This window comes from Saccoglossus kowalevskii, chromosome 9 (assembly GCF_978046115.1).
Source record: "Saccoglossus kowalevskii chromosome 9, keSacKowa6.1, whole genome shotgun sequence".
NCBI lineage: Eukaryota > Metazoa > Hemichordata > Enteropneusta > Harrimaniidae > Saccoglossus > Saccoglossus kowalevskii.
Window position 1 is genome coordinate 30,721,583 of NC_140649.1, and position 72,089 is coordinate 30,793,671.

At 37.6% G+C, this 72,089-nt stretch overlaps 2 protein-coding genes across 2 annotated transcripts in view; both read left to right on the forward strand.

Annotated features, from left to right (window-relative positions):
• Positions 1-7,293: 7,293 nt before the first annotated feature.
• On the forward strand, positions 7,294-38,904 carry LOC144356074 (adhesion G protein-coupled receptor L3-like). Its single transcript, XM_085504069.1, has 20 exons — positions 7,294-7,420; positions 9,032-9,193; positions 12,023-12,129; positions 12,221-12,421; positions 12,855-13,038; positions 13,136-13,273; positions 13,878-14,065; positions 14,281-14,327; positions 15,856-15,973; positions 17,469-17,572; positions 17,764-17,866; positions 20,618-20,771; positions 21,350-21,416; positions 21,705-21,771; positions 23,027-23,121; positions 31,922-31,951; positions 32,511-32,679; positions 33,292-33,411; positions 33,563-33,662; positions 35,256-38,904. Exons 1-20 carry the CDS (start codon positions 7,294-7,296, stop codon positions 35,864-35,866), a joined length of 2,892 nt encoding a protein of 963 aa, XP_085360195.1. The 3' UTR covers positions 35,867-38,904.
• A 29,295-nt stretch (positions 38,905-68,199) lies between these two features.
• The window catches only part of LOC146739147 (uncharacterized), a 15,634-nt gene continuing 11,744 nt past the window's right edge, over positions 68,200-72,089 (forward strand). The window contains exons 1-2 of the mRNA XM_085504070.1: positions 68,200-69,475; positions 70,328-70,411. Of these exons, the coding sequence (XP_085360196.1) occupies positions 68,200-69,475; positions 70,328-70,411 (1,360 nt within the window). The remainder of the gene's footprint in view (positions 69,476-70,327; positions 70,412-72,089) is intronic.

The window sequence follows — 72,089 nt, forward strand, 5'->3', positions numbered from 1 at the left end:
AAATATACAACGAATGTATGACTTTATCATTCATAACTTATTCATGGAAAAAATGCAGCAAATTAACACTTACAATTTAGCATAATGCAAGAGTTATGCACGCTTTTCGTTCTGGCGGTACGGTGTCAAAGCACACACAACAATTGAGGACTATAGCGAACCGGTTCTTTAATTCCAGCGACAAGGTGTCAAAGCACCACGAACATTGAAATGGTGACAAGTGCAGTGAAGTAATTTCTTCATCACCACATCAATGTCAAGCAACTGTAACATATAGCATTAAAAAATGTATTCATCGTAACTTGAGACGGTTTCTATTTTATTATCAGTGGGACTGATGTGCATTAGATGTGAATATTGTGTGAACAGATCGTCCATGTGCACAGGTGTTAATCAACCAGGGAACTACAGTGTTTAGTACAAAGGCGGCGGTGTGTGAATGAATAAACATCTGCCGCATTGTGTCAAACATAGTGTTAAATCTTGAAAAATGCCCTGCAAAAGACAAATAAGTTGTGGATAATAATGCCATATATTCATTGTGCGTTCAATATATCAACACAAGATATGAACACATATCGAATAAAATTTACAGCAGGGATGTAATGACCAACCTGTTTTGGAGCCGTAAAGTCTTTTACATACCAGGGCCGAATTGTCATGACATCGTGTAAAATAGCTATAGAAACACAAAAGAAATGCATAACTATGTTTAAATCAAAGAAATCTTAGAAAGAACTTCCATGTGCTGAGAGTATTGGAGACACATTATAATTAATTCAAAATTCAAGATTTGCATTTCAAACAAGAAGCTTAGCAACTAATATTTGTCTGCTATTTACGATGCACAACATGAAAACAATGTGAACTTATTACATTATCAAAATTTATAATACATACAGAAAATACATTTGATTTTTCATCCATGGTTTTTTGTCTAATTAATTAATTAGAGTACCGGGTATCTCTATGATGAATTCAATTTAAATCTGATTTTTTAAGAATAGGCTAATAATAGATAAACAATATGCATGTTTATCAACATTAAACTAATCACGTTTGTGGACTACCTCAATGAACCAAATGAATCATTATACAGATTAAGCAATTATTATGCATAGATTTAGGTCTGTATATTGTTTCAGGGCGCACATGTACAAAGTTTCACTATAATGTGATGATCAATCCTAACTAAATTAGTGGAAAGTTGAAAAGTTTATTATTATGCAAATTAGGTAATTATTATAGATGTATATAAACCTAAAGCTAATTAGATCATCACATTATGTTAGAGTATATATGTAGTTGCAAATTGGCTAATTATGTAAATTAGGTAATTAATATGCACTGATTTTAACCCAAAACTAATCAGATCTGTGCATTGTCCTAGAACATCTATGTACCAGGATTCATTGAAATGGGAATATCAGTACTTGTGATATCAGTCTAATAGCTGAAAATTAACTAATTATGCAAATTAGTAATGAAATATAGTAATGAAGTGATAGTATTTGAAATATCAAAAGCTGAAAATTGATTAATTAATAAAATATGCAAATTAGGTAATTAATATTTCACATATCTGTCTGTGCATTATCCTATGTATCTATGCAAGTTTCATTGAAATGTGTACCTGAGATATCAGTGGAAAAGCTGAAAATTGATTTATCATTATGCAAATTAGGTTAATTATATGAATGGACTTTTACCCAAAACTAATTAAATTTGTGCATTAGTCCAGAGCATCTATGTACCAAGTTTCATCAAAATCCAATGAATGGCTCTTTAGATATCAGTGGCAGTCATGGGACAGCTAAAAATTAGCTAATTATCATGCCAATTAGGTAATTAATATGCATGGATTTCAACCAAAACCTAGTCAAATCTGCGCATTAGCCCAAAGCATCTATCCCCTGGTATGAACCAAGTTTCATTAAAAACTAACATACAGTTCTTGAGATATCAGTGAACGGACGGACATACACACATACAGACAGGGTAACTGCAAAGACTCCCATTGTGAAATGGTGGGCTAGTCACAGAAACATGTAAATGTTAATTCTTCTGCTAGTCGTATCTTGTAGTTCAGAACTAAAAATGTGGCTGACACGGGATGAACTGTTGTAATGTAGTGTAGTGTAGTTTAGAATTATGGTGGTAGTGGTGCTGGGGTTTGGTTATTTCACTCATGAAAATGACAACGAAAATGTGATTCAAACATCAGAGCTGCACTCTGATTCATTGTCAGTGCTAGTCAACAACTTTTAATTAGCATAATCACCAGGGTGATTCTGCTCAAGTTCAGGGGTTGTCTGGAGATGCGTTCAGTCGGGATTTCTGTCGTGGTCATGCTAGTATTCGCAATCATGCTAAAAAAGCTCAATTGACAATTGATTATATTTTATATAATATTATATTATAAGTATCTGACTCAGTGCATTTGATATGAGCAGATACTGGGGAAGCACCCTCAAGTGGTGAACCCTGTACAGGCTTCATCCCAATATGGAGTCATCCAATGTAGGTCAGTGTTGTTTTCATATGCAGATTGAATCTGAATATATTTACTGTACAACTTTGCCATCCATTGCTGTATCTGTTCAATGTGTTACTGTCAGAGTTTAGAGAACACTTAAATGTAATTTTGAGGATTGGAGGTCTCATATTTTTCCAGTTATTTGCATTTGTTGATGGATGTTTTCATGAGGCTTGTATTCCAATATATAGTGTACTGCTGTCCCTGACAACCAAATCAGCTGGCCCATTGATACCAGGTAACTAAAATACATTGGGATGTATACTTTGTATTCTGAAACTATGATTTTGGGAAACTTTTCTGACTATTATCAATAAGCATATTTTCAGTGCATATTTCCCACAACCTGTCAAGTGAGAATTCTTTATTAATGTATTTTTGACTCCCATGTGCAAAGCACATAATGGGAGTCTTTGCAGTTAGTGTGTCTGTGTGTGTGTATGTGTGTCCGACTGTTCCACTGCTATCTCAAAAACCATACATCGGTTTTTGATGAAACTTGGTGCATAGATGCTCTGGGCCAATGTGCAGATTTGATTTGGTTTTGGTAAAAATCCATGCTCGTTAATTACCTAATTTGCATGATAATTAGCTAATTTTTAGCTGTTCTATGACTGTTCCACTGATATCTAAAGAACCACTCATTGGATTTTGATGAAACTTGGTACATAGATGCTCTGAACATATGCACAGATTTGATTAGTTGTTGGTATTACAGCAACAATCAAATCGAAAACCATGCACTTTTTGTTATCTCGATCGGAATCCTCCTTGTAACCCAGCATGCATCGGTCGCGATATCACAACATGCAATATGTCGCCTATGTCGGGCGGCATTCTTACTAAGACATCCTATGAATGAGGTACTTCCAGAGGCTAGGGTTTGTTTTTTCTTCCGTCGTCTCGTCTACAGTTACACATCGACGATGCAGGGAACTATGTCAGTCACAGTTTTCGTAATGGGGCTGCAGCAAAAATTATACAGACTGGCTGATCAAAGACGTTGCCGTAGCGATGCCTATAAATTATATATCACCATACCTAATAATATCATACAACACATACCTGAACAGCTCGCGTGTCACCCTTGATTCAAACTATACTATGTATGCATGAAGCCTACACAGACTTTTAGTGTGTTTTTTACCTAATTGTGTTTGTTGTTGATACGTTGACCACTTTGGTGTGATTATTGTAATGAATCTTATTCATTCAACAATTGCTTATTTGCTTTTTTCTTTTTGTTGTCACATAGTAAATTTTTATTTTATTATCAGTGCATGGATCAGTTATTGCATGCTACGTTATTCGAGAAAAAGCAATTTTAATTTCATTTAATTAGTTATTTCGGTTTTGTGTTGTTTTTGTTTTGCAGTCTTTTGTTGTTTTTAAATTTATCGTATGCACATTCGTAAATTTTCCTTCTAAAAGAAAGCTAAACGTATTTACGGTAGCTATTCATTTGTTTCTTTTTGCAGTTATGTATACATTCATAATAATTATGGTATCTAATTTGCATAATAATGTACTTCTCAGCTTTCCACCAATTTTATTAGGATAATCATCACATTATAATAAAACTTGGTACATGAGCACCCTGGAACAATACACATAAATCCTATACATAATAATTGCTTAATTTGTACATGTATAATAATTCATTTGGTTCATTGGGGTAATCCACAGACATGATTAATTATCATTATGTTGAAAAACATGCATATTGATTTAAATGATTATCTAATTATTATTAGCCCATTTCTGATACATGTATCTCAAAAAATCAGATTTAAATTGAATTTGTCACAGAGGTGCTCTCAAATTAATTAGACAGAAAACCAAAGACATAAAATCAAATGTTTTTTCTGTGAGTATTATAAATTTTGATAATGTGGGTCCCATTGTTTTCATGTTGTACAATGTACATCTCAAATACATGTAGCTTCTTCTTTGAAAGGCTAGTCTCAAATTTTTATTTAATTTTAATGTGTATCCAATACTCTCAGCACACAGGTGTTTTTCCTTGATTACCTCTCTTAGTTGACAGAGTAGAGCTGTTCATATATTTTGTACAACATATAGGAGTTATAGTAGTGGACAGGCTGCTTGTTAGTAAGATCTTGTAATTGTGACAAAATGCTATACAATAATTTATGATTTTCATCCTATCATCATTCAAACTTTGCCACATTTCGTCAGACCATTGCATGTTGCGATGACCCCCCCTGCATGTTCACTTGATATCGGTAGATGTAATGGACGAGATAAATGTACAGTGCCTGTAAATAATGGAATATTTGGTGGCGATCCTTGCCGAGGAACTCGTAAATATCTTGAGGTACAGTACGAGTACGAGACTGTAAGTCTGTTTTATAATCAGTATTCATTTGTGCATTGTGCCTGCATGAGTATAACATGTCTGTGATGGAGCATGGTTGAAAATAGACAAGTTTCCAGTTCCTTGGTTGCAAATCTACCATGTGCTCAAAGAGAAGGGGTGTGTCAAATCACTTAGACTCACCAGTCTAAAAAAATAAGCAGTATTAAGCAGATATTTTACTATACCGGCTTCAGTTTTGTTTTGAACATGCTAATTCTGTATTGTAGTCATCTAAGTTACCTTTGAAATGTAATATATATCATTTTGGTATCTATGCATATGTTTGTGAGATATTTCTGGGAGAACATACAATCATGTCTATTCAACTTGTGAAAACCTGAGACAAGCTGGCTCTGGGAGGACTGCTTGTAAAATCAAACCCCTTTCTCTCATGAATGCACTCAGTAAGTAATGTAAGCATGCATGGAACACTCCCTGAACTGGAAACTCATCTATTGTGCATTGCATTGTTTCTGTTGAAGCATGGTCAATAATTGTGCTAAAACAAAAATACTGAAGTCTGCATGAGTATGCCATTCAGAGATTCCAGCCAATAAAAACAAATGTTGACACAAGCACAATTGGCTTTTCTCTTTTATATTATTTTTTTCTATTTTCTCTTTTATTCTCTCTATCTTGCGACTTCTGTTTTCTGTTGGTGTTGGTGGTGGTTTATAGATGCTCTGGTTTGCTTCAATGTAGTATAAACGCATCATCAGAAATATTCAGTGATCCGTGTACAACTGTCAAGAAATACTTGGAAGTCAGATTCCAATGTGTTCGACCATGTAAGTGTTTATTACCCCGTTGAACAATAACACACAGCTAACACTTACTTGTAGAATGTGTGATTATTGTCTCATTACAAGCTATCAGTTTTATCCACATTAAATTATAGTAATTTTTGATGTCATTGGTTGTGATGCGAATATCATTGAATTCAAGCAATGTATCATAAACTTATGAAGTGTGAGAGTTTGGGTGCATTATGGGAACTAATTTGACAAAATGTAGAAATTCAAATGAAATAGAAAATTTAAAAATTCAAATAGCCATGACCGAATATATATTTTATGCAAAGAAAAAGAAATCCTATACAAGATCCAACAAATTCGAAACAAGGGCAGAACACAGGAATTCAAAGTAAAAACATAATTTTGAGTAAAAATGATAGCTGTGGTGAAGTATGTGTGCAGATAATATCTATGAATGGTTTTGTGATTGATTAATTTACTATCTCTGATTGTGCTACATCTTTATCTAATTCTATTTGTTGATAAATTTGATATAATCATGTATTTATAATTCTTTATTTTGTTTCACTTTTTTAATCACAACCACAATTGATGTTCATGGTAAGCATTCTAGGATTTCTGTGCAAAAAGAAAATGACAAATTTTGAATTAATGAATTGCAATAGAAATCTGAATGTCCTGCTCAAGAAGGTGATTTTGAAGTATTGGTGTGAGGGAGCATGAATCCAGTTCATTTTTAGATTATTCTTTGTTGCTATTGACGAAATCCTTCTTAAAGCTGAAAAAATTAGTTTTCCAATCACGCCTGAATTGCCATGTCTACTTCCTTTATATTACTTGTGTCACATGGCATCATTAATTACAATACTTGTACCCGTGATAGGCTGATACTATCACATAATCTGTACTCTTGTAAAGAAAAGTGACAATATGATTTTAACTTCAATCACTCCACAACCACACAGGTTTTAAGATTGCTATCAATACGTTGGTACCAAATGAATCCCTTCTTGTGGGTCAAAACATTTAAATTTATGGGGAGGCACAAGGAAATTTATTTGGGAAAACTTTGTAATAATAATAATAATAATAATAATAATAATAATAATAATAATAATAATAATAATATTATTAGCCTTTGAAACAGTGTAAAAAGAGGCATACAAGTCAGAAACAAGAAAAAAAAAAAAACTGTAAAAGCATTCATGCATGTAAATCATTCAGTTTCTTGTTTCTGAATTTCCATAGGTGGATGAGAAAGTTTAGGATTCCTTTTGACGTATTATTTCCCAAATTCTTATTGATTGCTCATAAAGCATCACTAAATTTGAAATTAATTCTTCTCGAAAAAAATATATCAATAGTTGATTCTCCACCACTTTTCACTGTCAAGTGGTTAGTTGAATTTGCAAGGGAAGACGTGCAATCTAGGGGAAAAAAAATTACTTCGCTCTTTGACCAGTTACCCAACATTTTTTTTAAAAATAATCATATATGGACAACCAGCATCCCGTACTTTACCATTTATACCTACCGGTTAATATTAAACCCACTAAACGAGACAAAATTCTACAACTGTTTCAGCACAAATACCTGTTTCCACGACAATAAACCAAACAGTGATGCAGACCACAACCACTGTGGAGCCTACAAAACAGAAACCAGTCACTACTCCAACACAACCTCATAGAATATCACTGCCCACATTGCCTCCACCACTGATAATTGAAACAACACAACAACCTGAAGGTATGTATGGTTTTATATAGATCTATTAATTCATATGCAAGTTTCTGTTTCTACACAAGCTTCTTTGCAACCATGCATTGTCAGGTTGATCTCATTTTTGGTGTTCAATTCTAGTTACAACTTGCTGATCATGTGAGTACAGAAATCACTTAATCCAAAATCCAGGGATGATCTTGTACTTTTCATAAATTTGTTATAATAATTACTAGCAGTGTTGATTTGAAAATCCAAAATAAACTGATCATGAAAAATGCTAACTTAATTTTGAACATTGTATTATCTCTTGGAAGATGCTTAGCGGTGTTTGGTATGACTTTGTATTCAATTGTTAAATTAAATTGTATGCTTGTGATCAAATAATTTATTGTGTAGGCTGCTCATAGAATCTATAAATTTATCATTATTTTTATATTTCATGCTAAAACACTGCCCACAAATTGAACTGTTGATCACCATTTCTAGTGAGATTCAGAAATAAATACATGTAGATTGGGTTCTGTCTATTTGCATGTATGCATGCATTACAGCCATTAATCTGCCATGCATGCTTTGTCCAATTCAGTTCAGATCTGGTACAAAAACAAGTCAAATTTTGGTGTTTGTCTTGTTTCTTTCATCATTCTCTTTCATCGCAATGTTATTAGTCCACGTTCGAACAAAGTCCGAAAACGTGGACTATTAATTTGAGTTTGTTACGCCTGTCCGTATGTACGTCCGGAGCTATATCTTGGACACTCATTGACGGATTTCATTCAAACTTTACATGAAGACAATACATAATGTCTTACATATGCGCATCCAGTTACTTTATTATCGGAGCAAAAATGGACGACTGGCGGCCATTTTGGATGTAAAATTTGCTATTTCTGATACCTAATCATGTCTGCAGCAGTTTCTCAGAGATGACTGGGCTGATTCGAATCAAAGTTGGTATGATGATCATACATATTGGGTTGTAGGTGCACGTCATTTTTTTTCCCGTGATTCGAACAAATGTGGCCGACTGACGGCCATCTTGTTTTTCATGGTACCCATGCTACTTTATCTTGAATGCAATGAACGTTTCTGTTTAAATTTTGTACAAAGATAGTATACCAAGAGATACATCTGCACCAACATGATTTTTGTGATTCGATTCAATATGGCTTACCGACGCCCAAATTTCCTGTAAAAGCGTTAACCATCATTTTTTACATGTCCAGAGCTGTTTCTCAGAGATGACTAGGCTGATTTGAATCAAAATTGGTATAGTGATCATACATATTGGGTTATAGGCGCACGTCATATTTTTTTCGTGATTGAAAAAATTATGGCCGACTGGTGGCTATTTTGTTTTTCATGAATGCAATGAACATTTCTGTTTAAATTTTGTACAAAGATAGATACAACAGCATGAACATTATTTTTGTAATTTGATTCAATATGACTGCCCAATGTCCAATTCTCGTATAAAAGCACTAAATCTTAATTTTTAACAAATCCATCTCCTGTTAATGGTTTCAATCTAATCTCAATGACTTCATCAGCATCAAATTGATATGTCAGATCACAAAATTTTGGAAGGGGACTGTGTCATTAACAATGACTTGTTTATTGTTGTGTTATCCATAGAAACAACAGATAGTAAAGTTAAAACCACCACAGTGAAAGTCAAAGTTACAACTGATAGAAGACGATTATACTGCCCTGCAGTTAAAGTGAGAGATATAGATTGGCCGGAAACATTAACTGGTTCTGGAAATGTTATTAAACAGTGTCCCTCTGGTACAACGGGTAAGTGCGTGTATTAACTGAATGCATATAAAGGTCAGGTAACAATTTGACTGCTTTTATAATTTTTATTACCTTGCCCGTACCATCAAAGATGGAAGGGAAAGGTATATCAAGGGAAAGATTTTGTCCGGCCTTGGCGTTGTCGTTGTCGTCATCGTCGTCGTTGTCGTCGTTAATAATTGTTATTGTGTGCATAATAACTTTACTAATTCTATTCCAAACTTCATCAAACTTGGTCACCTTATTCATCAGTATAATGTCTTCCCTGAGTTTGAACAACAGATGTCCTGTATGAAAATATCATGCAAAAATTGAGAAAATCTGATAAAATATTTTGACTGTTTCTACTTGACTGATCACTGGTGATACACATCAAGGGTCACTGATCTCAGAGGAAATATGCATTGTTTTATGTGTTCAATGAAGCAAATGATTTATCCTGTAATAATATCCTTGGTAATGTATCTCAGAATCCCATACTGGGTTTCAAAACCAACTCATGGAGAGATTGCACAGTCTGATACACATTTGCAAACCTACCAATAAAATCTTTACAGAAAACAAGATGTCAGAAAATCAATATAAGCACTCCTATGAACTGGGTGCCAAATTTTGATCAAGATCTGAAGCTAATAGAAAATCTGTTTAGTTCAAAGTTATCAAATCAAAAACAATACATAAAAAATACATAAACAGCAAAACATTTCATCCACATTTTAAAAAGAAAATTGTTCTAAAATATATGTATTCTGTATTTGACAAACAGTTCATTTGACAAATGAAAACTCGCAGGAATATGTTTCAGCTATTAGAACAGAATGATAGAGTTTTCATAATACTAGTTTAAAAACGCACTTTGAAGATTGCAGTGTTTGAAGATGTACATGTAGATTCTCAGGAGGCAACAGTACTGTTGACTTCTCCCTCCACTGGACACCAACTAACTATTTAAGTTGATTTGCATACAAAGCAGAGCTTGCAACATGATAGCTATTCATAAAGGTTTTTTTTTTTTTAACTTTTCATGTAATACAAAATACTTGGACAAAAGCCAGCTGAGATTTTCTGTTATCTTGCATGTTTTATGAATCTATTCACGTCTAAATGCAGAACTTTTTTTTTTGCGATGCGGCATTTATTTTTATACTAAAATATCTGAATTACTTTGAATAAAACTGGAAATTATGTCCTTTAAAATAATTAAACAAATAAGGCACCAATGTTTTTGTAAGATATTTACATCTTTTAAGGACATTCGGTAGACTGATTCCCCACTGTTGGTTCAACCCCAAAACTTGTTTCTATTCAAAATTAATTATGACAATGCATATTTATATTGAAACAAACTGTGATAGAGGGAATTATATTATATAACAAAGGGCAAGGTCACCAGAGTTCAACTATGTTTCTAAATTGGGGTTATTAATCTGCCACGTCTCAGATATTCCAATGACACTGAAGTGTTTTTGTATACAGGTTTCATAAAGTATCTTTGAGCTGCCAAAATTTTTGCTTAACGAGCGGATATTAATATGAGATATAGCAAATGTACTGTTTGAATTATGGTTAAATTTTTCGTTAAATTCAGAAGGGGAAAGAGAGTTGTTTACAACTTCATGTCTGATATAAATATCATCATTGACTGGTTGCGCAAATACAAATTATACTTATACACCATATTCGACAACACAGTACAATGTACTTACAATTAACATATTTTGTGCAAGTCCATTTCATTATTGATAACGATTGGTGGTAAGCCACTTTTCTTCCTCACGAATATTTCACAGTTATTTGTCCACAGAAATTTATAATTCGTGTTCTTTCTTACCTCATTGGCTTTCCCTAATAACTGTCGAGTACTGTGGTGAAGATTTTCATTAATGAAAATAGGGTTGTTTGCATCACAACCGATGTTTCTGGTTGATATACCTTTGACTTTACGTCTTCCCTCATAGATTGTGTTTGTTTCTTTCCTGGTAGTAAATCAATAGTGGGTCGTGGACGTCTTACATCTAGGGTGATATCTTCATTGTGTTTACCAATGCGGTGTGTTACATTGATGTCATTTTCATTAGTTTGCAGTTCGATCTTCTTTAGGATGTTAAGAGCTATCTTATCAGTGTTTTCTTCTTGGCTGGTTTCTGGGATGCCCGTAATTTCTAGGTTTATCCTCCGATGATATTGGTTTAATTCATTCAAGTTTCTTTCAGTGTTGTTAACCTGGTTTCGTAATCACTGTTTTTCTTTTTTCAAGTTCTTATTCACTTTCTTTTACCATTTCTTCAAATTTACTATTCATAAATGATATTGAATTAACTACCGACTGTTGTCCAGATTTTAAGTCACTAATGTCACTGCTGATAATGGTGAGTCTCTCAATAATTGCAGCCACTGATGGTACTCCCCTGGCAACTTTCTCAGGACTGGATGTCCGACTGCCTTCACATTTTTTGCACAAAGGTACACTATTTTCTGCAGCTGTAACACCTTTAGTCTTACCACAATAGGTGGCATGTTGAACAAACAATAGTTCACAATGCTAGGCAAACAAATATTAAAGTTGCATTCAGAGATTTTTCGTGAAAAAAAAGTTGTTGGAATCAGAGACGAAGTACCAGCAGTCCACTGCCACTTAGCGCCCTCAAAATACAACACAGACTCACTCCTTGCAATATCTATCTGTATTTATTATATGATGAGTATTTTAGATAATCCCCTCTTATGCTTGTAGATTACCTTAAGTGTTTGTTTAACACTTGTATGTATCAGTCATGTGATCTGTCATGTGACCCTATAACATTACTAATTATATGCATTTTTTCCTAGGTGAAGCATCATGGGATTGCAACGGTTCCCCAGCTGAATGGACACCTGCATCAGGTCCTGATCTCAGTGCATGCAAATCACCTTGGGTGAATTTCATCACAGGACGGGTCAGTATTTTCATTTTGTTGCTTTCACTGTTCTAAATTTTTGCATTTTTACTAGTGGTGTTGAACTATATTTCTACTGTTTTCTTTCTAGGTTGATGACATTGAAGACCCTGATGACATCATTCAGATTTCAGAAATGCTAGTAACTGGAACAGAACCAGATAAAAAACTTTATGGTGGTGACATCAAAGGTTGTATTGATGTCATTGATCAATTACCGATAGCATTAGAGGAACAGTTGAAAGATTTGAATCAAGTGGAAAGACAAAAACTTGTTTCCAATACTGCTGATGTAAGTATACAATATATATGTATTATGAGATACATGCACATCCATTTGTCTATTTTTCATCTGATTTGAAATGACCATTTGGTGGCCATTTCGTGTTTAAAATTCATCATAATCGTGCATTTCGGTTGTTCCGGAACTTGACTATAGCTGTAAATAAATAAATGTCATACATTAGACATTGCAGGACCTTGACCCATGTAATTTTGTGTTTTGGATTGGACTGGTGGCCATTTATTTTTAATGAATGCTGTTCCAGAGCTGTATCTCTGACATGTCTTGACTGATTGCATTCAAACTTTACATTTACATTATACATCATGTCACACATATTGACATACATCTTTGTCTCAATTTCTGATTTAACAGGTAGTACTTACTAGTTTGACTTGACTAATGAATGCTTTGTGACACTTTTTTATTGTTCTGTTACCAGGGCAACCTTATTACTGGTAGTAATTTATTGTCAAATGAGCACAATGATGCTTGGTTGGATTTATCACCAAAAGAACAAACTCAGGAAGCAGCTAAACTGTTAAATGGTATGGAGACGAATGGTTTCCTAGTAGCCAGGGAGTTGCCAGAAGGACAGGTCAAAACTAAAGTCACTGACAACATAGGTAAGTATGGTAGATGCATGGTTTCCTGATAACCAGAAAGACATGTCAAAACCCAAAATGGTTGATCTCTTATATTCTACTATTTCTGTTGTCATAGTGATGGAAGTCGCTGTTTCTAAAACAAGTAATTTACCAGATGATGGCTCAGTGATTTTTCCAGGGACGAAGGGAATAGTGAATTCTTCTGATTCTATTGTTCTATCTGATGTTAGTATCAAAGCCAGAAGTACAAATGGTGAGTTTATTAGACTATATTCTTCATAAAATCACTTTCATTGACCCTATATTATAACCAGGATTCATGTGGATGTCCTAAATCTTTTGATAAAGTGTGATATGAACTAAAACATATAGTATTTTGTTTGATCAGAATATGATTTACCGTAAACTAAAAACATACTGTTTGCAGGACACACAACAGTATTTGTTACATGAAAAGTGCAGTGAGACTTTCATTATGACATGGAACGAATACTCAGGTGTGCTTAAAAGAACAGCATCACACTATTCACATATGGTTCCACCATCTATGGCCCTATGAGTCTACGAACCTGTGCATAATCATGTTAGGAAAAGCTGTATTTGACCTTTGTTAAATGGAATGATTTGATTGGGTACACCAAGGATCAACTCACACCAAGGAGTTGAATCCATCAATAAGCATTCCTGTAACAACAACTCGTATCAATTTATATTCAATAGATTCTGCCATCATATATCACATCATAGCTCAAATGACAAAAACAAGTGACTTGACATTCAATTTCATATGAGATTTTGTGCTTGACTTTTTTTTTACAAATTCCTGAAATAACATTTCATATTTCCATTTCTTATAGGCTCTGCTAAATTAGTCTTCTTGATGTACAACAATATTGGTCATTTCTTAGAAGGTATTGATGGAGTTGGCAATGATACAAACTCATCCGTTAAGTTGATAAATTCACGCGTCATTTCAGCATCTCTCAACACTATGCATTCACAGTCAATAGTTGAACCTGTCATCATCACATTGGAGCATATTAAGGTGAGATCACGTTGTATAAAGTTAACAATAACCCCCCCCTCCTCTTTCCTTACTTTTCTCCCTTCCTTTCCTCCCTACAGTGTGTTGTCTTTGTTTCTGTATGCAGCACATTTTTCCTGTCAGTCATTCATCATGAATTGATCCATCTTAAATCTTGCAAGTGGAGACAATTTGTTGCCATTATATGGATAATATGGTGTATTCTATTTTTTCAGAATGACAGAAGAAATCCTGTTTGTTCATATTGGAATGCCTCTGGTGGGTAAGTACTATGTGATCATTTTCTTTAACATCACAATAATAAAATCTTGTCCATGTGTCAATATTTGAAATTTACTCATTTGCACTCTATTACATGATAATATATTTAGATGATTTTTACCTTGCCCGTACCATCAAAGATGGAAGGGAGAGGTATATTAAGGGAAAAATTTTGTCCGGCGTTGTCGTCGTCGTCGTCGTTGTTGTTGTTGTTGTCGTCGTTAATAATTGTTATTGTGTGCATGATAACTTTACTAATTCTATTCCAAACTTCATCAAACTTGGTCACTTTGTTCATCAGTATAAAGTCTTCCCTGAGTTTGAACAACAGATGTCCTGTATGAAAATATCATGCAAAAATTGAGAAAAACTGATAAAATATTTTGACTGTTTCTACTTGACTGATCACTGGTGATACACATCAAAGGTCACTGATCTCAGTGGAAATATGCATTGTTTTATGCGTTCAATGAAGCAAATGATTTATTTTGTAATAATATCCTTGGTAATGTATCTCAGAAATCCTTACTGGGTTTCAAAACCAACTCATGGAGAGATTGCACAGTCTGATACACATTTGCAAACCTACCAATAAATCTTTACAGAAAACAAGATGTCAGAAAATCAATATAAGCACTCCTATGAACTGGGTGCCAAACTTTGATCAAGATCTGAAGCTAATAGAAAATCTGTTTAGTTCAAAGTTATCAAATCAAAAACAATATATAAAAAATACATAAAAAGCAAAACATTTCATCCACATTTTAAAAAGAAAATTGTTCTAAAATATATGTATTCTGTATTTGACAAACAGTTCATTCGACAAATGAAAACTCACAGGAATATGTTTCAGCTATTAGAACAGAATGATAGAGTTTTTATAATACTAGTTTAAAAACTCACTTCAAACAAAGATTGCAGTGTTTGAAGATGTAGGTTCTCAGGAGGCAACAGTACAGTTGACTTCTCCCTCCACTGGACACCAACTAACTATTTAAGTTGATTTGCATACAAAGCAGAGCTTGCAACATGATAGCTATTCATAAAGGATGTTTTTTTTTTTACTTTTCATATAATACAGTAGTCACATAATGAGGCAGTTCATATTTGTCTCAGTGAATCATTCATTTTTGACAGACACCTGTACAAAATACTTGGACAAAAGCCAGCTAAGATTTTCTGTTATCTTGCATGTTTTATGAATCTATTCACGTCTAAATGCAGCACTTTTTTTTTGCAATGAGGCATTTGTTTTTATACTAAAATATCTGAATTACTTTGAATAAAGCTGGAAATTATGTCCCTTAAAATAATTAAACAAATAAGGCACAAATGTTTTTGTAAGATATTTACATCTTTAAAGCACATTCGGTAGACTGATTCCCCACTGTTAGTTCAACCCCAAAACTTTTTTGTATTCAAAATTAATTATGACAATGTATATTTATATTGAAACAAACTATGTTAAAGGGAATTATATTATATAACAAAGGGCAAGGTCACCAGAGTTCAACTATGTTTTATTTCAGTTCTGGTTCTTGGTCAAACTCTGGATGTGAAACTGTTGAAAGTAATGAAACCCATACAATATGTTCCTGTAATCACCTCACTAACTTTGCTGTACTTATGGATGTACATGGAACTTTGGTAAGTACTACACATATACACTTGGCATTTACATAATGTCCACAAGACAGCCACATGACATTCACATCATATCCACATGATTCCTGCATGACATTCACATGATCTGTACCTGATATTCACATGATACACGCTTGACGGTCACATGATTTCAAAATGACATTCACATGATCTGTACCTGACATTCACATGATATCCAGCAGACATTCACATGATCTCTATGTACCTGATATTTACATATCCACCTGACAATTCCCTGATTTTCTGCATCAGGCAATCACACTAACCTTCACCTGATTTGTAGCTGATTTCCGCCTGACATGCATGTGATGTCCACCTGACGTTCATGCGATGTCCACCTGATGTTCATGCGATGTCCACCTGACGTTCATGCGATGTCCACCTGACGTTCATGCGATGTCCACCTGACGTTCATGCGATATCCACCTGACGTTCATGCGATGTCCACCTGACGTTCATGCGATGTCCACCTGACGTTCATGCGATGTCCACCTGACGTTCATGCGATGTCCACCTGACGTTCATGCGATGTCCACCTGACGTTCATGCGATGTCCACCTGACGTTCATGCGATGTCCACCTGACATTCATGCGATGTCCACCTGACATTCATGCGATGTCCACCTGACATTCATGCGATGTCCACCTGACATTCATGCGATGTCCACCTGACGTTCATGCGATGTCCACCTGACGTTCATGCGATGTCCACCTGACGTTCATGCGATGTCCACCTGACGTTCATGCGATGTCCACCTGACGTTCATGCGATGTCCACCTGACGTTCATGCGATGTCCACCTGACGTTCATGCGATGTCCACCTGACGTTCATGCGATGTCCACCTGACGTTCATGCGATGTCCACCTGACGTTCATGCGATGTCCACCTGACGTTCATGCGATGTCCACCTGACGTTCATGCGATGTCCACCTGACTTTCATGCGATGTCCACCTGACATTCATGCGATGTCCACCTGACATTCATGCGATGTCCACCTGACATTCATGCGATGTCCACCTGACATTCACACTTATGTCCACCTGACATTCACACTTATGTCCACCTGACATTCACACTTGTGTCCACCTGACATTCACACTTGTGTCCACCTGACATTCACACTTGTGTCCACCTGACATTCACACTTGTGTCCACCTGACATTCACACTTGTGTCCACCTGACATTCACACTTGTGTCCACCTGACATTCACACTTGTGTCCACCTGACATTCACACTTGTGTCCACCTGACATTCACACTTGTGTCCACCTGACATTCACACTTGTGTCCACCTGACATTCACACTTGTGTCCACCTGACATTCACAATTATGTCCACCTGACATTCACAATTATGTCCACCTGACATTTATGTGATGTCCCCATGATATCCACCCGACATGTTTACCTGGCATTTACATTTTATGTTCTTTTCATTCACATAAATCCATCAAACATACTTTTTTTATTGCAGTTACCTTTCAGTCACCACTTTGCATTATCTGTGATTACCTACGCTGGATTCATGATATCAATAATATGCCTCATACTCTGCTTAATGACGTTCTGTGGGTTCAAGTAAGTCACAGTCAACATAGTAGTATTTTTTACCTAGACCTCATAATTACCCAATATAATGCCTTGTACTATGTTAATGAAATCTTGTGGGTTCAAGCAATTCAGTCTACTTACCGATATATTTAACTACCTAATATATCCATAAATAACTATCCTGTTTATCAGAAATTTCTATTTTTTTCTGCCTGTAGGAATTTGCAGTGTGATCGAAACACTATTCACAAGAATCTTTGTTTTTGTCTACTGGTCGCAGAAGTGTTGTTCATGGCTGGTATTGATAAGACTGAAAAACTGGTAAGTGAAAATGTGTACAATCATGGGTGAATTTCAGCTTCCTCATACATTCTGCCCTCTGTGTTGACTTGTGCAATAACAATCTCTTTTTAAAGAATCCAGAGAGACTGTATATTGGTGGCATCTCCTGCAATGTTTTTAGTCCCTGTAGTCAAAAACAGGTACTTGTGGATTGCCTCTGTGTGTGCGTCTTTGCGACCGGACCTATATCTTAGAAATCCTGGACCGATTACATTCAAACTTCACACACACACATTTAATATTATACATATGCACATCAATTTGTTTCATGATCTGATTTAAGATGGCCGAATGGTGGCCATTTGTGTATTGGAAAATAATCAAAATCAAGCATTTCTGGCATTCCGGAACTGGTTTTCAGTGGTTCTAGTGCCATATCTCTGACATGCTTTGACTGATTATGTTAAAAATTTATATATTCATAATACATCATGTACATTGTAATATATATTGGTTTGATGATCCAATTCAGTATGGTCCAATCAATCATTTCTGGCATATCGGAAACTGATCTTGGTCTTTTATGGATGCATTTCATTCAAACTTGGTACATACGATAGACATTATTGGCCCTTGATGCACGTCATTGTTTTTCAGATCGGATTCAAAATTGCTGTCTTGTGGCCATTTTGTTTTAATGAATGCGGTTATAGAGCCATATCTCTGACATGCTTTGACTGATTAGTCCCCGTTCGGACGCAGTCCGAAAACGGGGACTTATGTTTTGCCCTGTGTGCGTCCGTGCGTCCGTGCGTCCGTGCGTCCGTGCGTCCGTGATCACCTGTATCTCGAACATGCATGGACTGATTAAGTTCAAACTTCACTCATACATCACACATTATATGGGACATATGCACATGCATTTTTTTCATGATCCGATTAACGATAGCCGAATAGTGGCCATTTTAAGGCCGAAAATGCATCAAAATCGCACATTTTCACCATTCCGGACCCGGATCTCAGTTATGCATGGACGGATTTTGTTCAAATTTGGTACATACATTAAGCATAATAGGACCTTGATGCACGTCATTTTTTTTTTTGGATCGGGTTCGAAATGGCCGACTGGCGGCCATTTTGTTTTAAAGAATTCAGTTCTGGATCCGTATCTGAGACATGCTTGGATTGATCGAGTTCAAACTTCACACACACAAGGTACATCATGTCACAAATATGTATGTGCATTTGTTTCATGATCTCATTAACGATAGCCAAATGGCGGCCACTTTAAGGCCGAAAATGCATTGAAATCGCACATTTTCACCATTCCGGACCCGGATCTCAGTTATGCATGGACGGATTTCATTCAAATTTGGTACATACATTAAACATAATAGGACCTTGATGCACGTCATTTTTTTTTTCGGATCAAGTTCGAAATAGCCGACTGGCGGCCATTTTGTTTTAAAGAATTCAGTTCTGGATCCGTATCCGAGACATGTCTGGATTGATCAAGTTCAAACTTCACACACACAAGGTACATCATGTCACAAATATGTATGTGCATTTGTTTCATGATCTCATTAACGATAGCCAAATGGGGGCCGCTTTAAGGCCGAAAATGCATTGAAATCGCACATTTTCACCATTCCGGACCCAGATCTCAGTTATGCATGGACGGATTTCATTCAAATTTGGTACATACATTAAACATAATAGGACCTTGATGCACGTCATTTTTTTTTTCGGATCAAGTTCGAAATAGCCGACTGGCGGCCATTTTGTTTTAAAGAATTCAGTTCTGGATCCGTATCCGAGACATGTCTGGATTGATCAAGTTCAAACTTCACACACACAAGGTACATCATGTCACAAATATGTATGTGCATTTGTTTCATGATCTCATTAACGATAGCCAAATGGGGGCCGCTTTAAGGCCGAAAATGCATTGAAATTGCACATTTTCACCATTCCGGACCCGTATCTCAGTTATGCATGGATGGATTTTGTTCAAATTTGGTACATACATTAAACATAATAGGACCTTGATGCACGTCTTTTTTTTCCGGATCAAGTTCGAAATGGCCGACTGGCGGCCATTTTGTTAAAGAATTCAGTTCTGGATCCGTATCCAAGACATGTCTGGATTGATCAAGTTCAAACTTCACACACACATGGTACATCATGTCACAAATAGATATGTGCATTTGTTTCATGATCTGCTTAACAATAGCGGAATGATGGCCATTTTAAGGCCGAAAATGCATCAAAATCACGTATTTTCACAATTCCAGAACCGGATCTCAGTCATGCATGGATGGATTTTGTTCAGATTTAGCACAATGTGTTGTACATATGCAGGTGCATTTCGGTCATGATCTGCTTTGAATGTATATGTCACTCAAATATGAACGGAACGGGGACGTGTCATTGACAATGACTTGTTATTTTCAAATTTTATATATTCATTATACATCATGTCATAGATATACAGATGTATTCAAAATGGCCGGCCAGTGACCATTTTGTTTTTAATTAATGCTGTTCCAGAGCAAGATCTCTCAATATGGATTCAATAAGTACTCAGATTGAAAAATCATCATAATCAAGCCTCAGCTTCTCGATCCCTATCGCTGACCTATTCATGTTTCAACTTTATTACTATAAACAAAACTGTATCTTAAATTTTATAACTGACAGGGACTGTGCCATGCATGGCTCGTTTGTGATGGGGATTGTGTTATATCAATGACTTGTTATCCAATAACATGCTTTTTTGTTAAATTTTAGTTGCCGTGTACCATCATTGCAGCATGTCTGCATTATTTCTTTCTTGCGGCGTTTGCATGGATGAGTTTGGAAGGAATTCAATTGTATGTCATGTTAGTAGAAGTCTTTGAAGCCGAGCATTCAAGAAGAAAGTATTACTATCCATATGGATATGGTGAGTTAATATTCAAAGTAGAATTCAAATATTGAGAACTACTCAGAGTCAGTAAAAAGTTGGACTCCAATTGTACCGTACTCGACCGCGTTAGCACCCAGGGGCCTCAGAAAACTGAATATGGCATGAAATATTTACCACATTTTACTTGTATTAATAGGTCATTGTCGAAGCATAGTTTACACACGGTTACCATGGTCTACACATTCACAACATATTCACAGTGGTCGATATCCACGCTGTATCATATAAAAACGATTACCAAGATTCGTTACGCAAGACCAAGTTTTAAATTAGTTGCATTTTGAAGGGGTGGGCGCTTTGCCGAATGTGACCCCAAATATGAAAATTGTGCAAAAGTGGGGGGTGGGCGCTTGCCTGGGCATCGGCAGTCAAGTACGGTATTATCATCCATATTCTGAATTCATGTGACTTGCAGTTTGATATGACATTTTCTGAATTCATAAAGCATTGGATTAACAGCAGTTTGCATTAATGGGGACTCTGACACTGTATAAATAGTCTCCCAAATTAAAACTGACATCTAACATGTTTGGGTACTTACTGTTACTACACAGGTCTTCCGGCAGTGATAGTTGGTGTGTCTGCTGGTATATTCTATGAAGGTTATGGAACTGATTCTGTGTAAGTATGACCATTCCATTCATCCATTCAAAATTCAAACATTTAATCAAGGATAGGTATTGTAGTACTGGTGTAAAACCCGAACAAGATACAGTACTTCAACTTACATGTATAAAAAACCTGAACATGCAGTTTGTTTCTAAATACTGCCTTTAGAGGTAATCTCACCACAATTTTTTGACATAAATTTCAACCTGATATCATGCGTTATGCTATTATATCTTTCAATTGATTCCTCCCTAACTAAGAAAGACAAGGTTTTAATTGTTGTGCTATGTTTTATTTCAGATGCTGGCTGACAGTGAATAGGGGATTTATTTGGGCGTTTGTTGGTCCAATCTGTCTGGTTATTTTGGTAAGGGAAGTCCTTGTCTACTCATTTTTTAGAGAAATTAATTAAGAAATTGTTTGTGCTTTGTTAAAAACTGACTGTTTATGAATAAGCTGTAGTTCAAGTGCATCTGATTAGACACAGTACACAATCAAATTTACCTTCATTTAAGCCTCTACAAAACTATGCAAAAACATAGCAGTGCTTATTAGTCCCCGTTTGGACGCAGTCCGAAAACGAGGACTTGTGTTTGGACCTTTGTGCATCCATGTGTGCGTGCATCCTGACCTGTTTCTTAGAAATGCCTAGACCAATCACAATCAAGCTTAACACATACATCATACATGACATTATACATGTGCACATCAATTTGTTTCACGATCTCATTTAAGATGGCCAAATGGCAGCCATTTTTGTACTGAAAAATCATCAAAATTAAGCATTTCTCGGTTTATAGATGGATTTTGTTCAAATTTGGTATATACATTGGACATTATAGAACCTTAATGCACATCATTTTGTTTTTCAGATAAGATTCAAAATGGCCGACTAGTGGCCATTTTGTTTTAATGAATGTGGTTCTAGTGCCATATCTCTGACATGCTTTGACTTATTTTGTTCAAATGTCAAATATTCATTTAATAAACATCATGTCATAGATATTCAGATATATTGGTTTGACGATCCTATTAAAAATGGCCGAATGGTGGCCATTTTTGTGCTAAAACATCATCAAATATCAAGCATTTCTGGCATTTATGGATGGATTTCGTTACGGGTTCCTGATGCACGTCATGTTATTTTTCAGATTGAATTCAAAATGGCCTATTGAATAGGCTTCTTGAACCATATCTCTGACATGCTTTGGGCTGATTATGTTAAAATTTGTTATATTCATTATACATCACGTTATAGATACATGTATTCAAAATGGCTGATTTTGTTTTAATTAATGCTGTTCAAGAGCAATATCTCTCAATGTGGACAAGTACTCATTTGACGATCAGATGCAAATGTCAATCATTTTAAACAATCATCATAATCATATTCATGACATTATATTCCAGCTATATTAATATAAACAAAACTATATATCTCAAATTCGATAACTAACAGGGACTGTGCCATGCATGGCTTGTTTGTTTAATTTTTCAAATAGCCATTTGGGTAGCATCCCAACAAAATTTAAGTTTTTTGATTAGCTATAATGATCCATCGAAGTTGGATTTAATGTGTTTTCATGTCTTAAACCATTTTGAAATTTCTGATTTATTTGTAGATTAATCTTATCTTTTTAATAATGGCTGGTGTAATCATGTGCCGACATACAGTATCCCCAGCCAATAGGAACAATGATAAAATAAACAAGTTAAGGTAAGATCCAGTCCAATCTGAACCTAATATATTGACACATCTCGTGCTGAAAGCCTTCAGGAATAATAATATTTTTTATTTGTTTATTGAATATTATCTGGACCAAATCTTTATAATTCACACTGTCGAACATTTATGAATGCTGTAAAATATTGTACTAGATCTAGTTCTATATTTGTGAGAAATTGACAATTAAGCTAACAGTCTAGTGTGAAACTAGGTTGAGAGATATAATATGGCTAAACCAACAATAGAGACAAAAATGGTTTTTACTCATTTTAAAAGTCACAAATATATGGTATCTCTTACTATGCTTTGTAGAAGTGTATCATCACTTCATTTCCGTACTTCTTCTCCCTGTATATCATCTCTGCTATCTTCCTATGCTAACCTATGTCATCTCTTACTATGCTTTTTAGAAGTGTATCTCTACTTCATTTCCTTACTTCTTCTCCCTGTATATCATCTCTGCTATCTTCCTATGCTAACTTAGGGTATCTTTTACTATGCTTTGTAGAAGTGTATCTCTACATCATTTCCTTACTTCATCTCTCTGTGTATCATTTCTGCTATCTTTCTTTGCTAACCTATGACATCTCTTACTATGCTTTGTAGAAGTGTATCTCTACTTCATTTCCTTACTTCATCTCTCTGTGTATCATTTCTGCTATCTTTCTCTGCTAACCTGTGACATCTCTTACTATGCTTTGTAGAAGTGTATCTCTACATCATTTCCTTACTTCATCTCTCTGTGTATCATTTCTGCTATCTTTCTTTGCTAACCTATGACATCTCTTACTATGCTTTGTACAAGTGTATCTCTACTTCATTTCCTTACTTCATCTCTCTGTATATCATCTCTGCTATCTTCCTATGCTAACCTATACATCTTATACTATGCTTTGTAGAAGTGTATCTCTACTTCATTTCCTTACTTCATCTCTCTGTATATCATCTCTGCTATCTTCCTATGCTCACCTATGACATCTCTTACTACATTTTGTATGCTTTGTACAAGTGTATCTCTACTTCATTTCCTTACTTCATCTCTCTGTATATCATCTCTGCTGTCTTCCTATGCTAACCTATAACATCTCTTACTATGCTTTGTAGAAGTGTATCTCTACTTCATATCCTTACTTTATTTCTCTGTATATCATCTCTGCTATCTTCCTATGCTAACCTATGACATCTCTTACTATGCTTTGTAGAAGTGTATCTCTACTTCATTTCCTTACTTCATCTCTCTGTATATCATCTCTGCTATTTTCCTATGCTAACCTATGACATGTCTTACTATGCTTTGTAGAAGTGTATCTCTACTTCATTTCCTTACTTTATTTCTCTGTATATCATCTCTGCTATCTTCCTATGCTAACCTATGACATCTCTTACTATGCTTTGTAGAAGTGTATCTCTACTTCATTTCCTTACTTCATCTCTCTGTATATCATCTCTGCTATTTTCCTATGCTAACCTATGACATCTCTTACTATGCTTTGTAGAAGTGTATCTCTACTTCATTTCCTTACTTCATCTCTCTGTATATCATCTCTGCTATCTTCCTATGCTAACCTATGACATCTCTTACTATGCTTTGTAGAAGTGTATCTCTACTTCATTTCCTTACTTCATCTCTCTGTATATCATCTCTGCTATCTTCCTATGCTAACCTATGACATCTCTTACTATGCTTTGTAGAAGTGTATCTCTACTTCATTTCCTTACGTCATCTCTCTGTATATCATCTCTGCTATCTTTCTATGCTAACCTATGATATCTCTTACTATGCTTTGTAGAAGTGTATCTCTACTTCATTTCCTTACTTCATCTCTCTGTATATCATCTCTGCTATCTTTCTATGCTAACCTATGATATCTCTTACTATGCTTTGTAGAAGTGTATCTCTACTTCATTTCCTTACTTCATCTCTCTGTATATCATCTCTGCTATCGTCCTATGCTAACCTATGACATCTCTTACTATGCTTTGTAGAAGTGTATCTCTACTTCATTTCCTTACTTCATCTCTCTGTATATCATCTCTGCTATCTTCCTATGCTAACCTATGTCATCTCTTACTATGCTTTGTAGAAGTGTATCTCTACTTTATTTCCTTACTTCATCTCTCTGTATATCATCTCTGCTGTCTTCCTATGCTAACCTATGTCATCTCTTACTATGCTTTGTAGAAGTGTATCTTTACTTCATTTCTTTACTTCATTTCCTTACTTCATCTCTCTGTATATCATCTCTGCTATCTTCCTATGCTAACCTATGGCATCTCTTACTATGCTTTGTAGAAGTGTATCTTTACTTCATTTCCTTACTTCATCTCTCTGTATATCATCTCTGCTATCTTTCTATGCTAACCTATGACATCTCTTACTATGCTTTGTAGAAGTGTATCTCTACTTCATTTCCTTACTTCATTTCTCTGTATATCATCTCTGCTGTCTTCCTATGCTAACCTATGACATCTCTTACTATGCTTTGTAGAAGTGTATCTCTACTTCATTTCCTTACTTCATCTCTCTGTATATCATCTCTGCTATCTTTCTATGCTAACCTATGACATCTCTTACTATGCTTTGTAGAAGTGTATCTCTACTTCATTTCCTTACTTCATTTCTCTGTATATCATCTCTGCTGTCTTCCTATGCTAACCTATGACATCTCTTACTATGCTTTGTAGAAGTGTATCTCTACTTCATTTCCTTACTTCATCTCTCTGTATATCATCTCTGCTATCTTCCTATGCCAACCTATGACATCTCTTACTATGCTTTGTAGAAGTGTATCTCTACTTCATTTCCTTACTTCATCTCTCTGTATATCATCTCTGCTATCTTCCTATGCCAACCTATGACATCTCTTACTATGCTTTGTAGAAGTGTATCTCTACTTCATTTCCTTACTTCATCTCTCTGTATATCATCTCTGCTATCTTCCTATGCTAACCTATGACATCTCTTACTATGCTTTGTAGAAGTGTATCTCTACTTCATTTCCTTACTTCATTTCTCTGTATATCATCTCTGCTATCTTCCTATGCTAACCTATGACATCCCTTACTATGCTTTGTAGAAGTGTATCTCTACTTCATTTCCTTACTTCATCTCTCTGTATATCATCTCTGCTATCTTTCTATGCTAACCTATGACATCTCTTACTATGCTTTGTAGAAGTGTATCTCTACTTCATTTCCTTACTTCATCTCTCTGTATATCATCTCTGCTATCTTCCTATGCTAACCTATACATCTTATACTATGCTTTGTAGAAGTGTATCTCTACTTCATTTCCTTACTTCATCTCTCTGTATATCATCTCTGCTATCTTCCTATGCTCACCTATGACATCTCTTACTACATTTTGTATGCTTTGTACAAGTGTATCTCTACTTCATTTCCTTACTTCATCTCTCTGTATATCATCTCTGCTGTCTTCCTATGCTAACCTATAACATCTCTTACTATGCTTTGTAGAAGTGTATCTCTACTTCATTTCCTTACTTTATTTCTCTGTATATCATCTCTGCTATCTTCCTATGCTAACCTATGACATCTCTTACTATGCTTTGTAGAAGTGTATCTCTACTTCATTTCCTTACTTCATCTCTCTGTATATCATCTCTGCTATTTTCCTATGCTAACCTATGACATCTCTTACTATGCTTTGTAGAAGTGTATCTCTACTTCATTTCCTTACTTTATTTCTCTGTATATCATCTCTGCTATCTTCCTATGCTAACCTATGACATCTCTTACTATGCTTTGTAGAAGTGTATCTCTACTTCATTTCCTTACTTCATCTCTCTGTATATCATCTCTGCTATTTTCCTATGCTAACCTATGACATCTCTTACTATGCTTTGTAGAAGTGTATCTCTACTTCATTTCCTTACTTCATCTCTCTGTATATCATCTCTGCTATCTTCCTATGCTAACCTATGACATCTCTTACTATGCTTTGTAGAAGTGTATCTCTACTTCATTTCCTTACTTCATCTCTCTGTATATCATCTCTGCTATCTTCCTATGCTAACCTATGACATCTCTTACTATGCTTTGTAGAAGTGTATCTCTACTTCATTTCCTTACGTCATCTCTCTGTATATCATCTCTGCTATCTTTCTATGCTAACCTATGATATCTCTTACTATGCTTTGTAGAAGTGTATCTCTACTTCATTTCCTTACTTCATCTCTCTGTATATCATCTCTGCTATCTTTCTATGCTAACCTATGATATCTCTTACTATGCTTTGTAGAAGTGTATCTCTACTTCATTTCCTTACTTCATCTCTCTGTATATCATCTCTGCTATCGTCCTATGCTAACCTATGACATCTCTTACTATGCTTTGTAGAAGTGTATCTCTACTTCATTTCCTTACTTCATCTCTCTGTATATCATCTCTGCTATCTTCCTATGCTAACCTATGTCATCTCTTACTATGCTTTGTAGAAGTGTATCTCTACTTTATTTCCTTACTTCATCTCTCTGTATATCATCTCTGCTGTCTTCCTATGCTAACCTATGTCATCTCTTACTATGCTTTGTAGAAGTGTATCTTTACTTCATTTCTTTACTTCATTTCCTTACTTCATCTCTCTGTATATCATCTCTGCTATCTTCCTATGCTAACCTATGGCATCTCTTACTATGCTTTGTAGAAGTGTATCTTTACTTCATTTCCTTACTTCATCTCTCTGTATATCATCTCTGCTATCTTTCTATGCTAACCTATGACATCTCTTACTATGCTTTGTAGAAGTGTATCTCTACTTCATTTCCTTACTTCATTTCTCTGTATATCATCTCTGCTGTCTTCCTATGCTAACCTATGACATCTCTTACTATGCTTTGTAGAAGTGTATCTCTACTTCATTTCCTTACTTCATCTCTCTGTATATCATCTCTGCTATCTTTCTATGCTAACCTATGACATCTCTTACTATGCTTTGTAGAAGTGTATCTCTACTTCATTTCCTTACTTCATTTCTCTGTATATCATCTCTGCTGTCTTCCTATGCTAACCTATGACATCTCTTACTATGCTTTGTAGAAGTGTATCTCTACTTCATTTCCTTACTTCATCTCTCTGTATATCATCTCTGCTATCTTCCTATGCCAACCTATGACATCTCTTACTATGCTTTGTAGAAGTGTATCTCTACTTCATTTCCTTACTTCATCTCTCTGTATATCATCTCTGCTATCTTCCTATGCCAACCTATGACATCTCTTACTATGCTTTGTAGAAGTGTATCTCTACTTCATTTCCTTACTTCATCTCTCTGTATATCATCTCTGCTATCTTCCTATGCTAACCTATGACATCTCTTACTATGCTTTGTAGAAGTGTATCTCTACTTCATTTCCTTACTTCATTTCTCTGTATATCATCTCTGCTATCTTCCTATGCTAACCTATGACATCCCTTACTATGCTTTGTAGAAGTGTATCTCTACTTCATTTCCTTACTTCATCTCTCTGTATATCATCTCTGCTATCTTTCTATGCTAACCTATGACATCTCTTACTATGCTTTGTAGAAGTGTATCTCTACTTCATTTCCTTACTTCATCTCTCTGTATATCATCTCTGCTATCTTCCTATGCTAACCTATGACATCTCTTACTATGCTTTGTAGAAGTGTATCTCTACTTCATTTCCTTACTTTATTTCTCTGTATATCATCTCTGCTATCTTCCTATGCTAACCTATGACATCTCTTACTATGCTTTGTAGAAGTGTATCTTTACTTCATTTCCTTACTTCATTTCTCTGTATATCATCTCTGCTATCTTCCTATGCTAACCTATGACATCCCTTACTATGCTTTGTAGAAGTGTATCTCTACTTCATTTCCTTACTTCATCTCTCTGTATATCATCTCTGCTATCTTCCTATGCTAATCTATGACATCTCTTACTATGCTTTGTGGAAATGTATCTCTACTTCATTTCCTTACTTCATCTCTCTGTATATCATCTCTGCTGTCTTCCTATGCTAACCTGTGTCATTTCTTACTATGCTTTGTAGAAGTGTATCTTTACTTTATTTCCTTACTTCATCTCTCTGTATATCATCTCTGCTATCTTCCTATGCTAACCTATGGCATCTCTTACTATGCTTTGTAGAAGTGTATCTCTACTTCATTTCCTTACTTCATTTCTCTGTATATCATCTCTGCTATCTTCCTATGCTAACCTATGACATCTCTTACTATGCTTTGTAGAAGTGTATCTCTACTTCATTTCCTTACTTCATCTCTCTGTATATCATCTCTGCTATCTTTCTATGCTAACCTATGACATCTCTTACTATGCTTTGTAGAAGTGTATCTCTACTTCATTTCCTTACTTCATTTCTCTGTATATCATCTCTGCTGTCTTCCTATGCTAACCTATGACATCTCTTACTATGCTTTGTAGAAGTGTATCTCTACTTCATTTCCTTACTTCATCTCTCTGTATATCATCTCTGCTATCTTCCTATGCTAACCTATGACATCTCTTACTATGCTTTGTAGAAGTGTATCTTTACTTCATTTCCTTACTTCATCTCTCTGTATATCATCTCTGCTATCTTCTTATGCTAACCTATGACATCTCTTACTATGCTTTGTAGAAGTGTATCTCTACTTCATTTCCTTACTTCATCTCTCTGTATATCATCTCTGCTATCTTCCTATGCTAACCTATGACATCTCTTACTATGCTTTGTAGAAGTGTATCTTTACTTCATTTCCTTACTTCATCTCTCTGTATATCATCTCTGCTATCTTCCTATACTAACCTATGACATCTCTTACTATGCTTTGTAGAAGTGTATCTCTACATCATTTCCTTACTTCATCTCTCTGTATATCATCTCTGCTATCTTCCTATGCTAACCTATGACATCTCTTACTATGCTTTGTAGAAGTGTATCTCTACTTCATTTCCTTACTTCATTTCTCTGTATATCATCTCTATCTTCCTATGCTAACCTATGACATCCCTTACTATGCTTTGTAGAAGTGTATCTCTACTTCATTTCCTTACTTCATCTCTCTGTATATCATCTCTGCTATCTTTCTATGCTAACCTATGACATCTCTTACTATGCTTTATAGAAGTGTATCTCTACTTCATTTCCTTACTTCATCTCTCTGTATATCATCTCTGCTATCTTTCTATGCTAACCTATGATATCTCTTACTATGCTTTGTAGAAGTGTATCTTTACTTCATTTCTCTGTATATCATCTCTGCTATCTTTCTATGCTAACCTATGACATCTCTTACTATGCTTTGTAGCAGTGTACCTCTACTTCATTCCCTTACTTCATCTCTCTGTATATCATCTCTGCTATCTTCCTATGCTAACCTATGACATCTCTTGCTATGCTTTGTAGAAGTGTATCTCTACTTCATTTCCTTACTTCATCTCTCTGTATATCATCTCTGCTATCTTTCTATGCTAACCTATGACATCTCTTACTATGCTTTGTAGAAGTGTATCTCTACTTCATTTCCTTACTTCATTTCTCTGTATATCATCTCTGCTATCTTCCTATGCTAACCTATGACATCCCTTACTATGCTTTGTAGAAGTGTATCTCTACTTCATTTCCTTACTTCATCTCTCTGTATATCATCTCTGCTTTCTTTCTATGCTAACCTATGATATATCTCACTATGCTTTGTAGAAGTGTATTGCTACTTCATTTCCTTACTTCATCTCTCTGTATATCATCTCTGCTATCTTCCTATGCTAACCTATGACATCTCTTACTATGCTTTATAGAAGTGTATCTCTACTTCATTTCCTTACTTCATCTCTCTGTATATCATCTCTGCTATCTTTCTATGCTAACCTATGATATCTCTTACTATGCTTTGTAGAAGTGTATCTTTACTTCATGTCCTTACTTCATCTCTCTGTATATCATCTCTGCTATCTTTCTATGCTAACCTATGATATCTCTTACTATGCTTTGTAGAAGTGTATCTTTACTTCATTTTCTTACTTCATCTCTCTGTATATCATCTCTGCTATCTTCCTATGCTAACCTATGACATCTCTTACTATGCTTTATAGCAGTGTATCTCTACAAATTGCTGATACAAATAAAATGACGTAAGCAGTCTGTCTTCTCTTTTCTCTTTCATTTTTTGCACTTATTTGCTCTCATTCCTCACCTGCCTTGTTTGTAGTAGCTATACACACTTGTTTGGTTTGTGTGCATTATATAGCTTTTATGATCGCACATTTTTTATACCATTTTCTCAGCAACTTACTTTAGTTCTACTGCCTTAGGGTTCACTTAAGAAACTCCCTGTCTAAGCATTAATAGTGCTGTCATTGTCATAGTAATACAAGTGTGATTTGTGAAGTACATTTTAAAACTATCTCCATATCAAGTTTAGTTTATTACAGTCATAGAGAGCTCTTCAATGCTTTATTTCACTCACATTGTTGTCCTGAATGTCGTTGAGATAGTAAAGGCATGTAAATTTTGTGTAAATTGTTTGGCTTTTATCAATGTGTGGTCTTCTTCTGTTGTTCAGCTTTGTATTGAATGCTTATCACATATTTTGAGTGTTTTTTCAGTGAAGTTTCATCTCAATCAATTCTTGATGTTCTCATTTTCTCAGTCACTTCTCAGCACCTTTCACCCCTCTTTTCTAGATAATGGTACAGTCCATATGTAGTAGACGAATGGGACTGTACCAAAGTGTCATAGTTTAAAGGACTACATTTTTACTCAATACTAACTTAGTCATTTTGCTTTCATGCTAACTTAACTAGAATTGGGGAATCTAGAATGGATGAACTATTGTGAGTAATTTACTCCCTCTCCAGATTACCCATCTTCCCATACCCTTCCCCTATCATGCCCCTCCCCCATTGTCTCAAACTCCCTAGTCCTCTCATCCACCTTCAACAGCATGTTCACTTTCTGTCATTATTTATTACATTTTCTCTGTGATTATCGAGAAGCATTTTCCACTTTGAATAATTTGTAATTTTGTCTGTGTAACTGAAATTTGATATATATTATGATTTTGTATTTTACTTTACTTTAATGATGAAATACTAAACTTAATTACAGTACAGCCTCAGTATAACTTAACATTAAGCTAGCCATAAGCTGGTTTAAACCTAGCTTAGATTGCTAACAAAACGATCATATATCTAAATTATGCAGCGTAATCTGCCAAAATATGTCTCATATTAGTAACATAATTAAATACAACAAAGAAAGTGGAAATTTGTTATTTCAAAATTAAGATTTGATGAAAAGACAAAGCTAAGTTGTGCTTACACTATACTGTACATGAATGTTTTTGTAAATAAGGTTTGTGATTACTAACAGTGTATTTTTTCTCTATTTTAGAGCTTGGTTAAAAGGTGCATGTGTATTATTGTGTCTACTTGGTATCACCTGGGTGTTTGGTATGCTCTACATTAATAAATCTACAGTAATAATGGCGTATGTATTCACTATACTCAATGCCGTGCAAGGTGTATTCATATTTGTATTTCATTGTATGATGAATGAAAAGGTGAGACATCTTATTTATTTTTATTTGTTTATTTTATTTGTTCTGCGTAAATTTTGTTATTTATTTTATTTGTGTGCATGGTCAATCAATATTTCATTTTCTGTGAAATTTACTTTTCAGTTGCCCTCGTTCTTCAGACTTGGCTTTCTGTTATCCCCCATTTTTCAGGCTTCGCTTCCTGTTACTGCATTGAACAATGTTTCCTTGTAATAAGTTTGAGATATCAGAAAGTGATATTGTAGATATTTAAAAATTTTACTCCATATACATGCAATTACAACTGATCACAACTGAATACATCTGTTACAATATGCATGGAAGTCATGTTCTATCAACTGTCCTCTCATGATTTGTCCAACCACAGATTGGCTTACTGAACAGAACCTTAGAATTTGATTGTTCTACATGCACTTATTTGTAATATGGTTCCTCATTGGTGGATGAATGAACATGATTTCCATGTGTCACATGTAGTTAGAAATGACATTTAGGGGAAGTTAATACAAAAATTGCAAACACAAATATTCATTTTTAGTGAGTTTGATATGAGACCTATATTATGGGCCTGTCTTGTAAATGTAAATGATATCTGAATGCTATTTGACAATTCAGGTAACAAAAGAGTACAAAAGATGGATTCGTCAAAGTAGATTCTGTCCTGATTGTATACGTGACATCTATGCTACCAGTATTTCAAAGGAACAAGTTTCAAGATCAAGTACTTCTTCAAAGGTCAGAGTTCATTTCTGTTTGACTGCATCATACCTTATTAGGAATGATTTTTGATAACAAATTGTATAAACCCACTGTCCTTGTAAGCTCTAAAGAATGCTGGGAAGGTTATTCGTGTTACCATAGTAACAGATGGCTTTTTATATTACAGAAATTACATGGTATTTATGATAGAGATCCAAGATCTTTCAGTACAGCATCAACAGTTACTGACAAGAGATTTTCTGTATCATCCACTGGTAAAAATAATGGTATGTTATTTTATGTTACTGTCTCAAATGTCTCCATTATCCATTTACTGAAATTCTACATCACATACATGGGTGAAACCACAAATCCTTGTGCATTGTGCACATGTGGCTGACTCGTATATCAACTTGAGGTTTATTAACTAGTCATAGAAAGATATGGCACCCTCGGTAGATATGTGGATTTCATTGCTAGCTGAGAAATACTGGATACATTGGATGATTAATATTTCTTCTGGAGGCTAACCATTGTGTAGTTTCAAAATAAATTCATACATATCTTATACTTTATGCAATTAGAATTTACTTATTTGTCATAAAATTTATTTTGATAAAAATTATAATTTTCATAATTTCATATTATGTTTGGTCAAGGACTAATAAGAGTATGGAACTGGTGATATGTGATAAACTTCTGAAGTCAAAATCACACGAATTGAATAATGAATCACAAAATGGCAAGATAATCTGTCTGCAAATAAGCAATCATATAAGTGATTGTCCGTCGGCGTCCGTTGCCCGTATCAATGTTTTACTTTTTCGACTTCTTCTTGAAAACTCCAAGCCTGAATGCTTTGATACTTGGTGTGTATGTACCTGGGGTAGACCTCTCTTAGATTTGTTCATTTCATGATGATATCTTCAATTCTCTAATTTTGGTTAATATTTTTGTCATTTTTGGTAAAAAGTGATATTTTTGACTTCTTATTAAAAACCGTGAGTCCAATTGCTTTGAAATTACATATATAGATACTAGATGTGAACCTTTCTCTGATTTGTTCATTTTGTGATGATATCCTCAATTCTCTAATTTTGGTGAATATTTTTGACATTTTTGGTAAAAATTGATATTTTTCAATATTTTTCCGATTACCGTACTAATGATATCTTCAGTTCTTTAATTGAAATGTGCATTGCTAACAGTGGAGCTATCTCAACCGAGAGGCTGCTTGTTTTTTATGATTACACAATTGAATCTTTCAAAGCATTTATAAATTTTGACGCACACATGGAACTCTCCATGAATGGAATCTCTGTCACATATCACTGTGAAAGGATATCCAAGTTGTATTGTGTACCCTCACCGTATATATTTATAGTTTGTATAGTCTGTTTTTTATTTTATTATAAATGGTTCTTTTTTTCATTCTTTTTTTTGTTGCTTTTTTTCCATCTTTTTATTTTTTTAACAATGAAGAAGAAGTAAGGGTAAGGTTTAATGGCAGTTAGATTGTAATGAAAGTCAGCTGATCAGTTGTTCATTCATGCATGAAAAGTGAATGAAACAATCTGGAATATACCGGTATAGCACATTGATTGAAAGTGTTCACATTTGGTTGGTTTTAAGGAAGTTTTATCTTTTAGGAGCTGTATAATTTGGTTACGGATGTATCGCCACTGAAATATAATATATTCCCTAAGTTCATATCATGCATGGATGTACAACTAATGGTTTTGCTTGTTTTTTTTTTACTCTGGATCACAGGATGTGCACTGTCCATCATTGCTAATGCAACAAAGTTTCATTTTGATCTCACTGTCACAAATTATTTATATAAAACAAGGCTTTAATAGTTTCACTATGTTTTCTTGTAGGTGATCCAAATGTGAGATATACACCTGTCATGCAGGAAGAGAAGTATGTTTTAGATGAAATCGATGAAGGCAAACATGACGAGGATGACTCCATAGTTAAAGTAAAACTCGAATTCAATGAAACTCCTGAATCTGCTGACTCAGATTATGAAACTTTACAAAATAATAAAAACCGATCTAAAACTCAGAAAGATGACTACTCCAAGAAATCCAAGAGTGATCCACAGTTACAAATTCCACCATGTCCGATGGTGGATTATCTACAGCATGACCGTAGGGATAGCCGTGCAGGTCTTGTAGGAAGTGAAGAGTTACCAGAATCAACGTCACCGCCTTATTTCAAGAGTATGCCTAATTTAACCATGCGGACTCCAAGAACTGTCAATTCTGAGGTGACAGTTGATGTGGACACAAATAAAAACAAAAGTATGCCAAATTTAGTGGAGAGAAGTGATAGTTATATCACTGTAACGGGACTCAAGAAAGGTGCTAGTGACTACAATATTAACCGACCATTAACGATACATCGAGGAACGTCCACACCAGATATTGAATATGAAGGAAATAGTTTGGTCAGAATAAATTCGGACAATTATGAAACATTTGTTTAATCAGAGTGTAAGGGGAAAATTATGAAACGTTTGTTTAGTCAGAATGAATTTGGACAATTATGATACATTTGTTCAATCAGAGTGGATGTGGAAAATTATGAAACATTTGTTTAGTCAGTATGAATTCAAAAAATTATGAAACATTTGTTTAGTCAAAGTGAACTCTGCAATTATGAAACATTTTTGTACAGATTTATTTTACACCCACAGGGTTGCTGCTGATTTTCCAATTTTAAATTTCCAAGTTCTTATATTTGTAAATTGGTTTGATATCTTCAGATTTATTGTCTTATTTTATTATTAGATGTAAATGAATTTTTAATTATTTTCAATCAATTATGAATGTTAATAGTATGATTTTATGTTTGACCTATGGTTAGAGGTCATGTACATATGCAGGGGTCAGAACATTGACAACACATTGAGTTCTAAATTACTGACCTGCAAGTCACAAGTCAAATGGATGATTTTTTTAGTCAAAGTTCAAAAAGACTTAGCTTTATGTCAGAGTCAAGAAGATGATCCTAACATGTATGCCATGGTTAAGTTCAAGATGATGATCCTAACATGTATGCCATGGTTAAGTTCAAGATGATGATCCTAACATGTATGCCATGGTTAAGTTCAAGATGATGACCCTAACATGTATGCCATGGTTAAGTTCAAGATGATGACCCTTTGTTATGGCTCAAAAGGAAGACCCCAATATCAGTTCTTAAGTTAAACCTATACTCATCTAAATATTTTCTATTTTAAGTTTTAATTCAGAGGTAAATAATGAATTTGAGTCATGTTTATTTTAATTGGTGCCATCCTTGTTGGATGTTTAGATTGCAGGTGTACATTTATCATTGTAATTTTACAACACTGTGTTAGAATGTGTTTATATTTTCCTATCCTTGACATAAATTATGTCCTTGTTTACTTTCAAACCACCATTGATTGGTTGGGTACTTGGATATGTACCCACAATGCATTGCACATTCTGTTCCTTGTCTGTGGTTCAGTGTTCCTGACAAACTTGATAGAAATGTTATCTATATTGCATCTGGAATTTTGTTGAGAATCAAATAATTTAAGTAATGCTTAGAAATAGTTTGAAACCATGGCAACCAATGACTTTGTTGAACACTGCCTGTATATATTAGTCTAAAAAAAGACACTAAAAATTTACATATCTTAGAAATGTGTTCATATTTTGTAAAGTACGCCTTGTTTTGAAGGTGCTAACATTGCTGCTATAGAGGTTGCACTTTTACACAAATTTAAAAAAAAAAGTTTTGAAAAGACAAACTTGCATTTATTGAATATTTTATTTTATTTTGGATTGACTTTCCCTTTTTTTGGGACATTTCATTTAATTCAATACAAGACAAGTAATTTATTTGCCAAATTTTGTGTTATGAAATTGTCAAATTAATTAATGATATTGTGTGTTGCATCAATTATTTTTGCTAAAAACAAAATGTTTTGCTACATTGTATTATGACTTGGTACTTTCATATTAAGGTCGTCTTTGTCACGTCACATAACCTAACATAACATAGAGTTTAATATGGGTCTTGAAATATTTGGTGGTCTGAACTTGCACAAAGTGTGGGAGATTATGTAATAAATGTTAAAATTGAATGTTTTTCAGCGTGGCTGAATACTAACGATTGTTTCAGCATTCATTGGATTGTGTGTGCAAACTTCTTTTGTTATGCTTTTAAATACTAGTGTTCTAATGTACTGGGATTCACTTCTGTTTCAAATTACTGTAAGCCACAGTAATTCAAAACAAGGCAGATTCCTGGTAAGTCCTTGTTTTCTCACTACAATACTCTTGAATTCAGACCATCAAATATTGATCATTATAGTCACAAAACACAATAAAACTCTGTAAATGCTCTTTGAAACTTTAAGTTATGTATATCTATCTAAAATGACCACTGTTTTTGTTGTGGAACATTTTGCAATAAATCTGGAAATTGTTCTTCAGTGGAAAGATATTATGTTTGAAATTATCAATTTTATTTCCAGTATTAGGTCTTTCAAATTCATATGATATAAATAATTTGAATAATTCTACAAATTGAACAGAATTTCAGTATTTATCGTAATTCCAATTTAGATGTTATTCTTGTTTGTGTACACACAGAGACAAAGTTTATTAAAAGTTGTCTCAAGTACAAGTCATACCTGTCAATTTGCCTAATTATTGAATTAAATATGGCTGATTGGCAGCATTTAAATTACTGCAGTGTTTTGAAGACATGCCAGTTTTAATTCTTTGGAAATAACATTTGACTGCAAGTGCAATTTAGTCCCAGGAAAAAAATTAGATGCAGGAAAAAAAAAAGTTGTTTTTCGAAATTGACATGTGCTGGCAAATTTATTTTGATTTTTTTTTTTTGAGGATTTTCTATAATTCTGGCAAAAAACCTGACTTGCACTGTGACCAGAAATATTAATATTTTTTCTGGTCCTTATTTTCTTTCCAATTGGTCAATATTTTGTCATGTCAAACACACCAATGTTGGTGTGTTGTGACCAATACTGTATTTGCTATAGTCCTTAAAATATGACTTTGTCATGTAGGTCTAATAGTGAACATACTTCTCATAGGAGTGAATACCACCAGACACATCTAAACCTAGTCTTGGCAGGGATTGGATCAAATGTATGATTGTTCTAATTTTCACAATTCGATAACTTGTTCTTCCACTTCTTCTAGTAAAAAAAATGCATTATACGTGTATTACCATGAAAGGTATATTCAGCTCTCCAGTCCAGACAAGGCATGTTGAATTTTAAAACCTCAGACCAGACCTTATTACCTGTTGCTAGGAACATGATAACCTGCTATGGAATGTCACTACTTTTTACTCAACATAGTTTATTTATAGTTGACCCATGACCTTGTCTTCATGTTTTGAAAACTTAAAAAATGTATGTATATATATATATTGACGTCAGTGTTGTATATGCACTATTTATCAGTCATTTGCTCCATTTATATACAGTATTGGTTTCAATTAAATTCTGAGTGCCAGTAATATGAACATGTGTTATTTATTGCTGTGTTTTTCAGATGAAGGCATAGACATTTAATAAGTAAACATGCATAGTTGGCTGTTTTCTTTTTTAAAAAAATCACGGTTAATTCTATTTTTTCATGAAAAAAATCAAAAAAACACATGACTATGCAAATCTAGCATTTGAGGTTAATTTCAATTTATTATGATCATAACAAAAATACTGTTTTGACTCCTGTGTGCTGGGCACAAAAAGGTAATCTTTGCAGTTACTGTTTCTGTGTATGTATTTATGTATGTTTGTTTGTTACACAAATATCTGAAGAAACGCTAGTCATATCTCAATGAAACTGTACATAGGTGCTCTGGGACAATGCGCATACCTGATTAGATGAGAATTAAACTCTGTTCATCTTAATTAACTAATTTGCATAATAATTAGTAAATTTAGGTGAAAACTTGGAACAGAAGTTCAATTCATTGATATGCACATATTAATTAATTTGCATAGTAATTTAATTTCGGTGTTTCACTGATATCAAAAACTAATGATTCAATGAAACTTGATACATAGGTGGTTTTAGACAATGTAAGAGAATGTGTATACCTGATTAGATTAGAACAGGGTCTATCGTTAGAATTAGAATCTGTTCATCTTAATTACCGGTACCAAGTTTGCATAATAAATTGTAAATTTAGGTGAAACTTGTGTCAGTGACAATGGATATAAAATATGTACACGTCATTAGCTAATTTGCATAGTAATTTAATGTTTGTGTTTTTGCTATGAAAAACTAATCACAACGAAACTTATTACATAGATGCTTAGGGATAATTGTGCGCAAGCAAGCAAGCACGTGTGTGCGTGCGTGTGCGTGTGCGCGCGTTTGTGTGTGTGTTTTCTAGGGCAATGTAAAATCCTGATTAGTTTTGGGCCAAAATCTGTTCATATTAATTCCCTAATTAGCATAATAATTCATAATTTTTTGGTTCTAAAAACATTTCAATTAGACTTGGCACATAGATGGTATGTTACATTGCACAGACCTTAGTATTTGTACACTCGAATCTGGTCATATTGATTACCTTATTTGCATAATTAGTTCTCAGGTTTTTCATCAATATCTCAAGTACAAGTAATTTTGAATTAATTTTTAAGGTGTCTCAATACACTCAGCACACAGAAGTTCTTTCTCAGCTATCTTTGATTTTGTTATAGAATGTGAGCATACTAATTACCTAATTTTCAGGTTCATTGCAATTTAATGAAACTTGGTACATAGATATTCTGGGATAATCCACATAATTTGTTTAATGTTGGAAACCATGTATATTGATTACCCAATATTTATTAGCCGCCACCACCACCCCCCCTCAAATAAAAAACTGGTTTAATCTTATATTTGCAATAATTCAATTAATCTCAATAAGTACCAGTATAACATCTTTCAATTTTAGTGTGTATTTCAGGGTTTTTAGCTCCGTTGGCTACAAATTAGGGCTGGCTATATTACCTATTGTCTGTCTTTGTCAACTTCACATTTTCAAAAATTTAGTATGGTGTGTATATCACATCAGCGCTTTTGCCGCAATTGTCTCACACATAAGTTCAGATGGAAAACAGACATCCAATTTTAACAACTTCTGCCTTTTCAAACTTTACAGTCACAGTATCGGTATTGACAGATAGTTGCTGGTATTCTCTCCTAACACCTTTACGTGCAAACATTAATATAAACGAATGATATCTAGAAATCCATATTTATTGAATGATTTACGACTTCAAATATATCAAGTACAAGCTTACCCACAGGGAGCCCAGGAACTATAGTCAATTAACTGTAGTACGCAGTCTCTATGAGCGCGAGGGGGGGGGGGGTATCGGCTGGTATCTAGTGTAAGAAATAGGCAAACCGTTAGGAATTCCTAAATGGAGTCAATTTGTGTAGTTTTCTTGATTTATTCTGCAGATATCGGTAAAATGTAGGAAAGGCTTTGGCGAAATTTGAAGAAGCAACTAATATTCTTCAACCTGGTATTTTTTTTACATTTTATTTTTCATTCTTTTCGTCTGTTTTTTTGAGTTTAAAAAATGTGAGCTGGCTGGAGCCTTCATCCCTTGTCTAATAATAATAACAACCTTTATTGATATCGTATCCCTTCTGGGATCTAGATTAGAATACAATAAGGATATAAGGAACAATAAAATACATAAGTAATAATAATAATAAAAAAGAAAGAAATAGTAATACTGTGAAAATATTATTATATAAATATTTTTTGGTGTTATTTTGAGGCAGCTGGTAAATTGCTTTTCATGAAATTCTCTCTTTTATTGAAACAGTCGCTGATAAACTTGGCAATTGCTTGGACGGTTTCAGAATTTTTGTTATTGAGAAGTGCTTTCAGATTACCGGATAAGTTTACGTTTTCAAACAAAGCATCTCTTTCAAATTTGTACTGGTTACAATTGAAGAGGAAGTGTTCTTCATCTTCAATTTCATTGGAGTCACAGACAGGGCATGTTCTATTTAAGACATCTATGTTGTGATATCGCCCAACTTCAATCTGAAGTATGTGGGCACTTACCCTCAGTTTAGTCATAGATGATCTGTGGATGGGGTTTTTAATAATTTCAAGGTATTTTTCAAGTGCAAAATCAGTTTTCAGCTGTCTGTAGGTACGAAGTTTATTTTTGTGATTAGTGCCTTTATTGTCATTATGCATTGTTTCTGTGCAGTGTTTCTCAAACATAGTTTTTAGTTTTTTTGTAGCTAATGGGATAATACTGGTTTTTTCGCAAACATCACTAATTTCTAAAAGGTTCAGTAATTTTTTTATGCCTGTGGTCCAATTACTGACGTTTGTCCAAATTGGTGCCAAGTTTGTAGGCCTCAGATCAGAGTGGTTTCATCCATACGTTTTATTTGCAGCCAGTAGTTAATCATACGTTTGATGCTTGAGATGATAAGTGGATATCTTCCCAGTTCAAGTAAACATGCCAAGTTTGTGGCTTTACAGTTTACTTGTAGTAGGTACTTGCACATTTTGTGATGTAATTTTTTCATAGGCAAGGATTGTTTAAACAAGTCTGTTGAGTGCATATTAATAATATCGCTTGCCCAGATTTCGCTACAGTAGAGTAAAATTGGTTTAACCATAGCATCAAACAATTTCAGATGTGTTTTGATTGGAATATTTGGGTCTGCATAGAGTAATTGTTTTAGTTTAAAAAGTGCCTTCATTGCTCTGTGACTAAGGTCTTCTTGAGCTCTGTTCAGTTTACCAGTAGCATTGATTTTAACACCAAGGTAGGAGTATGATGAGACGTTTTCCAATTTTTGGCTATTGATTTGAAATCTGAACTTACTTAATATTTTACCTTGCTTGTTGAAAATGATAATTTTTGATTTTGACACATTGATATCTAGTTTCCATTGTTTGCAGTATGTTTCCACTGTGCGTATTGCATTTTGCAGACCATTTTTAGATTGTGATAGGAGGAGGAGGTCATCCGCATACATCAAACATGACAAATGATTGTTTACAAGTAAAGGGGGTTCATTATTGGATGATTCTATCTGGCATTTGATATCATTTTGATGTCTATTTCTTACACTAGATACCAGCCGATACCCCCCCCCCCCCTACCCCGCGCTCATAGACTGCGTACTACAGTTGATTATAGTTCCTGGGCTACCTGTGGGCTAATGCGGAAACAAATTTTGCCCGGCATTACGTCGTAGTTTTATAAGGTATTGTAAATCGTTTCCCCTGTCATGAGGTCACGCTGAACTCTTCACGGAGCGGACCATGGGAAAATTAGCTGCCAAATAGTGACGATAATGTACATCCAGGACGCTGTCACTTCTTTACTAATACTGATGTATTGATTGATGTTCACGTAAGTCATTACAACTATTTACTAAGCTACCAGTTGGTGATCGCTGTAATATTTTCTTGAACAGGAAGTAATAGTAATGTTTGTGTAGGTGTGAACATGGCACAACAAAACCCTGGTGTGACTCGGTGTGTAGAAATATGTAATTTCAACCATGAAGCTGAACAATGTTATTAGTTATAACATGGAACTATATACTTCCATGGTTATAAGAAAGGTGTTTTTTAATGCTGTTGATGGTAATCCATTATATGCATAAGGCATGGAGCTAACAAATATCTCTTTTACCACGTGAAATATCTCTTATACGTGAGGTAACTATGTTTCAACTCGGGTAATAATAAGATTGTTATCAGAGGTTCCAACCACAGTCAGCTGGCGCACACGTGATAATAAAATAAATACTAAAAATTGGCATTCCAGCTCAGCAGCCAATCAGCGACGGCCAAACGCTTAGATGACAATTTCGGTTTCAAATACCCCTGCTTAGTGTTCTAGGTTCTTCGCGTAATTAGGTGTTCGTATGCAAGGGATGTTTCCACACAAAAACGACGAATTGGGCCGAATTTTGTTATCGGTTGGCTTAATATAACCCCCAACGGACCGTATTTTTGTGAAAGATTGGTATTTTCACAACTTGTCTCTTATTTAGTTGTATGCGTAATTCAAGATGGCGGCTCCCATATAGTAAATATCGTATTTATTTTACCGTGGTTCCAACACAGTCGAACGTCCATACTCAAGAATGTTGACATAGTTTATAGAGCGTTGAATTCGATGAATGGCCACAGCCAATCTAGGTCGAAAACTGGTGGGAAACAAAACATACAGTGTTCTCACTAAAAAAAATAACGTCGACGCGAGTTGTAATGTAAAAGATATGGATGCAAATTGAAATGCAAATTTCCCCACTCAAATTTGTTAATGTGTTTTTATTTGCGTCCTGTTCGGTATAGGACTCGTAGCGACCATTTGTTTTACCTCCATGTAGCGACGCACACAAATGTGTAAATTGCATATTGTTTGTTTGCTGGACGACCACCGCCCTTTAACTTTTTCAAAAATGTCGATCAAGGCCTGTAAAAAATGGAAATGCATGTTCAGTTACTGATTTGGTCCAAAATTGAAATATTATAGAACAATACATAAAATAGTGCAGAATGTTGCAGTAAAATTGTTCGATGGGTTAATCACTGGCCTATCAAAATGTTTACTATTTTACATTATGAGAGTATAGTCACAGTGATATTTCATTCATCTGGGGACTTTAATGCAAGGACAAAAAATGATGAAGACACTGTTATTTACAACAATTCTGACTACCGGTCCTCAGATACAAATAATCTTCTTAGGAGAGCTTCCCAAGATCTAACAGTGAAAAACAACTATGGAGATTTACTGTTGGATCTTTGTATTGCCTCTGATTTGACAATTTTGAATGGTAGATGTATGGGGGACACCACAGGTAAATTTACCTGTCATCAACGCAAGGGTAGCAGTATTGTTGATTACACAATTGTCAGTAATGACTTTTTTACCAAATTTAAATTATTTAATGTGCACCAGCTAAATTTGTCATTGTCTGACCACTGTCAGATTTCTTGTCAGTTTGAAACAAATGCAGTATACGATAGAACACTGCAAAAACCTCAGGATAAAAATGATGATGTAACTGCACAAACCAATCTTTCATACATGTGGGATAATGAATCAAGTTATCGTTTCAGTTGTGCATTACAGGGTGAAAATATAAACAGGTTAATTAACAATTTCAACAATACAAATTTTTCCAACACCCAGCAGTCAATTAACACTGCAAGCATGTTATTAACTGACATATATCTTGAGGCAGCTGGTAAAAGTTTAAAAAAAAATTACCATAAAAATATAAGAAAAAAGCATAAAAAAAGAAAAAACCAAAATGGTACAGCAATGATCTTTCAGTTATGAAAAAAGACATTCAAAAGCTGTCCAGTAAATTATGTTTAGACCCATTTAATAAAGAATTAAGATCTCAATGTTACAATCTAAAAAAGAATTACAAACATTCTCTCAAAAGAAAAAAGAGAGGATTCAATAACAGTATTTTAAATAAACTAGATAATTTGAGTAAATCAAACCCAAATGATTATTGGGACCTCATAAAAGAATTAAAATGTGATGAGAATGATACAAAAAATGAAAACATTGAGAGCCAAAAATGGTTTAAACATTTCCAGAATTTAAATTCTCTAACATCACAAAATAATATCAATATAACCATGGATAATGAAAAAAATCAAGATAACAGTTTCCATATAGATATTCTGGATAATCCTATTTCACAGCTTGAAATTCACAATGCAATTAACAAGTTAAAAAATGGCAAAGCCCCGGGTATTGATAAAATTACAAATGAAATGATTAAGGCAGGCAGGAACACACTAATAAAATCATTAGATAAACTTTTTAATTTGATATTAGCTAGTGGCCAATACCCTAACACCTGGGACCTAGGGATCATCACCCCAATTTTCAAAAAAGGTGACTCTACAGACCCTGGTAATTACAGGTGGATAACTCTCCTCAACACTTTAAACAAATTGTTTACATCCATTCTCAAACAGCGTTTAAGCAACTATCTCTTGGAGAAAAATTTAATAATCAAAGAGCAGATAGGATTCATGCCAAAATTTGGGACCCGCAATCTACCAATGGAAAGTACCTGTTTGCATGCTTTATCGATTTCAAAAAGGCCTTTGACTCCATCTGGCACGTGGGTCTTTTACACAAGCTCAGAAACAATGGAGTCACTGGTAAATTTTATAATATTATTAAAGCAATCTATACAAACTCTACTGGATGTGTGAAGGTTAAAAACGGCTTGACCAATACTTTCCCAATTGCGAAAGGCATCAGACAGCAGGGCAATGGTCTAAGTCCGCTGCTTTTTAATATATACTTAAATGATATTAAAAGTCATATAAATGCATCACACAATGACCCACCAACTTTATTAAATAACCAACTTCCATGTTTACTTTATGCAGATGACTTGCTTCTCCTTTCAGAAACCAATACAGGTCTTCAGAATGCGATTAATTCCCTGCAATTATACTGGCACAAATGGAAGTTGGAGATCAACATTAAAAAATCTAAAACAATCATATTTAACAAAGCAGGTAGACGCCTAGACAAATATAAATTTTTTATAAACCAGGATGTACTGGAAAGAGTGACATCATACACTTACCTTGGCATAAATTTAAATACAACAGGGAAATTAGAAAAAGCCCAGGTAGACCTAAAAAACAAAGCTCTTAAGGCCTGCTTCAAAATAAATCAGCTATTATTTTCGGCAACTTGTACACCACTCAGAATTCATTTGAAGATGTTTGATGCAGTATTTAGACCAATTCTCTTATACTGCACTGAAATATGGTCTAGTGATATTATTGCCCACACAAAACAGCTTTGGAATTTGACAACACCCATGGAAAAACTCCATACCAAATTCTGCAAGTTTTTATTAAAGGTGAACAGCAGAGCCTCCAACTTGCCATGTTTAATTGAATTAGGGAGGTACCCTCTTACAATACAGGGTACAAAACAATGAGGGTTCAGGAAATGCCTGAAAATACATTAGTATGTGAAGCATACAAGCATGGTATTAAGATGCATGATTCTGGTACTAAAAACTGAGTATCTGGTGTGAAAAAGATTTTGGAAAACCTAAATTTAAGTAATATCTGGAAAGATGGGCAAATTAAATACAGCAATGCTACTATTGAAGACATTACAGTAAAAACTTAAAATGCAATTCCAGAAAAAAGTAAAGAATGCATGTTTGATGATGATAAGGGCATGCATCACAACAACAAATTGAGAACATATAGAGAAATAAAAACTGATTTTTCTTTTGAGAAATACCTCCAAATAATTAAAAATCCACTATATCGTGCTGCAATGACTAAACTTAGAATAAGTGCCCACCGTTTACAGATTGAATCAGGCAGATACAAAAACATCTCCACCTCTGATAGAATATGCCCTGTCTGTGATCTTGGAGAAATTGAAGATGAGAAACATTTCCTTTTCACGTGTCAGCTATATGATAAAGAGAGAACCAGCCTTTTTACTAAACATAAAATGTATGGAGAGACATTAATAAACATATTAAATAATAAAAACGATCACATAATTAAAGACGTTTCAAAACACATTTATACTTGCTTTATGCTTAGGGAGCAAAAAATCAAACAATAACTTCAGTACCAGCTGCCTCAAAAAAACCCCACAAAACACAGATTTACATTTATTTACATTATATTACAATTATTCATTTATCTCTTATTGTGAGATATGTATTTATTTCATTCATTTACAGTATTTTTAGTATTTCCTTTTATTTTCATTTTTTTTATTATTACATGTTTTTGACTTTATTGTATTTTATGTCAAGATCTCAAATGGGATACGATAGCAATAAAGAATTACTTACTTACTTACTTCATCCTCTAATTATCACGTGGTTTTAGTTAATTGGGGCGAGGGGTGTGTTTGTTTCTGTGAGTTTGGGTCAGATGTTAACACATGTTATCCCTATAAGAGTAGTATGTACAAGCATTAAACTAGACAAATCAGAGATTAAAAACTTATACCAATTATACCAATAAAAAGGCTTTGGAAGATATTGATGACTTTAAGTGGAAGGAAAAATAATAAGTATGAGCAGATGTAGACGATTGTAACACCAGAGTAGTATTAAATTGAAATTGTGAAAGAGTGTTTTTCTTTTATCTTCTGCGAGGACACTGCATGACTGTGGTTACAATTGAGAATTATGTTGAAAAATTAGATAAACGGATGCAGTAAAACAAAAATGAACTTATGTGAAATTTTTAAATAGCTGTAAAACCAGCTTTATGTACTTCAAATACTTGTTTTGCTGTTCCTAATTGATTTATTCGTGTACGTGCACCAGTCAGAACTTGCAGCCGAAAATTCTTAATCAGTCCTAAATCACCCAATGTAAATGAATACAATTTTGATATAATAAGACCTTTTTATAGAAACCAATGATAAATGGTTCGAAAATCACAATTTCCATGAATGTTTAACCCATGTTTTGCACGAAAATATTCAGTTATTTCTGAAGAATTTGAGTTTGCTTAAGTTTTGAATGAACATATTGCAGATATTAATCTTTCAATGAACGTAATTCTCATACAAGGTATTGTTTAAGATGTCTTTCGAAATCAATGATTCAGACCTAATTTATTTAAAATTATCTATTCAACTTTGAACCCTTGAATTAGATAGTTGCTTTGAAGTCATTTACATTTCATATATGAAAGTGAGTCAGGTGTGGCTGAAAGTAATCAAAACTAAAATTTGATTTCATTTAAATATATTTTATGAAATATATGGAGACGACCTAACTCCAGTGTTAATGCATAATATTGAATGATTTACTACAGAATTTAAGCGATAGGTTTTTATCTCAGACTACTATAGTACCCTAATGTTTAATGTTGTGTTTCATCAACATATTACCAGGTTAGTACCCAAAGATTTTGGGAAACTTATTGTCAGGGTCATACCCCAGGGTTTTGATGTCAAAAATCTCACTGTGGGAGTATACTTTATTCTAAATAAGGTGAAATTGCAAATAACATACTAGCTAAAAAAGACATGTTTTACAATATTGCCAAGTTAGTACCCTGGAGGTATTACTAGGATACTCTTTACATATTGCCGATTGTCTGCTGCTGTATTTTGTGAAGTTTGACACTAAATTTTAGTACCTATTCCCCATTAAACTTTTATTCAAGTTCATGATTATATTATCTGCAGTGCATACTATGATCATTTGATGCTTAATTGTAGATATTAGTTGTCACATGTGACTTAATATTATTTTTAACATATGTCACAAATAATATTAATGGAGGGTTATGAGTGATGCGAACTAGGTTATACAAGATAAGATAAGATAAGATAAGATAATTCTTTATTACAACCTTATAGAATGAATTACATATCTATTTTGGTTTATGAAATGCAATAAAGGTGTTAAAATAAACATAACAAGTTAGATATCTAAAATCTACTACAATACAGTTACATGAAATAATGTTAAAAAAAATAATTAATGCCCAATAAAAGACACAGACACAAGAGTTGCCGAAAACTTAAGGAGGGATGAGCTCGCGCCGGCAGGCGTCGTGGCGTTCCTGCCTCATGATGTAAGAAAGAAAGAGACCGTTTCGGAATATGAAGGCTGGGTGATGGTCAAACCTCTGTTGTAGCTGCTGATATTCTTTGTATGCTTGTACTGCGCAAACAGATGAGCCAGATGGGGCAATGACAATGTCACAACCCCGTCTGTATGGATCTGTCTTTGATGTCTTGATTCGTATGGTAAGGTCGGTGCCTGCGAGGATATCAGAGTTTAGAAGGGTGCGACGGCTGTCGTATGATGTAGTTGTTGGTGCTGTAAATTCACTCACACGTAAGAACCCGAAGAATGCCATAGTGATAGCTGCCCATAGCATTGTTTTATCGTGTGCATGTAGATAGGGATGTGATCGGATTTCTGGTTCTAGCAGTTTCATAATATCAAAGGTGATTGGTAGGCGTTCACACGATGTCTCTCCATGAAGACGCTTGATGCCCTGGAGGGTGTAATGCAGCACCATGTTATCTTTGATGGTGTCAGGGAAGCCGCTTTCAATGTTCATGCGGAGTATAGCTGCTAGGTATACTTTAATTGAACGATATGCAAGGCCTTGTGAGGCCAAGTATGTGATGAAGAGCACTGTGGATTGCTGAGTTAGCGGCAGCGGGGTTATGCCATGGCTGTGACAGAAATTGGTGTACTGGAACTGCCCAGTATGGTATGTTCTTCTCGTGTTCAGCGCAATGCTATGATCAATATAGTGGTGAGCTTGCCTTACAAGGTTCTGAAGGTTTCCAGTTGTGGTGGTCATATGACGTCCAGCTGGCGTAGATCTGGAAACTTGGTTGGGTATCGATCCGCTTGCGGTGCCAGGCTGCGAAATCTGGAGATCTGTTGACGAGATAGAGAATCAGCAATCTCATTGTTGATACCTTTAATGTGTGTAACCATAACATAGAAATTGTTCTGAGCTGCCGTGAAGAAAATACGTCTGATGAGGTGCATGATGCGAGGGCAAGGTGTCGACCCTTTCTTCCAGATCTGTACAACTGACAAATTATCACAATGAAATAAAATACGCCTCCCATGCAAGAGATCGCCCCAAATTAGGCAGGATAGTAGGATGGGAAGAAGCTCTTTCCAGGCGATTGATAGGGTAGTGTCTGATGAAATGTATGTTGGCCATGTGGCTGAGATCCACTGTCCTTGGAAAAACGCACCAAAACCCAGAGTGGCTGAAGCGTCAGTATAAAGATCTATATCAGCTGCTGATGTCCAGTTTGATGCAAGCAGTGGTGCCGTGCCATTCCAGCTGGGTAAATAATCGCACCACCATTTAACATCTAGTCGAAAGTCCTCTGTGAGTTGTATGGTGTCTTTGAGGTTGGGAACTGATGTACTAATGTTGATCATACGCCTGAGAAATATGCGGCCAGCTGGAATGCACTTGCATGCAAAACTAAGAGTTCCAATCAGGGAGAGTAGTTCACGTTTTGAACACGACTTGCGATAGAGCCAAGTTGGTAATAATGATGATAGGTCACTGAATTTATCACTTGGGAGCCTGATGACCATGTCAACAGTGTCCAACTCGACACCTAGAAACGTTATTGTTGTAGATGGGCCTTCTGTTTTGTCAGTAGCAACCGGGACTCCTAGTTCTTGGCAGGTATACAACATTTTGTCTATATTTTGCTGGCACTGGCTTGTATTTGGAGGCCCAACAGTAAGGTAGTCATCAAGGTAGTGCAAGATGTCTGTAGAGCCAATGCGATGTGCAACTATCCAGTTAATGGCGTCTGCTAGTTGGTTGAATAGGTATGGTGCAGAGCGTAATCCAAATGGTAACACACGATCAAAGAAATAGTGACCTTCCCAGTAGTAGCCCAGAAGGTGCCAGTCTTGTTTCCTCACTGGACATAGACGAAAGGCATGTTTAATGTCCATTTTTGCCAGTAGTGTTTGTGGGCCATAATTGTTAATCATAGCCACTGCATCATCAATACGGGAGTATGATAGGGAATGATCTTCCTTGGAGATGTTAAAGTTGACACTTTCAAACTTTGGCTGTGACAGATCCATAATTATCCTATAACCACCGTTTTTCTTTGGACGTAATCCAAGAGAGTTCACCACAAAATTTGGTAATGGAGGTTTCTGAAAGGGTCCAATTGTGTGCCCTAGTTGAAGTTCTTTATTTATGGAAGCTGTAATAAGAGCAGGGTTTAAGAGAGCTGACTTAGCGTTTTTTGTAAAGCGTGGATAATGCTTCCCTGTGAAACCAAGATTAGCACCATTGATGAAGAGTGACAGTATTGAGGCAACAAATGATTTGTTTGGATGACTATGTAAGGCTTGTGCAAAAGCCTCAGGCTTGAGTGGTGTTTCTGGATGAATTGTTCGAAATATGTCCATTTGCAGAATTCTGTCGACGAAAGGGCTGGAATGGTGGTGGTGGTTGTTGGTTGGACTGGGATTGGCCACGAAAAAGCTGATTTCCTTCTTCTTCAGGTGTGCGATGGAATGTTGCTGAATGGCTTGTAGAGTGACAAATGTTACATTTGTGAATGCGGTTGTGGCGACATGGAGTGTTGCAACGACCACGGTTGAAATCTCTGCAGACGTTGTTATTGTTAGAACTTTGATTTGTTATATTGTTGTTGACCCAGCGGTAGGGGTCTTGCCATCGAGTACAGTCTTGGCGCATATGTCCCTTTTTGTGGCAGTTGGAACAAACTGGAATTAGTAAATGAAGATTCTGCTGGAAATGTGCATAATCTAGCTGTGCATTTGGGATACTCCAGTTCCGCAAATCGGGATAGCGGGCATGATCAAGGCGAAATTCTTTGTCATAAGCCAGCCATGCCTCTGGTTTGAAAGTCTTAGCCCTACGTGCTATGTGACGCTGGTAATTAAACAAATGGACTGCTTCTTCTGGATGGTAATAAGCCCTGTAGGCCGCAAATGTTGACCAGCAGTCTAGCCAGTCATTGAAGTCTGCTATTTCGTTACGTTTCGCCTGAGTGGAGAATACTGCTACTGACGGATTGTCTGGGTCAAATGAAATGTGTGTATTGGACGTTCGCGTGGAATTAGGCTTCACAACATCGGGGTGTAGATCTGAAAAATCGGTGAACTTACCCCTGTTTGAGAGTGAGTTTAACAACTGTTGATCGACAAATGGCAGATGCAGGTTCGCTGGAGGAATTGTAGCAGAGATCGGTTTCGGAGTTACTGTAATGCTGGAGTTTTGCTGTTGTGTGGACGCCATGTTGGAAGTTGAACTGTTGTTTACTTGACCGTTGACCTCTGTTGCGCCCCCTATGGGCGGAAGATGTGGTGTATTCACCAAATGCATGATCGGCTGGTTTTCTAGTTGCCGTACTGGGTGCTCGGCTACGATGTTCGACGCAGTAGTTGGTATCGATGAAGTACTAGCTGGTTGGAATTGATTGTTTTCTGAGCTCTGCCTACTGATCATGGCTTGGAGTGGTTGATTATTTTGGACGTGATGTTGAGGTTGCTGCAGGCTGCGAACCAGTTCGGCCAAATCGTTCCGACTCATTGCGACAATGTCGTTTGCAGGTCCTGTGTCGACTGTGGAGTTGCTGGATTGATGTAGGTCTGGTGGGCTATTTAAAGATTGTTCTGAAGAATCGACATATCGTGATGGTCTTCGTGTTTTCCGTGAAGGTCTTCCGGCGCCACGTCCTCTGTTACCGCGACCGCGACCAGGCATATTGGCTGGCGAGAACGTTAAAAAGTAACTTACGTAAAAGTATGGCAAGCGGTGTAATAACTTCGAGTTAGAATGCCGGCTGCGTGAAGGATTGCTGATTTCTGGAATGGACCGATGTGGACTCGTGTAGAATCGAGAGTGAACTGATTAGCTAAGGTTTTTGGTGGCTATTTAAGCCAAATGATAAAATGCCAAAGGTCAGTGTTAATCCCCAAGCGACGCGATGGGTTAAGACTGTGTGCTTGAATGAAATGCCAAAGTTCAGCCTAAAGTCTCATTATGCAAAACAATAGGTGTAGGGATTAAATACTGTGTCCAGTGTGCATTAACACTGGTTACAAAATATATGCATATTTGTAACCAAATAATTAATGACCCATTAGGTGGTTTTCTCTAATGGTATTTGCTGTTTTTATAAATTTGATATAAATATACATCGGGGTCTGAAAAACGTAAAAAAGAATTGCGGCGATTTTGAGTTTGTTTTCGTGCTGCTTCTTAAAGTTCTCAATCTATGTCACAAAAGTAATCGTGATCTAGATAGAATGACCAAATTCGTTACAGTAGAAAAAGACTGGCTCCGCTAAGTGTCGGAAGCGATATTTTATGGACAAGCGTCATTACGTGAATTTGAAATGCTATTATGTGAACGTGAACTCTGTCTGTGCAGTGTGTAGTCCAGTGCCATTTGTTGATATCCCACTCCCGGATTGTGATAGGCGATGACGATTAAACCACTATCCATTTATCACAGAGAAACCGTGATCAGTGATGGAACACGATGTGGTGAGTTGATTTCTTAGAAACCCAAACTCAATTATGGTGTTATCTCTTGTTTAACATATCCTGGAGGTATGAAAGGGCTTAGTTGTGGTTCATAGTACACCTTGGATCCACGGCATTTTCAGAGTGGGCGTTATTTTTATTTATAAATTAATAACTGCAAGAACCTTGATTTAACCGTGAAAATCTCAATTATATTTCGAATTTTGGGAAATTTGAAAGGACTCGAGGTTAGTTGCTGGTGTACGCATGCGCATCTTTCGTATTATGTCTTAATAGGGTCTTAACATGGTTTTGGACGCATCCATGGTCACCATGGTAGTGTTAATAATAATAATAATTGCAATATTGCATTCTTAGAAATAGTTTTCATTGTTTGACAGCAATAAAATGTTAGTAATAAAGTACAATACATATATAATAGTAAAATGTCAGTTATTGTTATTTCTGATATCAAATATTTTGTATAAGTATTCTATGGGGTGAGATTAGTGCCAAAATTAACAATTTCATTATTTTTATATTATTATACCATTCTTATGTCATTATTTCATGTTTATATTATTATATTATTATTTATGTTTATATTATTATACCATTCTTATGTCATTATTATATTATTTTATTATTTGGCACTAATCTCACCTCATAGTATTCACCTGGACATCACTTTTGAATTCTTCTGGAATATTGATATAACTTTTGTCTGTCTTTCTGTTTGGTACTTCCATGAAGAAATGTTTTTAATTTCAATTTTGATTTCAATTTTGATCTGGGAACATTGTATACAGATTCTGTCTTCTAAAGGTGTTTTGGGTTCGGAATTTCTATCCTTCTATTTTTAATACATGACTGCTTATTCTGAAATGAGTCATTATGATATTATGTTTCAGATTACATAAGAGCAAATATGGTTCAAAAGTGTACAAGTCTTTAAATTTGGTATATGTTCTCAGTTTTCTATCATCATTTGTTACACTCAACTTCCATAATTCTACATACCTTTGTTGGATATTTTTTTGTATGTTTTTAGTCCCCGTTCGGACGCAGTCCGAAAACAGGAACTTATGTTTTGATCTCTGTACGTTTGTGTGTCCGTGCTTCCGTGCTTTGCTAAAAAAATCACCAAATATCAAGCATTTCTGGCATTACTGGATGGATTTCGTTCAAACTTAGTTCCTGATGCACATAATATTTTTCAGATTTGATTCAAAATAGCTGACTGGCGGCCATTTTGTTTTAATGAATGGGCTTCTAGAGCCATATCTTTGACATGCTTTGACTGATTATGTTCAAATTTGTAATATTCATTAAACAACATGTCATAGATATACAGATATATTGGTTTGACGATCCTATTCAAAGTGGCAGATTCACTACATTCAATTACCCACCATAGACTCCGGTCAGTCAAAATGACTATTTTGAACTGTAGGCATTAATCAGCGATTCTGCCAATGACGGAGAAATAGAATCTAGGTCAGGGGAAGCCCCATGACCCCAAGATTCCTTTCCCTTACGCCACGAACCACGTGACCGTGCCTATATGGCAGCGCTATATGGCAATTACCGGCTGTACAATCATTCTTGACTTCTCTCTGCCTCGTCGGGGATGATTCTGAGCGGCTCTGCCTGGCTCTCTCACTTTTTCCTGTCCAGGTTTCAAGCGTGGGTCTTTGCCGAAGCCCCGGCATCCGACATTCTAGCTGGTAGGATAAGTTTTTCTTGTCCTTTTACCCTCGTGTCATTTCCCCTTTGTGTGTAATGTATTTTTCCACAACAAAGAAATAAAACCCGGCGCCGCTACATCACCACTTGTTGGTTTCATGGCGGCACCTTTTACAACTTTTTTCGCTTCCCTCATGCATGTTGTCTTCATTTTAAGCTTGATCTAGGTATCTAGAAATGAATAGTTGTAATGACAGCACCAGTGCTCGCTGCCGTTTTTTGTTGATCTCGTATTTTGAGTCGACTGTGCAGTAGTTATTCAGAATTTACCAGCATAGAACCCGCATCCGAAATACTTTTGTCATAGCTGTGTGCGGGGTTCTGTTTTTGTTTCTTCACAGCAAGGTCACGCGTCCAGTAAACAAATCGGTTAACGTGAGTTGCGTGTTTTGCATGAGTGGAAAGTCCTCACCCTCGGCTACTGGTGCTTCGTGTACCGGGACGTCAAGCAGGAGGCCCGATGGTGGAGTTACCAATATTTTTTCTCAGTCCCCCCACACACACTGATCGGAGGGCATCCTCACAGTCTGTTTTTGCAGGCAGTGGTTTACCCGATTTTACCGGCTGCAGCGAGGCTGTGCCCCGGGAGGCTTTCCTCCTATGGGGCCCGTTGCAGGTCCTTTTGTGGACCCTTCCCCACACAGTGCCCGGTTTGCCTTCAAGTTGAGGGCTTTGGTCAAAGGACTGTAGGGGCAATTGCATCCCTGGCAGGCCGGGTAGATCAGACGCAGGGCTTTCGGGTCAGGACATATGCTGTACCTTCCCCCCGTCAACCAGCCAAGGTTCGCCGCATCCTGACCCACAGGCGTTCCCAGAGGGAACCGACCCTGTCATGAGACGCACTCTCGAACATGCTCTTGCCCACATATTTAAGCTGAGAGGTGGCAGTTCATTCGTGTCGGTTACAGTGGGTACCTCGGGCGGTCCCTCAGAGTCAGCAATGCGTAATGACTCAGTGAGCCACGCCGTGGGGGTGATGCGGAATATTATTAGTCCAGGTGACTCAATGTATATCCTCCCTCGATCCTAAAGCAACTACTCACAGTCGCTTCTATGCTGATGGGATCACAGGGGCCGGGATCCAGATCAACCCCACCCGCACGTCTCCCATGGTCCAGCCGAGTGCTGAGCGTGGTGCATGGTGCACAGATGGTGTTGAGGGGCAGTCGTTGGTCAGTCGCAGAGGAGGTAACGCCAAAAGCTCCGGGCTGGGGTAATCTTTTGCATAACGCTTTTCGCTGGAGCAAACGCTACCCTATCGGGCCATTTTCGGATTCAGACCTCAATTCGTGGGACGCAACCAGGAGCCCACGACCGGACCCGAAGGCTCCTTCCCCAGACCCCGGTACCACAAATTTCTGTTTTGCTAACCGGGTAGAGGGGGACGGCCGCATTCCATGGTCATTCTCATCGATCCAGTCTAAGTCTATCCAACACGCCCTGAGGGCAGACCCATCAATTTCCTAGAATTCGTGGGCACCATGCTGGAGCGCATTCTTGTGCGCGCCCAGGACCCTGAGACCTCAGAGGCGGAATGCACCCGCCTCCTAGACCAGGCGACACAGTTATTGGTAGGCCACCGCATGACTATGTGCGATATCCTCCATCGTCATATGGCTCTTTTGGCCAGGGCTACTTCTGTACAGCGGGAAACAGTTCTAGACGCGTGTGTTTTCGGTGACGAACTGAGTCAGGGCGTACGCCACCGCCTCAGTTATGCAGACTGGACATCGCCCACTCTCATTGACGGGGAGATAGTGGGTGCAGTCGCCAAGCTTCGGGGTGTAACAAACCAAATGGTCCAAGTCAAATCTGCTATCCAGTTGGCCGCTGCCAAGGGTAAACGGAGGGTGCCCCAAGCACAGAAATCGCAACGTTCTAGGTCTACAAAATGTAGCTTCGCTAACCAGAGTCAGCCAGGAGGCAAGCTCTCATACCCTTCTGCTGGAGGGAAGAGTAGTGGTGCGCCCCGGGAAAGAAGGGACCAGATGATGGTACTCCTCCTCGGGTGGTAGACAACCCCAACAGCGGGGGGAAGTATGTTTGACGCTTACCTCTGTGATGGGGGTGTGGTGTGGGTAGCTTATGTTCAGCAAGGGATCAGGCTACGACTTAGTAACCCCAGTGATCCCTGGGGAAGCTCACCTTATGTGAGAAGAGAAGCCCCCCCCTCTTGCAACCGCCAAACACATGGCCACAGATCCCTGTCGCACACAGATTGCGCCGGTGCATTCCGGCTTAGAGACAGCGGGTAACTGATCCCTGGGCGCACCAGGTGATGACACTCAGTTACAGAATACCACTGACATCTCCACCATCCCTGTCAGTGTCCCCCCCCGTTGGGGGCACTGCCAGGGGATCCCCATAAGGTGGAAGCAATCAGACAGGAAGTAGACGGTTTGCTGAGAAAGGGCGCCATACACAATTCAGCCGGCACTAAGTCTGGGTTTCTACTCAAATGTATTCATAGTACCAAAAGCTACAGGTGGCTGGCGTCCGGTTCTGAACCTAAGCAGATTAAATCAGTATGTGCTTCTCGATTGGTTCCGCATGGAGACACCATCCAGTGTGCTACTCTCCATCCACTGGTTCCACTGGCTAGCCTCTTTAGACTTAAGCGATGCATACCTACACATACCGATGCACCCAGTGAGTTGCCATCTCCTTCGATTCGCCCACCTGGGCCAAGTATTCAAATTCCGGGTGCTCCCCTTCGGGTTATGCACAGTGCCCTACGTGTTCACCAGAGTGATGAAACAGGTAGTGCTGCTGCTCCACCAAATGTCGGTACACATCAATCCGTACCTAGACGACTGGTTGGTACACAACCCAGACAAGGGGTTATTAGTCAGACTGGTAAGGCTAACACAGGATTTACTTCACCAGTTGAGTTTTCTAGTAAATCAGAAAAATTCCCATCCCGACCCAACTCAACAGTTGGTGTTTCTGGGCATGGAGTTCGACACCGAGGTAGGCCTGGTTCGCCTAACTCAAGCGCGTTGTCTGTTGTCTAGCGCTAAGCAACCTAGCAGAACACCTAGTCAGCGTTCCTTCAGTGTCCCTCCGAGAACTAATGTGGTTTATCGGAATGATGACCTTCGTTCGAAGGGTAGTTCCCCAGGCCGCACTACGCAGCCGCCCGGTCCAACGCTTGTTATTGGAACACTGAGCTCACCTACGGGAACTAGACAGGCGAGTACTGATCCCGGACCACGCAAAGGAAACCCTGTCCTGGTGGTCGTTGCTGACCAACCCCGAATGGGGGGGGTCCCCTTGGACCCACTCATTACATCTATGACTCTGATAACAGACGCCTCCCTCCTAGGGTGGGGAGCGCATCTATTGGACAAACAAACTAGCCCAAGGAATATGGCCCCCGCAGTGGGTTCGGGACCACCATATCAACTGGCTCGAGCTGAAAGCAGTACACCTAGCAATATTACGCTTTCTACCCGAAGTTCAAGACCACAAAGTCCTGCTCCGCACAGACAACACAACAGTGGTCTCCTATATCAACAAGGAAGGGGGACGCATTCCCCATCGTTGTCAGTCCTAGCAGAGCAAATTCTTCTTTGATGCCTGGAATACAATGTGGAGCTAACCGCACACCACCTTCCAGGGGTGAGGAACGGTCTGGCAAACGCCCTTTCGAGGCGGCTCCATCTCCAGAACACAGAGTGGCAGATACCCCAGTGGGTAGCCTCCAGGCTGTTTTGGCTGTGGGACGGTCCAAAGATAGACCCGTTTGCCACACCCTGGAATGCCAAGACTCCGACCTACGTGACACTCCTGTCGACACCAGGAGCCTGGGCCGTGGACGCCTTATCGATTCCGTGGTCCCACATGGATGCGTCTGCCTTTCCTCCCTTCCCGCTAATTAACCTGGTACTGAAGAAACTTTGAAAAGAGCCCACCTGCATATTAACTCTGGTGGCGCCCAATTGGCCGTCCAATGCCTGGTTTCCGTTCCTGCTGGAAATGATAGTCGAAACACCTGTAGTGCTTCCGGACATACCGGACTTGCTGTCCCAACCGGACAGCACACTACCAACAAGCCCAGCAGTGTACCACTTACACGCATGGAGGCTCTCAGTAACCTCATGCAGACGAAAGGTCTATCTAAGTGGGCTGCAAACGTCCTGGCCAGGGCGAACAGGGATTCCACCAACGCTGCCTACAACTCAAAATGGCGAACATACACTAATTGGTGTAGTGGAAGGGAGATTGATCCATGCCATCCCTCTATCGGCCAGGTAGCAGACTTCTTTTCCACTTGTTTGACGAAGTAGGTTTGTCCTACGCAGCGATCATTGGCTACAGGTCAGCATTGTACCCCGCCATAGAAGACGCATTGGGGTCAAGTCTAGCCGATTGTCCTACTATTAGGAGACTGTTTACTGCTTTCCATAATCAGAGGCCGAGGTCCCGTACAAGGGAACCGCCCAATTGGAATCTGTCGGTTGTTTTATCAGCCCTAAGCAGACCACCTTTCGATCCCCTCTTTTCAGTACCACTCAAGTGTTTGACGTGGAAAATGGTCTTCCTACTGGCCCTCGCCTCAGGTAGGTGCCGGTCAGAGCTAGGCGTACTATCCTTCATGGACGGTTGCGTCGCCTTTATGGACAATCAAGTTGTACTAAAGACACAAATCGGATTTCTCGCCAAGAACCAAATCTCTGGACACAATCTGCAACCGATCGTCAAATATTGTCAGTCCGGAGGATCAGGAGGAATAGCTTCTCTGCCCACTTCGAGTGTTGAGTTGCCACGAGAACTGTACAAGGTTTTCGAGAGGGGGAACCAAACACATGTTTTTGTGTTACGGGCCCGGCAAACAGGATAACCCGACCTCCCTGACTTCCATCGCCAGGTGGATTACTGTGACTGTACTGGAGATCTATAATACATTATCCTCCTCAACGCAGTCCTTGCAGAGCCACAAAGTACGAGCACATGAGGTCCGTGTGATTGCTAACTCACTAGCACTAGCGTCAGGTGCCTCCATCGAACACATTCTGAGGGCAGGCTTCTGGAGAACGCACAACGTCTTCATCAACTACTACCTAAGGGACACCCAATCTATTGAGCAGGGTCTCTTCAGGTTAGGCCCCGTCGTAGCGGGTCAGGCTTTGATTTCCGACCCAGCCCGAAGGACCACAGGGGCCCCTGCGCATAGGCGATAAGTCAGTCTCAGCATTCTTGCAGATAGATGTCCTGTACCACTAGCACTTCCTGGAAGCTCCCAGGTTTCGCTTTTTCGACCTACGCCCTCATGCGAACTGTTTCGGTCCTTTTGTCTAGCTTTTTACCCTTGAAATCGAGTTGGGGTGTAGCTTATTCGGGCACACCGAACCCTGTCACCGCAGCAGCACTTCGGCTTCTTGCTCCTAGGACAGCACAGGCAAGGTAAGACACCACCCCTTTTGGGGCTTAATTGGGGTGTTGAGTGATTATTGTAGAGTGTTTCATCCCGGACTGGGAAAAGACTTTCATCTTTTTCTGTTTGCTCGGAAAACTCGCCACCTATCGGCGTCTGACTCTGCCTACAGTTCAAAATAGTCATTTTGACTGACCGGAGTCTATGGTGGGTAATTGAACGTAGTGAATTTAGGCAGAGGATTCTCCGAACCCGCCTATTCACATAGTTCATACCCACCATAAACTCCTGGTCCCCCCCAACCACCCCACCCTTTCCTTAGCGTTGGTCTAAGTCCTCTAGGCGGAGAGAAAGGAACCAGAGTAATTGTACAGCCGGTAATGGCGCTGCCATATAGGCTCGATCACGTGGTTTGTGACGTAAGAAAAAGGAATCCTGGGGGTCCTGGGGCTTCCCCTGATCTAGATTCTATTTCTCCATCATTGGCAGAATCGCTGATTAATGCCTACAGTTCAAAATAGTCATTTTGACTGACCGGAGTCTATGGTGGGTATGAACTATGTGAATAGGCGGGTTCGGAGAACCCTCTGCCTAAATTGGTGGCCATTTTTGTGCTAAAAAAAATTATCAAATATCAAGCATTTCTGGGTGGATTTTGTTCAAACTTGTTACATACATTAGACATTACGAGTTCCTGATGCATGTCGTTTTATTTTTCAGATTGGATTCAAAATAGCTCACCGGTGGCCATTATGTTTTAATGAATGGGCTTCTAGAGCCATATCTCTGACATGCTTTGACTGATTATAATCAAATTTTAAATATTCATTATACATCATGTTATGGATATATACATATATTCCAAAATGGCTGATTTTGTTTTAATTAATTCTGTTCCAGAGCAATATCTCCTAATGTGGACAAGTACTTGTTTGACGATCAAATACAATTGTCAATCATTTTAATGTTAAACAATCATCATAATCATATTCCTGACATGGTTATATTCCAGCTATATTACTATAAACAAAACTACATATCTCAAATTTGATAACTAACATGGCATGGCTTGTTTATTTTACTGTGTGGTAATTTTTGGAGTGGGACAAATTTGCAGTATTTTCGGTAACTATGTTTTTACTGATGTAAACCACTGAACATATTGTTGTTTTTGTTCTTCAAAGGCTTGTTTTGTTATATTACTGTCTGGTAAGTTACTAATATGATACCAGTATCATTTTCCTAAATATCTATGAGTAATGGAAATTTACCAAGTTCAGCTCTACATGCTGCATTTGAGTTATTCACACCCGGTATTTTTATGCAGAATTTCAAATGTAACTGTTCAATTGGTGTTTTGTCTCATCTATTGTTGTCTAGTATGTCATGTCCCCAAGTTGTTGATCCATATAACAAAATTGGTTTAATACATATCTGAAAAAGATGCATAAATGTTCTACAGTCAGTCTCTCTTGGCATTGCTTTTAACAGTACATACATTGGTCTAGTAGCTTTGTCTGCTAAACATTGTCTTGTTTCTTGGAACTTTCCATTTGATAAAGTTATACCTAAATAAATATATCAATTGCCACAACTTATATTTTGTTCTTGGAATTGAAATAACGCTCTATTTGTCATTGTTCCTTTTTTTAGCTCTGCTAAAAAGCGGAGCTTATCATATGGTAAACTGTGATATTTCCGACTCTTGTTAAAAACCCAAACTCCAATTGCTTTGATATTACATATACAGGTACATGTGGACTTTCCTCATGTTTGTTCATTTCGTGATGATATCTTTAATTCTCTAATTTTGGTGAATATTTTTGTCATTTTTGGTAAAAAGTGATATTTTCGACTTCTTGTTAAAAAATGCAAGTCTGATTGCTTTGATACCATACATATACTGTAGTTGTCCGAGTATAAACTCTTGCTCAAGTATAAGACTCCCCCCTTCATATTGACAGCATTTATAACAAGTCATTTATCCGATCATAAAACGTACAGACCAATATTCATGTGAAACACAGAGTCAAAAGCTGTTCCACTTAGTAAATGCTCCCAAAAGTGATTAGTTACCCTGGGAAATAACGACCGCTCCTCAAGTTAATTTAAACGATGCTAGTTGATGAAGACACTCTAGTATCGTACACACGATTTGTTCATGAATAAATTAGCATAAATTATCGCTCAGGAGAAGCTTTAACTTTTATTCATTTATAAGCCCACTCTAATTTTCCATCAATTTGTCATTTTCCCGGAGAGGGTTTATACCTGGACAACTATGGTAGATACCTCGGGTAGGCCTCTCGCAGATTTGTTCAATTTACTATGTTCAATTACCCACCACATACTCCAGTCAGTCAAAATGACTATATTGAACTGTAGGCATTAATCAGCGATTCTCCCAATGATTGAGAGATAAAATCTAGGTCACATGAATATTTTCAGGTCTCCCCCGCTGATCAGAGGACATCCTCACAGTCCGTGGTGGTTTACCTGATTTTACCGGCTACAGCGTGACTGGGCCCCTGGAGGTCTTTCCTCTTATGGAGCCCATTGCGGGTCCCTTTGTGGACCGTCCTTACACAGCACAGGGTTTGCCTTCGAGATGAGGGTTTTGGTAGAAGGACTGTCGGGGCAAATTGCGTTCCTGGCAAGCCGGGTAGATCAGATGCAGTTGGAGCAAGTTGTCTCCACTGCGGCCCCTCGGTCGGCAAGCAGGAAGACAAAAGCATCGCTCGCATTCAAAACATGTCTCTTTCAGGGAACCCCCATTCCCAGCTGCGACTCACCCGCTGATTTGGGTGATGCCAAGGCCCAGGCTCGTTGCACCGGGTCTCCTTTGGGACCTCGGGCACTGAATGCCAATGGGGATGCTGGCAGCCAAGCCTCCAATTTCGGGACAGTTTGCTCGTGTTGGATCCAGCCAGTACCTTGGGCGGTCCCTCAGAGCCTTCCATTCATAACGACTCGGTGCACCACACCGTTGGTATCATTAATTCTAGTGATAGGAGGTATATACCCCCACCCTTGATCCTAAGGCAACCACTTACTGTTGCTTCAACGCTTATGGGATCCAAAGCAACCCTGTCGACATGTCTCCCCCTGTCTGGCCGAGTGCTGAGTGGGGCGCACAGACAGTGTTGATGGGCGGACGTTGGTCAGCCGCAGAGGAGGTAACGCTTAAGCCCCTGGGTGGGATAAATTTTATGCAACTCTTTCCACTTGCGCCCCCAGGGAGGAAGGGACCAGGTGGTGGCTCTTCATCCTTCTTGGGCGGTCGTCCACCCCAGCAGCGGGAAAAGCATGTTTGACACTTACCTCCATGACCAGGGACACAGGCATGTGTTCGGCGAGTGGACAGGTCACAACTTAGTGACTACTGCAGGCCTTGGTGAAACTCGTAAGGCGGAAGCAATCAGATAGGAAGTAGACAGTTTGCTGGAAAAGGGGCGCCATACACAAGGTAGATCAGCCGGCATTAAGTCCAGGGTTCTATTCTGGCGGGCGTCCAGTTCTGGACCTAGGCAGACTGAATCAGTATTTGCTCCTTGATTGATTCTGCATGGAGACGCCATTCAGTGTTCTTCTCTCCATACACCGTTTTGACTGGCTAGCCTCACTAGACTTAATCGGGGGCCTTCCTGCACATATCGATGCACCCAGCGAGTTGCCATCTCCTTCGAGTTGCCCAGCTGGGTCAAGTATTCAAATATCGAGTGCCCCCCCCTTCTGGTTAGGCACAGCCCTCTACGTTCCACCAAAATGGTTCCGTACCTAGATGACTGGTTATTACATAACTTTAACAAAGGGTTATTAGCCGAGCATGCCCTACCCAACGCAACAGTTGGTGTTCCTGGGCATGGGGTTTGACACAGAGGTAGGCTTGGTATAGCGTTTTCAAGCATGTTGATTGGTGCTAAGCAGCCTAGTCGAATGCCTAGTCAGCGTTCCTTCTGTGTCCCTCCAAAAACTAATGGGAATCATTGGAATGATGACCTTGCTTCGAAGGGTAGTTCCCCATTTCTGCAGCCGCCCGATACAACGTTTGTGGCTACAACACCGAGCTCTCCTACAGGAACTAGACAGTCGGGTATTGATCTCAGACCAAGCAAAGGAAGCCCTGCCCCGGTGGTCGTCACTGGCCAACCTCGGACAGGGGGGTCTCTTGGACCCACTCATCTCAGCTATGGCTCTGGTAGCAGATACCTCCCTCCAAGGTTGGTGAGCGCATCTATTGGACGAATAAGCCCAAGGTAATTGACCCCTGAATTAGTTTTGGGACCGCCATATCAACCGGCTCAAACAGAAAGCAGTGCACTTAGCATTACCACACTTTCTTCCCGTAGTTTGGGACCACAGATTCCTGCTCCGCACAGGCAACACAGCGTTAGTCTCCTTCAACGAGAGGGAGGGACGTGTTCCCCATCGTTGTCAGTCCTAGCGGAGCAAATTCTCCTTTTGTGCCTGGAATACAATGTGAAGCTAACCGCACACCACCTTCCAGGGGTGAGCAACAGTCTGGCAGATGTCCTTTTGAGGCGGCTCCGTCTCCAGAAGACGGAGTGGCAGATACCCCAGTGGGTAGCCTCCAGGCTGTTTTGGCTGTGGGATGGTCCAAGGATAGACCTGTTTGCCGCACCCCAGAATGCCAAGCTCCCGACGTACGCAATACTCCAGGAGCCTGGGCCAGGGAAACTTTAACAGGTGCACACCTGCATATTGCATTGGTCACACCCAGTTGGCCAACCAAGGCCCAGTTTCCACTTTTGTTGGAAATGCTAGTCGAAACCCCAGTAGTGCTTTCAGACTTATACTGGACCTGCTGTCCCAACCGGATGGCGCACTACCAACGAGCCCAGCGGTGTATCACTTACATGCATAGAGACGGAAGGTTTATCTGAGCAGGCTGCCAACGTCCTTGCCAGGGCGAACAAGGATTTCACCAATGCTGCCTACAATTCTAGATGGCGAGCATACACTGCTTGGTGTAGCAGAAGGGAGATTGATCCATACCATCCCTCTATTGGCCAGGTAGCAGGCTCCTTCGTCCACATGTTTGGCGAAGTGGGTTTGTCCTACGCAGTTATTGTTGGCCTTGTCTCCCACCATTGAGAAAGCTTTGGGAACATGAATAGCCTATTCAAGGAAACCGCCCAACTGGGATTTGTCGATTGTTTTTTCCACTCTAAGCAGACCACCCTTTGAGCCTCTCTGATCAGCACCACTCACATTTTTGACATGGAAAATAGTCTTTCTACTGTCCCTTGCCTCAGGTAGGCGACAGTCAGAACTGGGGGCATTGTCCTTTTTGGATGATGTACCGCCTTTATGGACAATCAAGTTGTGCTAAAGACACAAATCGGGTTTCTTGCCAGGAACCAAATCCCAGGACACGATCCTCACCCGATCGACATCCCACGGCTGTCAAATTTTGTCGGCTCAAAGGGTCAGGAGGAATTGCTTCTCTGCCCGGTTTGAGCACTGAGTTGCTACCAAAACCGTACTAGGGATTCAAGACGGGGTGCCAAGCACATGTATATCTTTGTGTTACGGCACAGACAGGCATGATAGGCCAGCCTCCCCGACTTTCATCGCCAGGTGGATTACTGCGACTGTATTGGAGGTCTATAATACTTCCTCAACACAGAGCTTGCAGAGACACAAAGTACGAAGTGCGATTGCTAACTCACTAGTTCCACCATCAGGCGCCCCTCGAACATTTTCTGAGGGCAGGCTTCTGGAGAACGCAAACGTCTATATCAACTACTACCTAAGAGACACTCAATCCATTAGGTCTTTAAGGTTGCTGACCAAGCCCGAACGACTACAAGGGATGCTGCCCATAGGCGATAAGTCGGTCTCAGCATTGTTGTGGACAGATTTCTCTACCGTCAGCACAGGCAAGGTAAGACACCACCCTCTTTTGGGTCTTAACTAGATGATGAGTGGTAGTTGTAGAGTGTATCATCCTAGACTTGGAAAGACTTTCATCATTTTGTGTTTGCTCGGAAAACCAGCCACGTAAAGGAGAAAGGAACAAGAGTGATTATCCAGCTGTAATGGCGCCTCCATATTGCCTCGGTCAAGTGGTTCGTGACGTAAGGGAAAAGAATCTTGGAGTCATGGGGCTTCCTCTGAACTAGATTCTATATCTCCGTCATTGCCACAATCGCTGATTAATGCTTACAGTTCAAAAAAGGCATTTTTTGTAGGCATGTGTATAGGCGGGTTCAGAGAACCCTCTGCCTAATTTCCATAAATAACCAATTTTGAACTGATATATAAAGTATTAATTATTTCATTTCAATGAAACTTGATACATCAGGTGCCCCCCTCGAGCATGTACTGAGGGCAGGCTTCTGAAGGACGCAAAACCGACCCTGTCACTGTATCAACAGTCGTTTTTGTTATGGGGATGACACTCGCATAGTGAAACACCGTTTCTTTTCACTGTTCTTAACTAGGTGGTAGTCATAAGTAAGGAATATTGTCCTGGGTATTCGGAGTCTATGGTGGGAAATGGACTATGTGAATAGGCTTCTTTTGTTATGAAAATATATATCCTTACAATCAAAATTGAATGAAAATACACACTGTTTGTACAGTTGCTCGACTGATATCTTAATCTTAATCACAATTAGCTAAAGTATAATATCAACTGTTTTCAGCATGTTCTACATGTATGTGTGTCTGCATTCTTGTGTACACGTTGATTTGAATACTACTTATTGGTTTACAGTTATTGTGTAATAACGATGGTTTACTCAAATAAGCTGAAACCATGTAGATTGTTTTATATTACAGTACAGTACAGTACAGTACAGTACAGTACAGTACAGTACAGTACAGTACAGTACAGTACTCCTCTACTTGGTGTCCAGGGTACTCTACAGTACTCCTCTACTTGGTGTCCAGGGTACTGTACAGTACTCCTCTACTTGGTGTCCAGGGTACTGTAAAGTACTCCTCTACTTGGTGTCCAGGGTACGATACAGTACTACTCTACTTGGTGTCCAGGGTATGATACAGTACTACTCTACTTGGTGTCCAGGGTACTGTATAGTACTCCTCTACTTGGTGTCCAGGGTACTGTACAGTACTCCTCTACTTGGTGTCCAGGGTACTGTACAGTACTCCTCTACTTGGTGTCCAGGGTACTGTACAGTACTTCTCTACTTGGTGTCCAGCGTACGGTACCGTACTCCTCTACTTGGTGTCCAGGGTACTGTACAGTACTCCTCGACTTGGTGTCCAGGGTACTCAGCTCCAGAAATTGTTTTTGAGGGGATTAGCACTTTGTCATGCACCACCCTCAACAACCACCTATTGTTCATGTGGCATGTTTCTGATTAGTACCTTTGGGAAAAAACTCAAATTGTGAAATTAGTTGTTGCATTATTGTTTTCTATTTTCACTTTTACAATGAAGAAACTGAATTGTTCACAAGAAGTGCATACATTTTATTACAATATTATGTATTTGAATACATATCATCAGAGTAAGAATCACTAATTATTGTATTGAAAAAAAAATTCCTTTCAATTTGACACAAGAAAAAAAGGTTTCATTTGTATACTATTAATTCACATGTTTCCCTATGGTACTCTTGTTACAGAAAGATCATGATGGCAAGGTGTAGTGCTCTGATTGTAGGATTAGAGTGGTGGCCTAATAAATATGACCTGTCCCTATCACTGATCCAGAAAGACGCTGCTATTACAGTAAAACGAGTTGTGGATAAAGTGTATGTCACTGTCCTCCAAGCAACTGATGAGGAGATTACAGATGCGAGGAAGATTGGAATTGAGCTCATCCTACCTAAGTTGAAGCCTGGCTTGAGTTCTAATGAACCAACAACTGACTGGCTGGTAATGCATGAAGCATATTTTCCAGACCTCAAGAATTGTCAAGACATAGGCTTAATTATCAGCCATGCACATGTAAATAGAACACTACATTTTGCGAGAGATATTCATCAGATTTTTCCAACTGCGAAATTGGTAACTTTAGTTCATCATATTCCAGAAGAGACATTTGCTGATTCACAAAAGCCTGATGAATCAGTGAAAAAGGAAAATGAAATCCTCGAATATGCTGGATACTCTGACCTTATTCTCTCCGTTGGTCCGAAGGTATTTGGTCATTTCAACTCAAAATTTAAACGGCTACAGAATAAGGGAGTACACTTCTGTTACTTGCCAAGTGCCGATGATATGTTCCTGCAAGCAGATATTTCTGAACCCGATCTTGACACTGAGATGGAAATACTTTCAGTAAACCTACCATCCACAAGAAAGACATTCAATGATTACAACATAGTCGCACGTGCAATGGGGAAAGTTGCCAATCATTACGAGTATGATGATAGTAAACCAACTTGGAAGATATGTGGTATATCAAACGCTGATGCTCCATCCTGTAAAACCCATTTGAACAGCAAGGCATCTTCTCCACATTTAAACATTAATATATGTTCTAAAAAGTGCATAGATGACATTTATGAAGATTTGAAGCAGTGTTGTCTCTATCTCCATGGTAATAAAAAAGATCCATTTGGCATTCTTGCTCTCTCTTCTATTGCCGCTGGTGTTCCAACACTCATTGATAGTGAATCAGGTGTTGCAATGTTTCTGCAGAGATCTCTGTCTGACCAAAGTGACAGAGTTATCGTTAATGTTGGTCCAAGTGAGAATGAAGCAAATATGAGTGAAACATGGGCGAGAAAGATCTACCAAGCTCTGCGACAATACCACAAGAGCTTCAGCAGTATCCAGCAACTGAGGAATGCTTTACTCCAGTCTGTGAAAGAAGGTGTTATTGCTGAATCCCACACTGAAATCATCAACTGGTACCATTCTATATCACAGCGTAAATATGGAAGCCAATCTCCTTCACGATCTGGTGAGTATTATCATGTAATTGACATAATCATGGCAAATAACAATGTATGAAAATTTTTATTTTCACTGTCTATGTTCACAGTAAACTTGATAATTACATCGATTATATGGAAACTCTTGAATAGATTTCCACCACAAAGCCTTTATAATACATTCATTGTAAGTGTGTCATTAGTTTACTTTAGAGCCATCCAACTGACACACTATATTGATTTACAATGAACTGTCGATATATTTCAATTATAGTGTGAATCATAGCTGTATTTTATTAATAAAATCTATTTTGTGTATATTGTGTTCTAATGTTTGTAAAATGAATATTTGTTCTTGGTCATTTATAATAGCAAAGACTTGTCCAAGTGACATATTTTCTTCTGTCGATAAATAACATCGATAAATAACAAAACGTTTTGTCTCTGTTTTCTCCAAGAATTGTCCATTTGTTTTTGTATTTTCGGTTTCCCAACAATGCAAATATGATCAGTGTCATGTACAGAGAGCTGATTTAGTTGAAAAGTGTGTCACAAGCAACCAAACTAGGCATTAAATTAATAACACAGGACTTGAACTTACTGAAGGTATCAAAGACAATTGCCTTGATGCTTAACAATAATATTTTATCAAATTTTGCCATTTGCCTTAGCTGTGTGCATCCTCATATGGGTGTTTAATTGTAACTGATCACCAGCCAGTATATTAACTAGTCGTAAAATAAGGCCCAAAGTAATTTATAGCAGGAGGAGTTTAAGTTGTAATTGTTACTATTATTATTTATCACTGTTTAATAACATTAACCAGTGTATGAATGCAACAGTTATACATGAATATGAAATCATTATATCATATGTTTTAGATACTAGTAGTGTTTTTTCAAGTTCACCTAATCGGCCTTCTGGGAGTGAAGAAAACCAACAACACACACAACCATCTTCCAAAAGTAAGTATATTTATAATAGATTAGTCACTATGGCGACCAAGTGTGAATACAGAGACTTGAGGATTGACCCCCGTGCCTGCATGCTTGTGTTCCCATCTATACATTGTATCTCAGGCGTGCCATGACCAATCACATTCAAACACATACATATACACTGGCATTGTTTAACGACCTGAATCAAGATGACCAAATGGTTGCCATTTTTATGTTAACATCATCAAAATTAATGTTTAAATGTGGTACATACAGATTGAATTAAAAATGGTTGACTAGTGGCCTTTTGTTTTAATTGAATGCCGTTTAGGATTCATATATCCAACATGCCTGGGCTGATCAAGTTGAAACTTCATACATACGTATCATATCGAACATATGCATATGCTTTTGTTTCATGATCTCATTCAAGATGGCTGAATGGCAATCATTTGAAGGCTAAATATGCATCAAAATCACACATTTTCAGAATTTCATAAACTGGATCTCAGTCGTGTGTTGATGGCATTGGTTTAAACTTGGTACATACGTTAAACAGAATAGGAAGCATGTCATTATATTTTTTTAATCAAATTCAAAATGGCCGATTGGTGGCCATTTTGTTTTAAAGAATGCAGTTTCGAACATGCCTTGATTAATCCTTTGTTGAAACTTCATGCCCTATAGAAAAAAGGGCCTCTTCTGAGGCCCAGACCGTTCATTCTCTCTTGTTTCCACGACCAACGGGTGCAGATATTTTTTCAGCTGCGCTACTACGCAGGACAAAGTGCAGGTTACAGTTGTATGACTGAGATTATCTAGGAATCTAGTGTTGGTGATCGACTCCATTCCGGTAAAGGCTTTCCATTATTAGGGGTCCCATTTTTACCTGTTTTAGTCGAATCGCCGGCTCAGTTTATATTCACCCGGATTCCAAATTCTGGCGCAGTGAATTTTCTGTTTTTTTCATGATCTCATTTTCGTAATTTTTTCAGACTGCAATATGCGTAAGTCGTAAAAAGGACAAAGAATGTCTCGACGCAACAGTTTGGACATAAGACATGCTCATCCTGCCTTATGCAAATGCCTGTTTGGGATGTTGCCATTCATGTCTCGGTTGTATCAGAGACTCGGGGAATTGCCTAGAGGGTCTCTGCGATTGATGGGATCCTAAAACATAGTTGCATTACGAGGCGAGGTGGAAAGCTGAAGGCAAGCGATTAAAAGCTGGTAAAAGTCGTGATAAAAAGAGGAAATCCCTAAAAAGCTGCAGCTAGCGATGTAATGTTTGATTCAATGAGTGAAAAAAATCTCTCCCTCCACTAGGTAATCGCGACGAGGCTCGCCTCCGATCGACAATCGAGATTGTTGGAGAGTTGTCACGATCTGACTCCCTGAGACGATTGAGACTGTTTATCTCTGAGATGACGGAGATGTCGGTCGATAACCCGGAAACTTCGGCGGTGGATCTAAATTCTCCCAGCGTGGAGTTAGTTTTCCTGTTTGATGTTAATGCGGCAGACAAACACCGTTCAACTGCTTTTGCTGGGGATCAGAGTGTCCAGTCACCATGGTTACCGATGTTGGTAAACTGCGTATTCCCACTGGGGCGCTGACATCGACACCGAGTACCGAGGTGGAATTGGCATGGCCTTTAGGGACTGAACCGGTTCAATCCACCGAGACTTCATCAGTACCAACGCTG

Bases quoted from the DNA above. Each gene is read 5' to 3' on its own strand.
- LOC144356074 (XM_085504069.1), top strand. From the start codon at position 7,294: ATGCAGACCACAACCACTGTGGAGCCTACAAAACAGAAACCAGTCACT. The intron at 14,066-14,280 runs GTGAGATCACGT...CTATTTTTTCAG, and splicing joins TCACATTGGAGCATATTAAG to AATGACAGAAGAAATCCTGT. The intron at 17,573-17,763 runs GTAAGTCACAGT...TTCTGCCTGTAG, and splicing joins ATGACGTTCTGTGGGTTCAA to GAATTTGCAGTGTGATCGAA.